General features: G+C 41.6%; 1 long non-coding RNA gene across 2 annotated transcripts; it reads right to left on the bottom strand.

The window, feature by feature from the left end:
* Positions 1 to 36,839: 36,839 nt before the first annotated feature.
* On the bottom strand, positions 36,840 to 47,482 carry LOC133782555 (uncharacterized). 2 transcript variants are annotated; one of them, XR_009870578.1, is made up of 4 exons: positions 47,191 to 47,482; positions 44,210 to 44,621; positions 37,820 to 38,292; positions 36,840 to 37,719 (listed from the first exon to the last, which is right to left on the bottom strand). It is a non-coding gene; the product is annotated as an uncharacterized LOC133782555 (long non-coding RNA). The 2 variants fall into 2 exon arrangements; XR_009870579.1 differs by lacking the exons at positions 36,840 to 37,719; positions 37,820 to 38,292 and adding an exon at positions 41,769 to 42,045 and having other exon boundaries at positions 47,191 to 47,462.
* Positions 47,483 to 72,089: the final 24,607 nt, after the last annotated feature.

Raw genomic sequence — 72,089 nt, 5'->3', positions numbered from 1 at the left:
ACACATCTCCACTGAAGCTCTCCAACTCATGGCTGGTCAAGCTTTCCCTTTCCCTTACCTGCACCATAAAGCACTCGTGAGTCAAGGCTCAGTAAGAAAACTCTACATGTGCATAAATAGAAAATATAGATATCCATATACTTATCAAGCATGTCCAGCAATAATAACCTACACATATAGTCATTCGGATACAAACAAATGGTCATTGGATCAATTTGGGGCCTTTGCCCTGAACAATTGACCATAGATACAACCCCGGGGCATATGCCCTAGCTACATGACCATAGAGTCACCTGGGGCCCTCGCCCTTAGCTCTGAGTAACTAGACACGTCCAAGCCATCCCTTTCCCTTTCTTTTAAATAATTAAATAAATCTAATAAAAAGGAAACTATAGAGTGTGTAGAAAATTCTACACAAGTGCACCATGCAACCGTGCACATGCACGCACTCAATCACTAGGGTGCATCACACCTACCATGCACCTTAGTGCATCCAACCAAAAGTCAAATATTCCCATTTTAAAAACAAATAAATGAATAAACAAATAACAAATTAAATTCACAAAATCCTACCAAACAATTCTAACATTTAATTTAAACAAATAAATAAAATAATTCAAAACACTTAACAATTATATAAAAACAAGTAAAAAATTTAATAACTAATTTTTTTTGTGTGCTACAATATACCCTCCTTAAAAGGAATTTCGACCCAAAATTCTTTTCTACCAAATTATTCAGGGTATCTTTCTCTCATGTCTTCCTCCAACTCCCATGTTGCTTCTCGTTCCATACTATTCTTCCACGGGACCTTAACTAGTGGAATCCTTTTAGGTCTCAGTTCCTTGATTCCCTTTTAAATAACACGCTCTGGTTGTTCATCATAACTCAAGTCCTGCTTTAACTATAACGGCTCATAACTCAAATCATGAGAGAGATCTGACACATACTTACGCAACATCAAGATGTGAAAGACGTTATGCATTTCGGCTAATGCTAGGGGCAGTGATAAGCGGTAAGCAACTTGCCCTACTCTGTCCAAAATCTCAAATGGACCTATATATCTAGGGCTTAACTTCCCTTTCTTTCAAAAAATGCATCACACCTCTCATCGGCGAGACTTTCAAGAAAACAAACTTGCCCACTGAAAACTCGATGTCCCTTCTCTTTAGATCAGCGTAACTCTTTTGCCTACTCTATGTAGTAAGCATCCTTTGGAGAATCTTCTCGATCGCCTCACTGGATTCCCTAACTGCCTGAGGGCCTAAACTCTGATTCTACCCAAATTCATCCCACTGTAAAGGAGATCTACACTTGCGCCCATAAAACATCTCATAGGGAGCCATCCCAATAGTAGATTGGTAAATGTTATTATAAGAGAATTCCATTAGAGGTAAGTATCGGTTGCAAGACTCTGAAAAGTCCAAAGCACAACATCTCAACATGTCCTCTAAAATTTGTATAGTTCTCTCCGGCTACCCATCGGTCTGGGGATGAAACGCAGTGCTAAACTTTAGCCTTGATCCCATAGCTCTCTGTAGCCCCTTCCAAAAGTTCAATGTGAAAACTGACCCTCGACCAAAAATTATCGACTTTGGCACCCCATGAAGTCTCACTATCTCACTTACATACAATTGTGCATATTGGTCCACTGAGTATGTGGTCTTAACTTGCAGGAAATGGGCAGACTTAGTGAGGCTATCCACTATTACCCACACAGAATCATGTTGCTTGGGTGTTCTGGGTAACCCTACAACAAAATCCATTGCTATATCCTCCCATTTCCATTCAGGAACGTAGAGCGGTTGAAGTAACCCTGCCGACCTTTGGTGTTCTGCATTGATTTGTTGGTAGGTCAAACATCTGGCAACATACTCAGCAATATCCCTTTTCATTCCATTCCACCAATATAGTGCCTTAGGGTCTTGGTACATCTCTGTGGACCCTGGGTGTAAGGAATAGGGGGTTGTATGCTCCTCTTTCATAATACTTTCCTTAATCTCAACATTATCAGGAACACAAATCATATACTTGTATTGCAACAATTCACCTTCGGACATTGTGAAGTCACTGCTACCACTTTCTGGCACCAAAGCCTTTTGCTTCATTAGGGCTCCATCCACTTTCTGTCATTCTCGAATTTGTTCCAATAGGGAGGATTGTAATGTGAGGTTCGCTAGGATTCCTGTCACAAGTTCGATGCCGACATTTATAATCTCCTTCTGAAGAGGCATCTCTATTGTATGTAGTGTTGAGACACTTCAATGTCCCCGCCTACTCAATGCATCTGCAACCACATTGGCCTTGCCTAAGTGGTATAGAATTTCACAATCGTACTCCTTCACTAATTACAACCACCTTCGCTGCCTCATATTCAATTCCTTTTGAGTGAAGAAGTATTTCATACTTTTGTGGTCAGTGTATATTTCGCACTTGTCCCTATATAGGTGATGTCTCAATAATTTTAGTGTGAACACCACTGCTGCCAACTCAAGATCATGAGTGGGATATTGTTGCTCATAATCCTTAAGTTGTCTGGAAGCATAAGCTACCATCTTATCGTCTTGCATCAAAAAACACCCTAAGCCGATTTTTGATGAGTCACAATACACCACAAATTTCCCGCCCTTTGTGGGAACATAAGGGATAGACGCAGAAATCAACATATCCTTCATGGTAAGAAAGCTTTCTTCATATTTCTCTGTCCATCCAAACCTTTGATGTTTGTGGGTTAAGTTGGTCAAGGGTGTTGCGATCTTTGAGAAACCCTCGACAAACTTCCTATAGTAACCCTCCAATCCTAAGAAGCTTCGAATTTCTGAGGCATTCTTCCGCTGGGGCCAGTCTCTAATGGCCTCGATCTTTGATGGATCTACTGCTATTCCATCCTTGGATACTATATGCCCTAGGAAAGAAACTTGTTCCAACCAAAACTCACACTTAGAGAACTTAGTGTATAGCTAATGTTATGGCAATCTTTTTAGGGTCAACCTTAAATGCTCCTCATGCTACTCCTTGGTCTTCCAATAAATAAGGATATCATCTATGAAAATTACCACAAACTTGTACAAATAGTCCTTAAATACCCTGTTCATCATGTCCATGAATGTTTCTGGGGCGTTAGTGAGTCCAAAAGACATCACTAGGAACTCATAGTGCCCCTAGCTAGTTCTGAAAGTCATTTTCGGAATGTCTCCCTCTTTCACTTTCAACTGATGGTACCCGGATCGCAGATCAATCTTTGAGAATACTGTCGCCCCTTGAAGTAGATATAACAGTTCATCTATCCTAGGGAAAGGATATTTGTTCTTAATGGTGGCCTTATTGAGTTCTTGGTAATCGATGTACATTCTCATGCTCCCGTCCTTCTTTTTCACAAATATGAATGGTGCTCCCCATGGAGAATGACTAGGTATTGTGAACCCCTTGTCCAAAACCTCTGGTAGATGGTTCTTAAGTTCCTTCAACTCCACAGGTGCCATTCGATAAGGTAGTTTAGAGATCGGTGCGGTTTCTGGTGCAAGCTCGATCACAAACTCGATTTATCTGTCCGTGGGTAATCCTAGTAATTCCTCAGGAAACACCTCTGGGAACTCACAAACAATATACACATTTTTCAGTTTTAACTATGACTCCTTGGATTTATCCACCACACTTGCCAGAAACGCCGAACAACCATGTTGCATCATATATCATGCTTCTAGTGCCAATATTATGGGTGTTCGAAAACTCTCTACTTGTCGTCTAAAGGAAAAGACCTTTCCTTCTTTTGGTCTGAACTGCATAGTCTTCTTTGGACAATCTATCATCGCACTATGTTTGGATAACCAATCCATGCCAAGTATGACATCATAATCTAGTATACTTAGTTCTATAAGGTCTGCTGGGCTCTCCCTGCCCTCTATCCTTATAAGTGTTGACGGTAACTACCTAGTTGACAACATCATGTCTCCCGATGGTAACATTGTACTAAAGCTATGCTCAACAGTTTATAATGCATACTTAACTTATCAATCACATTCATGGAAACATAAGAGCAAGTCACTCCAGAACCAATGAGGACTCTACACATCATACCAGATATAGGGAGCTGACTTGTGTCTACAGTGTTGTTGTTGGTTGCTTCATTATGAGTTAAGGAAAAAACCCGTGCTGGCACCAGATTGCTATTACTATTTTGTCCCGCCTTCCATTGTGGGAAATTCTTCCTCAGATGCCCTGCCTGACAGCACATAAAACATTTATTGGTACCGACTTGGCATTCTCCCATATGTCTTTTCGAGCATTTAGGACAGATGGAATGCTCCACTCGGTTACCTTAGTGATTTCCACAATTTCGTTCATTATAGTGATTGTTATGGTGGTTATGAGTGTTGTGACTGTTGTTATTCGTGGTTGGGGGTCTTGGTCTCTTATCAGTGCCACTGTTCTACTCTTCATTAGCTTTCCTTTTGTTACGCTCATTGAAGCCCTTGTTTCGGTAGTTCTCTCTTCTGGCAGCATTATCCTTCCATATCTAATCTTCCAAATATTCTTCTTCAAGTGCCCTATCAAGTACTTCTACATAACTGACCACTTCAGCACTGGTCATCATAACATCCCTAGCAATCATCGACTTGAACCCCCTCATCAATCCTTGAACACTCATGACCTTGGTAGTCTGTCAAACTTCTAGGCATACTCTGTGACTGGAAGACTACCTTGTGTTAGTGTCACAAACTCATTAACTCTAGTAGCTAGTACTGTAGCATGGTAGTACTTTTTGCTGAAAACATGTACAAAGTCAGACAAGGTCATGGTGTCTAAGTTTCTGTCTTCTTAACCATGTCCCACCAAATTGTAGAATCCATTTTTTGGATTGCTAATTATCGTGTTGTCCCTGGAAATCCTTAGTCTGTACTAGTAGCCTTTGTCTTATTTTTTCATGTCGCAACTCATTACTTATCCTCATTGTTGCGTTAGTTCGTAGCTTGTCATTGTCCTCTATGTTGAACTATGTTATCGTGGATTTACTCGCCTCTCCGCCTCCTTAGTCTCCATTTACTCCATTGAGGTTTTGCTACCAAATGTTGTGGCGTGTCCACTTTGTCTGCTCCTCTTCTACTACAAATATCTATCTAGTTAACAATATCACCTCGCAAAATAATGTCGTGGAGTAAACTTTTGAACCTATGTCTATATTAACAATCGTGTTGTAGAGCATATGTGTCCTTTGATCTTGATAGTGTCCAGTTATATTATCATTGACGTATTCCATTAATCGCTTTACTTGAAACTTGGCAGTGTCATACTTACGATTTCCAATGATGCATCTCATCCATTAAATATGTTCATTCACAACAAACATCTTTCAGGGAGCTGATGTAACGCCCTGGTTACTCCAAGACCGTTACTGTGAACATTAAACTGTACTTAACTCGCTAAACAGGTAATTTGGTTATAAATGTGCATCTAGGTGTTATTAATAGCCTAAGGTGAAAAATCTCGATCAAAAGGAAATGATATTTTATTTAAAACATAAAACTGTACATAGGCCCATAAAAGTGTTTACAATATATTTACAATCCAAAACAGTCATTACAGTGTAAAAATTACAACCCGCCAACCTAAGCGGATAAATATAGGGTTAAGCCCTAGTTCCTATGAGAAACACCTTGGTCGTGGTGGTCAAGCGGCCGCATATGTACACATTGCCACCTAAGCTCTCCACTCAAGGCTGGGTGAGTTTTTCTTTCCCTTTACCTGCAGCACATAGCACCCGTGAGCCAAAGCTTAACAAGAAAACTCTTTACGGCATGTATACAATATCAATTGATGATTATGATAATCATATTGGGCTTATAGCCCTAAACAAATAAGTGAATATCACTTCAAGATTCCAGTAACCATGCTGGGGCATGTAGCCTTAACCAGATGAGTGAATGATGAGTATGTTACAAACATAAACCAGATAAGTGACTATGGAGTCACGGACTTGATTCAGATAAGTGACTAATGAGTAAGTCATGAACTTCGGCTCCGCATCCTTAGCCTTGTGACGCTGCAGTCACCTGGGCCAGCCCTAGCTCTAAGTACCTAGCCTTTAGACTAGACAAGTGCTTTTGTTTTCATGGAACTTTAGGTCAGTCAAGCATTTCACGCTTAAGTTGATAATGCTTATGTGGATTAGATCTAATCTTATCAGCTTGTGTTAAAACCGCTAATACCATTCTGGACTCATAGGTCAATTCCATACGACCAGTGCTTAGTACTATTGTCGAACTTGACTAATAAGTCACAACTTCACAGTCAATACTGGTGCCATCGCCGATGCCTGACTCATAGGTCAGTGCTATACATTTATAAGCAAAGATGCTATGCATTTAATATGCAATCAAGGTGAATATATATAACACTCAACATGCTTCACCAATAACCATGCATGTCACATACTGGGTGCATTTTTATTACCTCTGGTTCGAGTGTGAAATAATAAAAGAACGACCCTTAAGAACGATCAGTCCTTAAGTCCCTTAGTGGTCGACTAGTCATAACCAAATATGGAATTCCATCAATACAAGGAATAATAAAAGGTTCCCAGACCAAGACCTAGCCTTCGGGACGTCGAATCCTACTAAACCGGGTAGTAGGAACGATCCCAAGGCCTAATGTTTGAGTTCCCATGACAAAAATACATTTATGGGAAAATAGGCACTTAAGAGCCACGGCCCTACTCCATTATGTCGTGGCCCGCTTCCCAAACAGAGGCGCTAGCCTCTTCTTCATCTGCACCTTGCGCTGCGGCCAGGCATGCCCATTAGCAAAAACCCTTGTTTCAACCCATCAAAACCTCATCAACCTCTTATCAAATCAACCCAGAAGTCACAACCAATCACCAACACATCATGCCCACTGGTTTAACCACAAAACCCAAGCTTTAAACCATTTAAAACCTCATCGAATTCCCACTTCTATAATCAAAACTCTCAAGCCCAAGACTAACAAAAAAACATAGCAAGGAACCAGAAAAATTGAACTGAAACCTTACCTTAAACTCATTATTAAACCCTCTTCAATGGTAGAACACAATCCTACATCCTCAAGGCTTGATTCCCTAGCTTGAATCCTCAATTGGAGCTTCAAAATTCCTAAGGAAAAAGAAGAAAAAGATGAACGTGGGAGAGGAGAAGGAAGGCTCTGTTTTACTTTAGCTTATGTCCTTCAACAACTTTCTATGGTTGAATATATCCCTTGGTCAAATGACCAAAATGCCCCTAGGTCATAATTATTTCCTTAACAACCCCTAAGAGCAAAATCGTCATTTCCTGAATATCTCGTTAATTATAATTAACGTCCTCCAATTCCCATTATTCCCAATATTCTCAAATACTATTAAATCATATCCCATTACTCTTTAATTCTCAGTAATGTACTAATCATCAAATTACCCCGAGACTCACCCCGAGCCCTGAAATAACCCCGTTATGACCAAACCGCTAACTTGCATTCAAAGAACGTCTCATGCCGACTAGCTCGAACACATCCACATTATAATGTGGCCTCATCCATAAATCACCAACATGCATGAAAATATACAAATATGCCCTCAATGGGCCAAATTGCCAAAATACCCTTATAATAAAAAGTGGACCCATAAGCATGCATTTATCATCATATAATAATATAATTCACATAAACATGCATATAATCATTTAATGGCATAATAAATCAATTATGGCCCTCCTGGCCTTCTAATCCAACCATAAACCTCATTAGGGATTTTGGGGCATTACAACTATCCCCTCCTTACAGAAATTTCGTCCTCGAAATTTACTTGAACAGCTCGGGTTATTGAGTCTGCATATCTGACTCTAGCTCATAGGTCGCTTCCTCGACCTTACTGTCCACCATAATACCTTATCCAAAGGTATCATTTTATTCCTGAGGTCCTTGTCTTTTCTGTCTAGTATCTGGATTGGTTGTTCCTCAAGCATGAGGAGAGATCCGCCTCAAGCTCCAGGTCTTCGTAACTCAAAACATGAGTCACATAGATACATGTAATGCCCCGAATTCACCGATGTGTTTAACGGCATGAATAGTTGGCCGGGAGGGCCATACTTGCTTAATTATGTTGTTAATTGATTAAGTGCATGTATATGTTGATTATATTATGATATGATGTGAAATGCATGCATATGAGTCCATATTTCTCATTACAGGGGTGTGATGGTAATTTGGGCCGTTGAGGGTAATTTGTGTATTTGGGTGCATAACTTGATTTGTGAATGAGATTCCATTATTATGGAGATATATTCGAGCTAAGCAACATGAGACGGTTATTCTTAGTGGATTAGCGGTTTTACCATAACGGGGTCAATTTTGGGGTAATAGAAATGTTCATTTGATGATAAATTGGGAATATTTGAGATCAGGGTGAAATTTTGGAGGTTTTGACTATAATGTCCCCGGGGGTGTTTTCGGGACCCCAAGAATTAGGTTTTATTTGAGGTTACTTAAGTTTGAAGTAGCTTATCAGATAGAACATACGATAAGAAAACCTTCCGTTCTTCCTTTTCAAAGTTCGTTTTACCGTTTAAGCCTTTTTGACGAAATCTTGAGTTCTAGGAGTCGGAATCGAGTGAGGATTGAGGCATAGCGATCCTAGGGAAGATTAGAAGATTCTTAACTGAAGGATTCGACGGAGAACAACTCAATTGAAGGTAATCGAAGTTTAAGTTTTGAGTTTTTCCGAGTTTCTAAGCTTTGAATTGATTTTGTGAATCGTTGAGTTTTCGGTTCATTTGAGCCTTGGGTTTTGACGGTTTTGATGTATGGGGAAACTTGGGAACTTTGTTTTGATGATTGGGGAATGTTTAGGGATTATTTTGGAGGCTTTGAAGTGTTAGAAACGCGGTTGGGAATGGCCCAGGGTGAAGCGTCGCAGCCCTGTTCTTGTGGCGCCGCGACCCTTCTTTGAAGAAGCAGGTGGCTTTTCTGTTTCGCTGGGCGCCGCGGCGCTTGCCTCTGGAAAATTCTGGGGGCCGCGGCCCAAGGTGCTAGGGCCGCAGCCCTTGCCCTGTTTTCGCCCCGTTTGCTCGTTTTGACCCCGGGAACCTAGTTTTAGGCCTCGGGAGTGTCCTTGCTATTTGGATTAGCTTGGATTGATCTCTCGCAGGCTAGATAATGGTTTGAGAGCCTTGATTATCTTGATTATTGATGGTATCCCATATGTGTTGTGATTAGATAACCGCTAAAGGACTAAAAGCTAAACCGTTCTCAAGGGTCGTTCTTTTGCTCATTCTAGCTCGAATCAAAGGTAAGAAAACTGCACCCCAAGTGTAACATGCATGGATATTCCTGAGGCATGTTGAATGTGAGAATATGGACATGGATTTTATATGAAATGCTTAGCATATGTTGCTCATTTGTGCATGGCACTGACTTATTAGTCAGGTTTGGCAAGGGTGCTAGTTTCACTGTGAAGCTGTGACTTATTAGTCAGGTTCGGCAGTGGTATTGGGCATTGATCATGATGAACTGACTTATTAGTCAGGACGGCCTTGGCGTGTGTCACACAAGCCAGTAAGATTGGATCTAATCAATTGTCAGCATTGAATGGCTCAGAGAACATTAGTGCCAGACTGACCCCGAGGGTCGATGAATGAAATAAGCGCTTGGAGGCTAGTGGCTTACTCAGCAGCCACTCTCCCATTTGAATAAGTGACATGCATGGCAGTCACTCAGTGCGGTTTACCAGAACCCGTTGAAGGCTAGTGGCTTACCCATCAGCCACTCTTCCATTGAATTAGTGACTCGCTTGTCTGTCACTCAGTGTGGTTTATTAGGACCTCATGTGGTGTTCACTCATTTGTTTGAAAGCTTTATGCTCAGTGTGACTATAATGATAATCATTTGATAATGTTTATATAAAGTGTTATGTTTTCTTAATGGGCCTTTGTTCATGGGTGCTATGTGGTGCAGGTAAAGGGAAAGAAAAGCTCACCTAGCCTTGAGTGGAGAGCTGATGTGGTGGTGTGTACATATGCAGCCGCTTGACCACCACGGTCAAGGTGTTCTCGGAGGAACTAGGGGGTTTACCCTATTTTTGCCGCTTAGGTCGGCGGGATTGTAACTTTACAACAGTAGTGACCTTTTTGTACTGAGAACAGTTTGTAAACGTTTTGTTTAGGTCTGCAGAGCAGTTTGTAATAAAATGTCCATTTCCTTTTTATTGGTTTTATACCTTAACCCGTTAATTACACTTAGAGCACGTTTTTTACCAAAGGACTCAGGTAACGAGTCAAATTTCTGGTCCACCTTTCACCGTAACTGTTCTGGGGTAGCCATGGCGTTACAACTTGGTATCAGAGCAATGCCAAGGTTAAGGTTCCTGTAGACTGGCTGGGCATGTACACACATCACTGAAGTCAAGCTCGACTCATGGTTTGGTAACTCTTTATGTGGTTATGTGCATAACTGCCTAAATGTGGTGCAAATGCTTTACCTGTATGCATGAGTCACTGTGTTGGCCTTGTGCCCCTGAACTATTATGAATTGTTATATGATACATGCTGAGTGCTGCGTGCCATAAACATGTATCTGTTTGAGCATATTGAATGACTGTGGAATATGATAAATGTCTGCTTGTTCTTGGACCGTGAGGCGGCAAGAGGTTTAGTTATTACTACCTGACTGGCCGTATTAATCATTGTTTCAGTAAGGTATCAGTGACAGAATGAACCCAGAACAGACAGACACTACAGCTGGCCAGAGTGGTCAGGGTCAGAATAATGACAACAGCCAGGGTCAAGAGAATGACCATTCCCAGATTCCACAGCCAGCACCTGCAAACAGGCAGGAGTTGTTTAATGATTTGCAGGCTATAGTGTTGAAACAGGGAGAGGAGCTTCGTCTCCTAAGGCAGCAACAAGTGCCTACAGTGGTTAATGTACCAGAGGCACCTTCTGTGTCAGTGCCAGTTATTGGGCAGCAGCCTGGGGTTGAAAACAGATTGGAACCTCTTTATGAGCGGTTCAGGAAACAGCAACCTCCAGTTTTTGAAGGCAGCGCTGATCCTATCAAAGCTGAACAATGGATGAGCATGCTTACCACTATGCTTGACTTTATGAAGGTAGTGGGTAGTGAGAGGGTGGCCTGTGCTGCCTATATGTTTCGGGAAGATGCCCGGATATGGTGGGAAGTGGTTGGTCAGACCAAAGATGTCAATCTCCTGAGCTGGGAGGAGTTTCAGACCTTGTTTAATGAGAAGTACTATAACGATGCTATAAGAGCGGCAAAGGCCGATGAGTTTATGAGGATACTTCAGGGAAGCTTATCAGTTACTGAATATGCCTTAAGGTTTGACCGTTTGGCAAAGTTTGCCAAAGAGCTGGTGCCCACTGATGGGACTAGGAGATAGAGATTTCTCCAGGGGCTACAGCCCAGGTTAGCCCGTGACGTTCGCATCACCACTGTGGCAGGAGTCACTACTTATGCACAGGTGGTGGAGAAGGCACTTACAGCTGAAATTGCAGAGACTAAGATCTAGCGTGACAGTGCAGCCAGAAAGGATTTCAGGAGGACAGTTCCTCCATTTGTTGGTTCTGGTAGGGGTGTTGGCCCCAGTGATCAGAAGAGGAAGGTTCCTGATACCTTCCTAGTCCCAGGTCCTGACAGGAGACCTCGTGGTGTTACAATAGGTCGTCCTGGGGGCAGTGAAGCCTGGAAGACTCGTCCTGAATGCCCTAGGTGCAAAAGGCGCCATTTGGGGGAGTGTAAGGCAAAGGCCTGCTTTTTGTGTGGGGTAGTGGGTCACTTTAAGAAGGATTGCCCTCAAATAGGGAAAGAAGAAGCCAGAAAGGTGGATAGCTCGGCCCCAGCTCGAGTGTTCACGTTGACTCAAGCAGAAGCTGAGGCTTCCCCCTCAGTTGTTACAGGTCAGCTTCTTAGTGCAGGAACCCCTTATCGTGTGTTAATTGATTCTGGTGCTACACATTCCTTTGTTGCTAGTAGCATTAGTGATAGGTTGTGTAGACCTTGTGATTTCTATGCTGTGGGGTTTGGTACTTTGTTACCCACTGGGGAGATAGTGGTGTCCAGAAGATGGGTCAGATCTTTGCCAGTGACAGTAGAGGGCAGAGAGTTGTCAGTGGATTTGATAGAGTTAGTTATGACTGACTTTGATATGATACTGTGTATGGATTGGTTGGCAAAGTATGGGGCAACTATTGACTGCAGAAGGAAGATGGTCACATTTGAGCCTGAAGGTGAGGATCCTTTTGTGTTTGTTGGTACTGTGCATGGACCTCGTGTTCCTATGATTTCTGTGTTGAGGGCCAGGGATCTTTTGCAGAGAGGATGCGTTGGATTCTTAGCCAGTGTGGTTGACACCACTCAGGTCGTGCCAGTGAGACCAGAGGATACTAGACTTGTATGTGAGTTTCTGGATGTGTTTCCAGAAGATTTACCAGGGTTGCCACCACACAGAGAGATTGAGTTCGTTATAGAATTGGCACCAGGGACGGAGCCAGTGTCTAGAGCACCATACAGAATGGCCCCAGCTGAGTTGAAAGAATTGAAAGTGCAGTTGCAAGAGCTGCTGGATATGGGTTTCATTAGACCTAGTTTCTCACCCTGGGGTGCGCCAGTTCTGTTTTTAAAGAAGAAAGATGGTTCTCTGAGAATGTGTATAGATTACAGGGAACTGAATAAGTTGACAATTAAGAATAAGTATCCTTTGCCAAGGATAGATGATCTGTTCGATTAGTTACAAGGTAAGAAGGTATTCTCTAAGATCGACCTTCGTTCTGGTTATCACCAGCTGAGGGTCAAGGAGGGAGATATACCGAAGACTGCTTTTCGTACCAGGTATGGGCATTATGAGTTTCTAGTTATGTCATTTGGATTGACTAATGCCCCTGCTGCTTTTATGGATATGATGAACAGAGTGTTCAAGGATTACTTAGATCAATTTGTGATCGTCTTCATCGATGATATTCTGGTATATTCTCAGACTAAGGTAGAGCATGAGCAGCATCTGAGGTTGGTTCCATTATTATGGAGATATATTCGAGCTAAGAAACATGAGACGGTTATTCTTAGTGGATTAGCGGTTTTACCATAACGGGGTCAATTTTGGGGTAATAGAAATGTTCATTTGATGATAAATTGGGAATATTTGAGATCAGGGTGAAATTTTGGAGGTTTTGACTATAATGTCCCCGGGGGTGTTTTCGGGACCCCAAGCATTAGGTTTTATTTGAGGTTACTTAAGTTTGAAGTAGCTTATCAGATAGAACATACGATAAGAAAACCTTTCGTTCTTCCTTTTCAAAGTTCGTTTTACCGTTTAAGCCTTTTTGACGAAATCTTGAGTTCTAGGAGTCGGAATCGAGTGAGGATTGAGGCATAGCGATCCTAGGGAAGATTAGAAGCTTCTTAACCGAAGGATTCGACGGAGAACAACCCAATTGAAGGTAATCGAAGTTTAAGTTTTGAGTTTTTTTGAGTTTCTAAGCTTTGAATTGATTTTGTGAATCGTAGAGTTTTCGGTTCATTTGAGCCTTGGGTTTTGAGGGTTTTGATGTATGGGGAAACTTGGGAACTTTGTTTTGATGATTGGGGAATGTTTAGGGATGATTTTGGAGGCTTTGAAGTGTTAGAAACGCGGTTGGGAATGGCCCAGGGTGAAGCGCCGCGGCCCTGTTCTTGTGGCGCCGCGGCCCTTCTTTGAAGAAGCAGGTGGCTTTTCTGTTTCGTTGGGCGCCGCGGCCCTTGTGTGGGACGCCGCGGCGCTTGCCTCTGGAAAATTCTGGGGGCCGCGGCCCAAGGTGCTAGGGCCGCAGACCTTGCCCTATTTTCGCCCCGTTTGCTCGTTTTGACCCCGGGAACCTAGTTTTAGGCCTCGGGAGTGTCCTTGCTATTTGGATTAGCTTGGATTGATCTCTCGCAGGCTAGATAATGGTTTGAGAGCCTTGATTATCTTGATTATTGATGGTATCCCATATGTGTTGTGATTAGGTAACCGCTAAAGGACTAAAAGCTAAACCGTTCTCAAGGGTCGTTCTTTTGCTCATTCTTGCTCGAATCAAAGGTAAGAAAACTGCACCCCAAGTGTAACATGCATGGATATTCCTGAGGCATGTTGAATGTGAGAATATGGACATGGATTGTATATGAAATGCTTAGCATATGTTGCTCATTTGTGCATGGCACTGACTTATTAGTCAGGTTTGGCAAGGGTGCTAGTTTCACTGTGAAGCTGTGACTTATTAGTCAGGTTTGGCAGTGGTATTGGGCATTGATCACGATGAACTGACTTATTAGTCAGGACGGCCTTGGCGTGTGTCACACAAGCCAGTAAGATTGGATCTAATCAATTGTCAGCATTGAATGGCTCAGAGAGCATTAGTGCCAGACTGACCCCGAGGGTCGATGAATGAAATAAGCGCTTGGAGGCTAGTGGCTTACTCAGCAGCCACTCTCCCATTTGAATAAGTGACATGCATGGCAGTCACTCAGTGGGCTTTACCAGAACCCGTTGAAGGCTAGTGGCTTACCCATCAGCCACTCTTCCATTTGAATTAGTGACTCGCTTGTCTGTCATTCAGTGTGGTTTATCAGGACCTCATGTGGTGTTCACTCATTTGTTTGAAAGCTTTATGCTCAGTGTGACTATAATGATAATCATTTGATAATGTCTACATAAAGTGTTATGTTTTCTTGCTGGGCCTTGGCTCATGGGTGCTATGTGGTGCAGGTAAAGGGAAAGAAAAGCTCACCTAGCCTTAAGTGGAGAGCTGATGTGGTGGTGTGTACATATGGAGCCGCTTGACCACCACGGTCAAGGTGTTCTCGGAGGAACTAGGGGGTTTACCCTATTTTTGCCGCTTAGGTCGGCGGGATTGTAACTTTACAACAGTAGTGACCTTTTTGTACTGAGAACAGCTTCTAAACGTTTTGTTTAGCTCTGCAGAGCAGTTTGTAATAAAATCTCCATTTCCTTTTTATTGGTTTTATACCTTAACCCGTTAATTACACTTAGAGCACGTTTTTTACCAAAGGACTCAGGTAACGAGTCAAATTTCCGGTCCACCATTCACCGTAACTATTCTGGGGTAGCCAGGGCATTACAATACATACCTCTGAAGAGCTGAAACATGAAATATTTTATGCAGGGCCGACAATGCCGGTGGTAAGGCCACCTTGTACGCGACCTGTAATGTAATGCCCTACTTCCTTAGAGCCGTTACTAAGTGATTTTTAAGACAAAGCAGTGTGCAATGAACTCGCTAACCGAGGTTTTGAGACAAAAGTGTGACTAATTAAAATTTAAGGCTGTAATTTTAGAAAATGCATTGTTTCATTTAAAACTGCTAGTATTAAACATTTGGGATCCCAAAATAAGGTTTGAAAACTATTTACATCTTGAAATAAGTTTAGAGTGGGTAAATCATAAAATCATAGATTATTACAGCCATTTTCAAATAAACCCCCAACCAAAGCAGTCGGGCAGGCCAAACATGTACACGTCGCTTCACGCTCTCCGTACTCATGGTTGGTTAACTCAGTCATTGCCCTTACCTGCAACACAGAGCACCCGTGAGCCGAAGCCCAGCAAGAAAACTCATGCAGAACATAACATATGCAATGTATACAGTTTATCATAACAGATAATCCACAAATAAACAGGTCAACCATTAGACTAAGCAAACACGGCCATGCCGCCCCAGAAACCTTACCAAAGCCCTGGGGTATCGGTTCTCACCGCGAGGATAACTCATGTATCCCTTGGGTCCCACCCTGAATATAGCATAACACATGTATCCATCGGGCCCCGCCCTGACTATAGCATCCCATGTGCTAGGTGTTACTTTCGGCCCCACGGCCGCCCCGGCCTACGCCGTACTCGGCCCCACGGCCGCCCCGGCCTACGCCGTACTCGGCCCTTGCCGTTCATTTCATCATAATCACACATATAGTACATTCGAAATGAACATTCACACACATCACGGTTCATTTAAGGTTAAACATTTGCACACAACACAATCTGGGGCCATGCCCTGCAATCATCTCATCATGCAACATGCAATATAGGGCCATGCCCAGCAATCACACTATGGGCCCACGCCCTATCCTACGGGTGTTATAGTTTTCTTACCTTTCCAATCAATAGCTTAGATCACCTGACTCCTTGAGCACGATCCCACACGAGCCTTAGCGCACACCTAGGCACAAACATAGGTCAAAGTCAACACCGAACCCCAAGTCCGAATACCTATCCTCGGGACCAATCCCGAGCCCCCGGGAAGTCCCAAATCCCCAAAACAAAGTGGCGGAATCGAGCCCGAACCCTAGGTCAGAATCCCTCATAAAAACCCAAAAATTCACCTCTGTGAACAGTGCAGCCCAGCAGAACCAAAAATCGCATCTTGCGATTTTCTCCTCCCATTTCAACTCCAAACTTGTCCAAACCTTTTCCAAACCCAAAATCAAGCTTATACACACTCCACACTCATCCCAAGCATCCCAAGAACTCAAAACCCAATCACATTCAACCCAAATCTCAAAACTAACATGATGAACTCAAAAACCAGAAATTCAATCAACAACAAAGTTAAAGGCTTAGAATTCTTACCATTGATGCAATTTCGACCTTGATTCAACCCTAGGCCTCCTTAGCTTGTTCATCCTCAAAGCTTGCCCAGAAATCCCCTAAAGTTCCCAACAACTCAGTTCAAAACACAGCTCAAACCAGCCAAAACCCTAAAACAAAAATCTCCATGAACTTACCTCAAACTTCTGATGTGATCTTGCTAACCCCTAGCCAATCCTCAAGCCTAACCCAAGATCCTTGATGCTCAGCCTATCATTGCTCTCCACCAAGCTTTGCTCCAAGAAAAAATGGAGGGAAAATGGTGCAAGAGTGCACAACCGAACCACCCCTCTGTTTTCCCTCTTCTTTTCCTTCTTTCCTTTTTTTTTCTTTCTTTCCTTCAGCATTCACACTCTCTAACAATCCCACTCACAATATAAAGCCTTAAAAATCTATCTTTAAAGGCCAAATGACCAAAATGCCCACCCTATTAAATTCTAAACCTTTAAGTCCATAAAGGGGCGTTTTAGTCATATTACCCAAATTCCCACTAATTCCTCAAGTGTCCCTAATATTTTCCCGTTGCTTCCCAACACCTGATAAACCATCAAATAAGTACTCCCCATCATCAAGGTACATCTCACTCTATCCTCTGAATTCCTGTTCATATCCCCAGGCTCGCCCTGAGCCGGGTATAAATTCCTGCTAAGACTTTCCGCTAGCCTGCTCACTGGGATCGCCTCGAGTCACAAATCACAGAAACATCCACATCACGGTGTGGTCTCAACAATCATCACATATCAATACAGTTATGCCTAACATGGCCAAAATTACAATGATGCCCTTCTAACACGATCCGGGCCTACATGCATACTAATATACATAGTCATGCATCTCAGATAAACAAATAGTCATATAACATGCTTTAAATCACAATCATGCATTTAATTTATAAATATCACACATAAATCCCGTCATGCCCTCTTGGCACGCTAATCAAGGCCCTTAAGCCTTAATAGCGAAATTGGGTCGTTACAACTATCCCCTCCTCATAAAAATTTCGTCCTCGAAATTTATCCAAACACATCAGTCAGTAAACCCGCAACTCTGACCATCATTTCCAAGGTCCACCGCCTTTACTTTACTTTTCAACTACACTCTTACAAGAGTAACATTCTTGCCCCACAAGATCTTGTCTAATAGCCATACTCTCGATAGCCTCTCGTTTACACCGCAACCCTGTTGAAACCTCAGGGTCTGCCTAGATTACAATGACCAATTCATTGTCTTCTCGATAGCCAATTCATTGACCAATTCATCACCTCTACTAGGTGGGATCAGCTTGTAGGCCCCGCTGGCCTAATCCTTAGTACAACTTCTGAATTTTATGTTGAAATAAGAGTCAGAACTCTCCCTTCTTTCTCTGAACACCTTACAGATCCTCGTCTGTTATTACGTAGAGTTACAAATCTTTCCTTCCGGAACTTTATTTCCTCAACATTTAACAATTTACCTGCTCTTTATTCTTTCAAATAGGCAGACACCCCTGCCTTGAGAAGTTTCAACGACCTCTTTGGCTTTCTCTCTGAACTAAAGCCAAACCGTAGTATTCACTATGCGTTACATTAACAAGACACCAACAACTGCCACCACGACTAACTCGTCAGGGATTACACTTCCCTTAATACCTCAAGTATTCGCCTACTCAGCGCTTAATTCCTTAAGATCTTTGATAACTTTCAGACTGCCAAATAACTTGCAATCAACTGATAATTCTAGGTTCCCACTCTGTTCTTTTTGTCCTCTAAATCCATCCCAACAATTTAAAATACTATAGGGTCTCCATTCCGTATCATCGACGTTCTATCTCGAACCCAGTTCACTTGACCCAACAACATTAACTCCCTCAACTTAGTTAAAGCTTTTCATGTCCAAACAATTTACTCAAGGTCTAAAGTGGTCTATTCCCATGATACACTACCACATCACCTAACCCCTCAGGGTCCAAAGGAAAAAGCTATATTCCGGCACCCGCTCGACCCTCCCGGTACGACGTACCCTAGGAGGTGGAATAATGTCCATTCAGAATTCTCATTCATAAACCAAATCTAATTGGATCCTTCATCCATTCCTGGTACTCTAACTTGTACCACCTTAGCAGGGTTCTTCCCTGCTTCGACCCAAGCCGACACTTCGGATTCCATAGCTCAGTGACCCTCACCAGCTAATCAAACCTACTAACGTTACGCCAATCTCAGTCGTTGCCTTATATCCTCCATCACAATCTATGGCGTTATTCCCTGACTGATACTCGCCTCACAGCTAGGAGCTCCGCCTCCAATTATACCCCCCTCGCTCAATCGAGGAATTCAAGCACTGGTCGTCCGTCTGCTACTTTTCACTGCATCTGGGTCTCAACGTTAACCTTCTTACTAATACCCAACACTCAAGTACCTCATCATAGACCATGTCCTTTATTCCACCACTCTTAACTTAGCCATAACACACACACATTCCAGCATTCCCAGATATTAATCAATTCTTACCTTGTCTTCTGAATTTCTTTCTGATTCGACACACTCAGTCCGTCTAACCTCAAGTTTTACTGTTCTCCTCATCTCTGATGTAGTTGTTCCCGGAGATGCTTGTGCAATAGATGACGCGCTTACCAGCCTCATTATGCCTTCAATTCTTCAGACGTTCTTCATTAGCTTCTTTGCGGCTTCAGATCAATTCTTCTCTTACCTGTCCTTTCTCCTTGTAGCTCTAATCTGAGCATTCCTGACGATGCTCAAACTAACACTCCATAGAACCTTACCTGAGACTCTGCCTTCTGGGTACTAACGTCTTCAGCATAATTACCAGTTGCTCACCATTTTCGTCTGGGAGTAATCCACATGCACTGCTCGTGAGCTTGAAGGGGACTTGCCCATACCATTCACGCATTCTCCGCCTAAAGAACTTACCTGTGCTGCTGCAGCTTGAACCGTTCCAGAATCCTTGTTACCAATTCCTCACACCCCAGCCGGCACAAACTAGACAATTCACGAAATGTCTTAATCCTTGGTTTCTAACTGGTAATAACCAGGTCGTAGATCAGTTCTTGGGGACATCGTCCCTTCTTGTATCCAATCTTGTACTTTTCTTCCTAACCCGACGATGCTAACAACCCCTGCAGTACAACACTCTGGCTTTTCCAGGGTCAAATTCGTTCGATTGCTTCAATAGACTTTCTGTCGGCCAATACCGTCTTTTACAACATCCCTTATACCAATCCTATCTGTAGTCTGACCTTGAAGTATTCCCTAAATCTTTCTTTGCATACTCACATAACTTTCCCACTGGTCAGCTCTGTCTCCTTTACGTACTCCAGATGCGATCCTCTACAATCCGTCTGCCAGAGTCTCTATTTCCTTCTCAATAAGTATTACTGTCCTCGGCCTCTCAAATGGCACCTTTGAGTCGACCTCTCTATGTCCATCTCCCACTCGGGACATTCTCAACACCGAGTCCTTCCAGTTCGTTACGCAACCATAGCATAACCATTCAGTTAAATACTCATCCTCGAGGAATCAGCCTCGAACCTCAAACGTATCGATGCATTCCAGTTCTCCGTCCCCTCACTATGGGAAATCCATCCCAACATATCGAGTCATTCTATGTAGAAGTCCTCACCTGACCTCCTCTCAGGTGGCATCCTCTCCCCTATGCGCATACTAACTAACCTCCCTGGTTCCTGTCGCCAGCTCGACAACCACCTTAGCAATCAAGCTTCATTCAAATCTTAAATTAAGTGCCCAAGCACTGTCTGGGGTCCCTTCAACTCGATAATCACAATTCTCTCCTTACTAATTCCATCAAAGGAAGCACTGCTCCTGCGGCTCTAGAACTCATGCTCTAATCATCATCCATCAGTTCCTCGAACCCCATGGCTCTCTCTGCCATCCACATACAGACGATAAATCCTTACATCAGAACAGCCCAAACTCCTTAGACTATTCCAAAACTCAAATCCTTAAATGGGTCGCCATCAATTCCAGATACATCCATCAGTTTAAATTCCCAAAATGAACTAGCCAATTCACCAAACCCATTGATCTATGCTGTTGTTACCCCCAACAGTCCAAACCAAACTTATAAGTCCACCAGTCTCCACAGTCCAAATCATGTCTTTTAAAAAAAAATCTCATCTAACCATTCATCATCTAGGTCCTTTCCAACCCATTAAGCCAGTACCTCATCCCTAGTACCAATTCCAGGCATCCCTCTGCCTCAACATTTAACATAACCCCCTAATCAGGATCTCTCGTCCTCTTAACCAAGGGTGGAATTAACTCAGCTCATCTATTGATAAATTCCTTGTCAACTCGTACCTTCCTCAACTCTAGAGGATAACACCCTAAATGCCTTTCATATAGTACCCTTATCTGTCCATACTTCACAATAAACCATCACCGGTAACCTTACTGTTAAAACATCTAATTCAACCATCTCCCCAGAGAATCCGTTGTTCTTCTATCCCATCTCAACTAACAAACTCCACAGCTAACTCACACACTAGTGACCCCTTTGCTGCTGCTCTCAGGGATAACTGGAGATCTCAACTCCAACTTACATCTAGAAACCCCCTTTTCAACACAATATCAGGTCCCCAAACCCTTCTAGGAACCGACAACTCGAGTTCATCTGTCAAAACTGACCAACTCCTGAACTCTGTGGTTCCTACTCTGAACCAAACCACCACTAGGTCCAAATCTCCACAAGTATAATGCACACACAAGCACGTACTAGTTCAAATCCACAATGATATACATTTAGCTACCAGATTTAACATCACTAAGTATATCCAGGTCTCAACATGCTTCATACAAGCAAATAAACGGATAAACTTATGAATTTAATTCAAAAAATTAACCACATACACTCAATATGCAAACCATTATGCCAATATTCATCCACGTGCATAATAGTATTATTCAGCATGCATCAATCTCAACATGCAATAATCAAGGGCCTAGCCCAACCGTATATCCTGCATATGCCAACTCATTACTCATGCTCCATATAAAATAAGTAGGCAAACAGGGCATTCAAGAATGTATTCAGACATGTCAATTAATCATACCAACCAACCCTGAGTCGAGCTTGTCACTGACAGAGAGCGTACATGTTCGGTCGATCTCCAGAACTAATAAACCTTGGCTCGCTCTGATACCAAGTTGTAACGCCCTACTTCCTTAGAGCCGTTACTAAGTGATTTTTAAGACAAAACAGTGTGCAATGAACTCGCTAACCGAGGTTTTGAGACAAAAGTGTGACTAATTAAAATTTAAGGCTGTAATCTTAGAAAATGCATTGTTTCATTTAAAACTGCTAGTATTAAACATTTGGGATCCCAAAATAAGGTTTGAAAACTATTTACATCTTGAAATAAGTTTACAGTTGGTAAATCATAAAATCATAGATTATTACAGCCATTTTCAAATAAACCCCCAACCAAAGCAGTCGGGCAGGCCAAACATGTACACGTCGCTTCACGCTCTCCGTACTCATGGTTGGGTGACTCAGTCATTGCCCTTACCTGCAATACAGAGCACCCGTGAGCTGAAGCCCAGCAAGAAAACTCATGCAGAACATAACATATGCAATGTATACAGTTTATCATAACAGATAATCCACAAATAAACAGGTCAACCATTAGACTAAATAAACACGGCCATGCCGCCCCAGAAACGTTACCAAAGCCCTGGGGTATCGGTTCTCACCGCGAGGATAACTCATGTATCCCTTGGGTCCCACCCTAAATATAGCATAACACATGTATCCACCGGGCCCCGCCCTGACTATAGCATCCCATGTGCTAGGTGTTACTTTCGGCCCCACGGCCGCCCCGGCCTACGCCGTACTCGGCCCTTGCCGTTAATTTCATCATAATCACACATATAGTACATTCGAAATGAACATTCACACACATCACGGTTCATTTAAGGTTAAACATTTGCACACAACACAATCTGGGGCCATGCCCTGCAATCATCTCATCATGCAACATGCAATATAGGGCCATGCCCGGCAATCACACTATGGGCCCACGCCCTATCCTACGGGTGTTATAGTTTTCTTACCTTTCCAATCAATAACTTAGATCACCTGACTCCTTGAGCACGATCCCACACGAGCCTTAGCGCACACCTAGGCATAAACATAGGTCAAAGTCAACACCGAACCCCAAGTCCGAATACCAAGCCTCGGGACCAATCCCGAGCCCCCGGGAAGTCCTAAATCCCCAAAACGAAGTGGCGAAATCGAGCCCCGAACCCTAGGTCAGAATCCCTCATAAAAACCCAAAAATTCACCTCTGTGAACAGTGCAGCCCAGCAGAACCAAAAATCGCATCTTGCGATTCTCTCCTCCCATTTCAACTCCAAACTTGTCCAAACCTTTTCCAAACCCAAAATCAAGCTTATACACACTCCACACTCATCCCAAGCATCCCAAGAACTCAAAACCCAATCACATTCAACCCAAATCTCAAAACTAACATGATGAACTCAAAAACCAGAAATTCAATCAACAACAAAGTTAAAGGCTTAGAATTCTTACCATTGATGCAAGTTCGACCTTGATTCAACCCTAGGCCTCCTTAGCTTGTTCATCCTCAAAGCTTGCCCAGAAATCCCCTAAAGTTCCCAACAACTCAGTTCAAAACACAGCTCAAACCAGCCAAAACCCTAAAACAGAAATCTCCAAGAACTTACCTCAAACTTCTGATGTGATCTTGCTAACCCCTAGCCAATCCTCAAGCCTAACCCAAGATCCTTGATGCTCAGCCTATCATTGCTCTCCACCAAGCTTTGCTCCAAGAAAAAATGGAGGGAAAATGGTGCAAGAGTGCACAACAGAACCACCCCTCTGTTTTCCCTCTTCTTTTCCTTCTTTCCTTTTTTTTTTCTTTCTTTCCTTCAGCATTCACACTCTCTAACAATCCCACTCACAATATAAAGCCTTAAAAATCTATCTTTAAAGGCCAAATGACCGAAATGCCCACCCTATTAAATTCTAAACCTTTAAGTCCATAAAGGGGCATTTTGGTCATATTACCCAAATTCCCACTAATTCCTCAAGTGTCCCTAATATTTTCCCGTTGCTTCCCAACACCTGATAAACCATCAAATAAGTACTCCCCATCATCAAGGTACATCTCACTCTATCCTCTGAATTCCTGTTCATACCCCCAGGCTCGCCCCGAGCCGGGTATAAATTCCCGCTAAGACTTTCCGCTAGCCTGCTCACTGGGATCGCCTCGAGTCACAAATCACAGAAACATCCACATCACGGTGTGGTCTCAACAATCATCACATATCAATACAGTTATGCCTAACATGGCCAAAATTACAATTATGCCCTTCTAACACGATCCGGGCCTACATGCATACTAATATACATAGTCATGCATCTCAGATAAACAAATAGTCATATAACATGCTTTAAATCACAATCATGCATTTAATTTATAAATATCACACATAAATCCCGTCATGCCCTCCTGGCACGCTAATCAAGGCCCTTAAGCCTTAATAGCGAAATTGGGTCGTCACATGTAACGACCCAAAATTCTAATAAGGCTTAAGGGCCTTGATTAGTATGATGGGAGCACATAACTGGATTACGTGTGATTTAAACGATTGAATGCATGCTTAAATGATTATTTGGATATATGTGATGCATGACTATGTGTACTAGTATGCATTTAGGTCCTGACTAGGCTATAAGGGTATATTTGTAATTTTGGCCCGTTGAGGGCATAAATGTAAATATTTGTGATAAATTGTTGAGACCACATTATTATATGGATATATTTGTAGCTTGTGACTCAAGGCGATCCTAGTGAGCGGTTTAGCGGAAAAGTAACGGCGGGGATTTATACCCTGCTCGGGGTGAGTCTGGGGTAATTCTGGGAATTTAGAAAATATATTGGAGATTATTTGATATTAAGGAATATAATTCGTGATTAGTTAGGTGTTGGGAAGTAAGCGGTAAATATTAGAGACATTGGAGGAATTAGCGGGAATTGGGGGCAAATGACCAAAATGCCACTAGATTGATTTAAAGGCTTAGGAATTATGGGAGGGCAAATTTGTCATTTTGTTTAAAAATCAGAGATAAGTATTACTCAGCCTTTATGCACTTAGTGGAATGTCTAGAATTTAAAGGAAGCTGAAAAGGAAAAGAATAGAAGAAGCAAAAGGATAGAAAGAAAAATAGAAGTCTCTTCTCTCCCTCGGTTTAAGATTTCTTCTCCATTTCTTGGGGCCTTTTGGAGCTGTGCTTCAGAGGAGGGCTAGGTCAAAGCTTAGCAATTGGGTTCTTGATAAAGCTTGAGGTATAGCAGAAGTTAGCCATCCAATTGAGGTAATTTTTAAGGTTCTTCTCTTAAATTTCTAGTTTTAGCTGAAATGGTTTTCTAAACTTGAGTTTTGGATGGAATCAAGGGGGATAAGCTTGGGGAAGCGAAGGGCTTGAGGCTGAAAGGATACTAGAGATACCCTAGGTTAAAATTCTCCATTGAAGGTATGAAATTATAGTTTAAAGTTCTGAAGTTTCTGTAGTTTTCTATTGAGCTTTTTAGCTTCATGCTTAATCATGGTGAATTCTCTATCTTGTGGTGCATGTGGTTGATTTTCAAATGGTTGGATCTTATGGGATGTGTTATAGATGTTGGTAGGATTGTTTTGGAATATGGTTGAGGTTTGGAAGGATTTTGTAGAGGTTTGGCTTGGGGAAAATCAAATAATGAAAAAAACAGGGTTGGCTGTGCTGTGACTAGCGCTGTAGCGCTAGCCTTTGGGCACTACAACGGTAGGCCTAGTGGTCTGGACCATTTTTGCTTTGGTTTTGGCGCCATAGCGCCCACTTTAGGGCGCTGTAGTGCTACATTGTTTCCAGAAGAAGGTTTTTGGGATATTTCTTAGGGTTTCTTCCCAGGAGCTCGGGGTTTGATTCCACCACCCCGTTCGGTGGAATTGGGGCTTCCTGAGGGCTCGGGATTGGTCCCGAGGTTAGGTTTTGGAATTGAACTTTGGTGATGATTCTAATCTATGGCTGTGACTATGTGCTCGCTAGGGCTCGGAAGGGATCGTGCTTGAGGGTCAGTATCATCTCATTGATCAAAGCTAGTGGAATCGAAGGTAAGAAAATTGCACCTAGTTATGTGATTGTATTAGGACTAAGAGCACCCTATATCTGTATGTTGTCATAGATGGTATTATGACATGGGACATGTGATAAACTACCTAAGAGTGCCGAAATCAATATTTGTGCACAAGGCCCGGCTCGGCCACTGGTAGCTGAGGACAACTTCATATTCACTGAGCTCGGTTTAAGTGGGCCGGAGTCAGTGGGATAATAGGGGGTGCGACCTAAGGGCGTCGACCCTGATTATTATATGTGAATTGGTTGTTAATGATAATTGATATGCTTTGTATGCTGAATGCCTAATTATATGGATGTCTTGGACTGTTGAGTATATGATTACACTGTATGGATTATCTGATTGTTTTATTGATGATTATGCTCTGTAATTGTGTTTTCTTGCTGGACCTTGGCTCACGAGTGCTACGTGGTGCAAGGAAAGGCATGCTCGACTCAGGGTTTGGTAATTGTGCATAATTGTTTAAATGCTTAAGTGATTAGAATGGAATATGAATGTTGATATTTGCTTGATTAATATGGAGCATGAGATACTAATAGGGCCTGGCCCTTGACTGTTGTGTGGTGGTATTGAGGCATGCTTATTGGCATTGCTGTGTATGTGAATGAATATTTGAATAAACTGTTATATCATGATTTTTTGTGAATGTCTAAGTTCCAATGGTGGATCATGGAAGGATTATTACCCTGTCATCGTAGCCTGACCGCTGAGTCGTCGATTGCAGATTAACTTGGATAACTATGAGTCCAAGATGACCTGTACGACTTACCAGCAGTAGGTCTGAGGCAAGGGATGATGACCAGGGCCAGACCCCTCCGCCAGTCCCTGGGAACTGGCAACAACTTATGGCAGACATGCAAGCACGGCTACCGAGCCAGGATGAGTAGATCTATATTCTGCGACAACAGGCTCCATTAGGGAGTGTTGCCCCTATGATGTCACTTGCAGTGGTTCTAGCTGTACAGCCAGTAGAGGTTGGAAACAGATGGGAGCCATTGTATGAGAAGTAGCCCCCAATCTTTAAGGGAGGACCTGATCCACTGAAGGCCGAACAGTGGATGACCATGATTACTACTATCCTCTATTTCATGAGGGTAGAAGGACATGACAGAGTGGCCTGTGCCACATATATGCTGAGAAAGGATGCCCGTATCTGGTGGGAAGTGGCATCACAGACTAAGGTTGTTACCACTCTGAGTTGGGAACGATTTGAGGGTCTATTCAGTTAGAAATATTATAATGTAGCCATAAGGGCAGCAAAGGTAAATGAGTTCGTGGGGCTGGTTCAGGGCAGCATGACAGTTACAGAATATGCCCTGAAGTTTGACATACTTGCAAAGTTCGCATCAGATCTTGTGCCTACTGATACAGGGAGACAGGATAGGTTTATTAGAGGGCTTAATGATATGATAGCCTGAGATGTGAGGATTACAACAGTTCCTGGGGGGACAACTTATGCCCAGGCTGTGGAGAAGGCTCTTACCACTGAGGAAGCAGAGAATAAGATATGGAGAGAGAGTGCAACAAGGCAGGAGGGCTGTAAGGAAGTGCCTCCATACTACTTGTCTGGTAGAGACGAAGGCCCCAGTGAACTGAAGAGGAAGACCCGTGATACTTCGACTGCTCCTGGTTCTGATAGGAGGGGTCGAGGTACCCAGGGTGGCCGTAAGGCAGGCAGTGATTCATGGAGGAGCTACCCTGAGTGCACGAGGTGCAAAAGATGCCATCAGGGTGAATGTCGGGCTAAGGCCTGCTATGTGTGCGGGGTGGTAGCACATCTCAAGAAATACTGCCCGACAGTGAAGAAAGAAGATGCAGGGAAGGTGGACAACTTGACTCCAACTCGAGTGTTAATCGTGATGTAGGCGGAGGCCGAGGCTAGTCCCTCGGTAGTGACAGGTCAGCTTTCTAGCACTGGCTCTCCTTTTACTGTATTGATTGACTCTGGTGCTACACATTCCTTTGTTTTTAGTAAGGTGATTGATACATTGTGTAGACCTAGTGAGTACCGTACTACTAAAAGTGTCGGAATCAATATTTGCGCACAGGGAACGGCTCAGCCACTGGTAGCTGAGGACAGATTGAAATTCACTGAGCTCGGTTTAAGCGGGCCGGAGTCAGTGGGATAATAGGGGTGCGACCTAAGGGCGTCGGCCCTGATTGTTATATGTGAATTGGTTATTAATGATAATTGATAAATTTGGTATGCTAATTGCCTGATTATATGGATGTCTTGGACTGATGAGTATATGATTACACTATATGGATTGTCTGATTGTTTGATTAATGATTATGCTCTGTTATTATGTTTTCTTGCTGGGCCTTGGCTCACGGGTGCTACGTGGTGCAGGTAAAGGCAAGGGTAAAGTGGACCAGTCCTGAGTGGGATACTTGTTCTTAATTGTTAACTTGTTTAGCTCTCTGTAATCAATGCACATCCTTATAGAACCATCTTTCTTCTTCACAAACAGAGCTGGTGCACCCCAAGGTGAGAAACTAGGTCTGATAAAATTCAAATCCAACAACTCTTGCAGTTATACTTTCAATTATTTTAACTCTGTATGGTGCTTTAGACACTCGCTCCGTCCCTGGTGAAAGTTCTATCACAAATTCAATTTCTCTGTGTGGTGGCAACCCTGGTAGATCTTATGGAAACACATCCAGAATCTCACGGACTAGTCTGGTCTCTTGTGGTCTCACTGGCATGACCTAAGTGGTGTCCACCACACTGGTTAAGAATCCTATGCAACCTCCTTGCAATAGGTCTGTAGCCCTCAAACTAGAAATCATAGGTATACGAGGTCTATGTACAGTACCAACAAGCACAAAAGGATCCTCACCTTCAGGATCAAAGGTAACAATCTTCCTTCTGCAATCTATGGTTTCCCCATATTTCACTAACCAATCCATACCCAGAATCATGGAAAAGTTAGTTATAACTAACTCTATCAAAGCCACTAACAACTCTCTGCCCTCCAGTGTCACTAGCAAAGATCTGACCCATCTCCTAGATACTACTGACTCCCTAGTGGGTAATAAGGTCCCGAACCCTAAAACATAATAATCACATGGTCTACACAGTTTATCAATAATTCTACTTGCAACAATAGAATGTGTAGCACCAGAATCAATCAAAACAGTATAAGGGGTTCCAGCACTAAGAAGCTGACCTGTAACTACTGAGGGTGAAGCCTCAACTTCTGCTTGAGTTAATGCCAACACTCAAGCTGGGGTTGAGCTGTTCGCCTTTCTGGGTTCATCTTTTCATGCTTTTGGGCAGTCTTTCTTGAAATGACCCATTGCTCCACATAAGAAGCAGGCCTTAGCCCTACACTCTCCCAAATTGCGCGTCTTCCACCGAGGGCAATCAGGATAAGTCTTCCAGGCTTCACTGCCACCCTAGCGGCCAATTGAGATACCACGTTGTCGCCTGTCAAGGCCTCGAGCTGGGAGGTGTCAAGAACCTTCCTCTTCTGATCACTGAGGCCTCTGCCCCTACCTGAACCCACAAATGGAGGTCCTACCCTCCTAAACTCTCTTCTGGTTGCATTGTCCCGCCAGATCTTGTTCTATGCACTCTCAGCTGTGAGCACCTTCTCCACCACCTGTGCATAAGTAGTAACTCCAGCCACAATGGTGATACGAACATCCCGGGCTAGTCTAGGCTGTAGCCCCTGGAGAAACCTCTCCCTTCTTGTCCCATCAGTGGGCACTCGCTCCATGGCCAACTTTCCCAATCTGTCAAACCTTAGAGCATATTCAGTCACTGATAGACTCCCCTGAAGTAATCTGATAAGCTCTTCAGCCTTTGTAGCCATGATGGCGTCATTGTAATACTTTTCGTTGAACAGAGTCTAAAACTCTTCTCAACTCAGGGCATTGACATTTTTTGTCTGGGATATCACTTCCCACAAAATTCAGGCATCCTCCTGAAACATGTAAGTGGCACAGGCCACTCTCTTATTACTAGACACCCTCATGAAGTCAAGGATGGTGGTAATCATACTCGTCCACTGCTCTACCTTAGCTGGATCTGCCCTACCTTCAAATATTGGAGGTTGCTCTTTCGCGAACCTTTCATAAAGAGGTTCCCATTTTCTTCCAGCCACCCGGAGCTACTCAACTATTGGCACTGATACAGGTGGTGCCTCAGGCAAAACGTACTCTGCCAGACTTATTGTTGTCTCAGGAGGCGGATTTCTTCTTCCTGCCTCAATACTCTGGCCTATAAGTCATTAAATAGTTGCTGCCAGTTATCAGGAGCTGGTTGTGGAATCTGACTCTGGTCATTCTCTTGGCCATGTCTGTTATTATGGCCTTGATCATCCTGGCCAGCTGATGAATCTATCTGTCTTGGAATCAAACTATCAACTTATAGTGTGCTGAAACAATCAATGCGACCAGTTAGGCGGTGATAACTAAAACTCTTGCCGCCTCATGGTCCAAGATCAACAGATAATCACCCATATTCCACAATTATACAGATATACAAATGGATACATGATCATGCAATTAACATTTAACATGTATTAGTTAATAAACCACAATGAACAATACTAATAAGCATGTTCTACCAACATCAATGCTAATAAGCACATTCTTACTGATGATGAAGTAGTCAAGGCTCAGCCTTATTAATGTATTTCATGTTGAAAGGTAAAACATTTATACTTTATTTAAGCAGTTAAACATATAACCACATAAATAATTACCAAACCATGAGTCGAGCTTGTCTTCTATGGCGAGTGTACATGCCTAGCCAGTCTACAGGAACCCTAAACCTTGGCACGATCTGATACCAACTTGTAACGCCCTGGTTACTCCAAGACCGTTACTGTAAACTTTAAATCGCGCTTAACTCGCTAAATGAGTCATTTGGTTATTGTATGCCCTAATTTTCCACGGGCTATTAGCGAGCTGAGATATGGCCTAATTATATCTCAGCCAAGTGGATACCACATGACCGGAGCTGCTGTCATTAGGTCCTACTTCTTTAGCTCGAGGTAACCAAAGGTTTACCTCGAGATTATTTAAGGGCCGAGTCAGGAAAATAAAGGCCGCAGGTCAAGAAGGCGTCCAGCTCGAGGCACGAGCTGGAGTTGGAAGTTGTGACCCTTTATAAAGTCAACCACACAATGTAAACATGCATATATCAGAGATCACGTGTCTGATATATCCCTGAATTCTCGGATGTGCCGCATGAACGTGCGTGTTCAGGCACCCACGACTGGGTTGGGCCGTGCAGCCCATTATCCCTTACCTATTGATTAGACCACACTTAATTTGTCAAGTTTTAGAAATTAATCATGAATGTCACAGAAGTGACATGATGGGTCAGAAGTTCACTAGATGACCCCCCTTACCAACTCCCAGGTGCCCTCTCCTATAAATATGGAGACACTGGAAGTTCCAAAGGGTTGGATTCTATTGTGTAACAAAATACCCTGTAAAAGAATACCAGAAGCATAGCAATAATATTGGCTGGTGGAGTAAAAGGATTTTAACCTTTGAACCACCTAAAAAAACGTAATTGTGTCATCAATCCATTTAAAGATCATTCATCTGTTTCGGTTCATGATTAAGCACTAATCTCTTTCTCTTATTTTCTTAATTACCTGTTGGCGAAGAACCACGTCAACAGTTTGGTGCTTTCATTGAGAGCTAGTTAGATTGGTGCTATCGCAAACATCCAACTATGGTGACCACTTGATCAAGACACGGTAACGAGGCGGAACAACATGATGGGCAGGAGGCCCATCATGCCGCCATCTCCGGTGAGCAAAACCTTGAAGTTCAGTAGCGGCCGGGCAAGCAGCCAGTAGGCCAGGATGACACTGGAAGTTCGGCACCCCGGCCGCCTAATCCAAACCCGAACTTTTACACAGTGGTAGAGATGGAGAATGCTCAGCTGAGGAGTCAACTGGCGAAAGCTAATCAGCAGATTAAGGAGGTGTTGGCCCGACTACCCCCTCTTACAACCAACGCTAACGTCGGAAAGAGGCAAGGCGGGACCCATAATTCCCATCGGGGTAATCGGTCCAGGCCTAGCCGCTCGATCAGACCTCCGACGTCCAACTCTACTCCCTCATCGCACTGCCGAGAGGCAAACTTCGAAGAAATACCCAAAGCTGAACAACAGTATAGCCGCTCGGTCCGAACTTCAACTCCCAGCTCACTGCCAGCCTTGAACGCGCCCAGGAGGGCTCGAGGGAATTCTAGAAGGAGATCTGGGGAGGGATCACAGCACCAGCCCGTCCCGGCCAGCCGTCTTGCACCTCGTCCAGATCGCCAGGCGCAAGGCCCGCAAGTTGGCAGGGCCGAAAGGCCCCCACCAAACCTGATCCACCCTGATGGAACCAGGATTGCATCCCCGGTTAGACATCCTTCTTCACCAATAAGATATCCGTCTCCTCCTCGGACTATCTGAGATATTCCAGCTTATGGAAGCAGCAGGAGAAACACGCCATCCGCAGGACCTTCCCATCGTAGCAGGGAGCCTAGAGGAAGCCCGGATCCTCACCCCAAGAGGCGGGCTCCGAGCTTCTCTAACGGGAGCTACTGGACCGGAAGTCGCCAAAGTGACCTTTCTGGCGGAGACCTGCGTCAACGCCTAAGCTCGGCGTAAAGTCCTCGAGCCACCCCGAGGGGCGACCTACGTGATCGCCTTAACTCTCATAGGGGAGACCCTGTAGGAGGTGGCAGCCATGCTCGCTCAGGGGGAGACCTGTCCGAGGTACGTAACGACGGGAATGTCCCAAATAACCTGTCTCAAGATAGGAGGGGAAATAACCCACCATACGTATACAATGGATCCAGAGCTCTTGAACAGCTCCGGAATAACCAAGGAAATCAGGAGAAAACACTTGAGCGCCTGGCTCAGATGGAGGAGCTAATGAGGAAGCTCCGGTCGGAGAAAGAGAAAGACGAATATGATTCGGGGGACGAGCTTGAGCTCTTCGCCCCCAGCATAGCAGCAAAGGCTTACCCGCCCGGTTTCCATATGCCGCACCTGTCCAAATTCAATGGAGACGGAGATCCGTCAGATCATCTGGGTATGTTCAATACCCTCATGATGGCCCACAACATTGGCCCCGAGCTGAGATGTTTGATATTTCCCTCCACACTGATTGGGCCGGCCAGACAGTGGTTCAAACAAAGTAAGAAGCAATCAATCAGCTCCTGGAAAACTTTCTCTGTTGACTTCAAAAGAGCATTCCGAGCTTCCCAGGCGGCCGTCGTTAAGGCCGATTCCCTGGCTAACGTGAGGCAACAACTCGACGAGCCTTTGAAGGCTTACCTAAGCAGGTTCGCGAACGTCACTTCTCGGGCCAGAGATGCAGATGATAGATCCAAGCTCATGGCTTTGAGGACTGGAATCCTCGTCGGAGGGGGACTCTGGAACGAAATGCAAAGGAAGGGAGTCAGCTCAGTAAACGAATTCCTAAATAGGGCTCAGGGGTGGATCAACTTGGAGGAGGTCCAAGCCTCAGCTGCAGGAACCAGCCAGGTCCCTGAATAGCCTGCTGGAGTGGGAACGGAGGTCGTGATAGCGACCCAGAACGTTACACAGAATAACCAGTTCGATGGAGGCAAGAGAAAGGGGAACGACAAGGGCAACCAGCACGAACCAAAGAAGAATAAGTCCGTAGAAAAATTTAAGCCGGTCTATGCGAATTATACGGAACTCACCCACTCTAGGGAGAACATCTTCCTAGCAAACTCTGCTCGCCTCCCCTGGAGGAAGCCGGAGCCGCTAAAGCACCAGAAGGAGAAGAGAGACACCTCCAAGTTTTTTCGTTTCCACAACGACATTGGCCACAATACCGATGATTGTAGACACCTGAAAGATGAGATCGAGACTCTCATCAGAGCTGGCCCCTTGGCTCAGTAGGCGCGGAACAGGGTTCCAACAAGCCGACCTGCTCCGGAAGTCCCGGTCACTCAGCCCGGGTCTCGGGTAGATCAAGACGTCCCTCCTCTAGTGATAGGAGGAGAGATATCCACAATCTCGGGAGGTCTGCATTTGCCTGGCACGAGCAGGGGTGCCCAAAAGAGGTACGTAAACGAACTCAAGGCTCATAATGGAGTAGAGTTCGTCCCCGAGTAGCATCTGCCAAAGCAGCAGCGATTGGAAAGGCAACCAATCATTTATACTATAGAAGATGCGAGCCATGTTCAGTTCCCTCATTATGACCCTCTGGTCGTAGCAGTGCAGTTCGCTAATTGGAGGGTTAGGAGAGTGCTGATCGATAATGGGAGCTCGGTAAACCTTCTATTCCGGTCCATGCTGGAGAAGATATGTTTGACTGTCGCCGAGCTAAAGGCGACCTCCATGATGCTGTATGGTTTCTCAGGAGAAGGATCAGCGTCTATAGGGACGATCGAGCTGGTGATCACCTTAGGAGAGGGACCTCGAACAGTCTGAAAACTCCTTGAGTTCGTGGTCATCTACTGCCCCGCTGCATACAATGCCATTTTGGGCCGACCTACACTTATAGCTTTTTAGGCCATCAACTCTGTTCGCCACCTCGCGCTGAAATTCCCTTCTTCCATAGGGATATGCACGATCCGTGGTGATCAGCTTGCTGCCAGGGAATGCTATAGCATTTCCATGAAGGGAAAATCGAAACCCGGGCAGCTGACGATGGCCATCTAAGGTGGAGAAGAGGAATCTCAGGAACCTTTGCCTAATCCTGAGATTGAAAAACCTCAAAGCGCCGAGGGGGAAAGTATCGTCCTAAGTGAGGATATTGACCCCCGAATAGGCGAGGACAAGTCCGAGCTCCAAGCTATTGAAGAGCTCGAGGAAGTAAATATCGATCCACAAAATCCTTCACGGATGGTTAAGCTCAGGAAAAACCTCTGTGGTAAGAGGAAGGCGGAGTTGATCAAATTTCTGCAGGATAACCTGGATGTGTTTGCATGGTCACACGAGGACATGGTGGGAATCAGTCCAAATGTCATCATGCACACCCTTCATTTGGATAAGAGCGTTCCTGCAAAGTCCCAGAAACAGAGGCGCCTGGGAACAACTCAGGCTGAGGCCTTAGAACAAGAAGTAGCCCGGCTCAAGAAATGTGGCTTTATCCGTGAACCCAAGTTTCCGGTTTGGGATGCCAACCCTGTGCTGGTCCCGAAGCCCAATGGGAAATGGTGGACCTGCATCGACTTCTCCGACCTGAATAAAGCGTGCCCCAAAGATTGTTTTCCCTTACCAAGGATCGAACAATTGGTGGACGCCATGGCGGGGCACAAGTTCATGTCCTTTATGGATGCGTACTCAGGCTATAATCAGATCGCCATGAACCCGGCGGACCAGGAGCACACCAGCTTCATGACCCCAACTAATTTCTATTGTTACAAGGTCATGCCATTCGGGCTGAAGAACGCCGGTGCTACATACCAGAGATTAGTGAATAGAATGTTCGCCAACCAGATCGGGAAGAACATGGAAGTGTACGTTGATGACATGCTGGTCAAGTCAAAGACTGCCGATAACCATGTTTCTGACCTGGAAGAATGCTTCAAGATACTAAGAGAATACGGCATGAGGCTTAACCCTCAGAAGTGCACTTTCGGGGTCGCGTTTGGAAAATTTATGGGTTTCATTGTCAACACTAGAGGAATCAAGGCGAACCCCGATAAGATCAGGTCATTGCCCAAGCTCCCCCAGTCGAGCTGAAGATGATCTTGTCCCCATGGCCATTTGCGGTCTAGGGAATCGACTTGGTTGGCGCCCTCCCTACTGGAAAGGGCGGGGTCCGCTATGCTATGGTAGCCATCGACTACTTCACGAAGTGGGCTGAGGCAGAACCTTTGGCAACAATAACTTCCAAGAAAGTCCTCAACTTCGTGGTCAAGAGCATTATTTGCCGATTCGGGCTGCCCAAGAAAATCATATCCGATAATGGGACTCATTTCGACAGCGACCTCTTCACCGAATTTTGCAAAATGTATGGAATTGTGAAAAGCTTCTCATCCATGGCCTATCCCCAGGCAAATGGCCAGGTCGAAGCTGTAAATAAGACACTAAAGGTGAGCCTTAAGAAGAGACTAGACGAGGCCAAGGGGGTCTGGCCAGAACTGCTCCCCCAGGTTCTGTGGGCATATCGGACCTCGCATCAGACTCCTACGGGTCATACTCCTTTCTCCCTGACTTTTGGGAGTGAGGCAGTCCTCCCTGTCGAGATTAAGGTATCTTCACATAGAGTCCAGGCATATGACCAGGACCGCAACCGCGAACTACTTTGCGCCTCCCACAACCTGGTTGATGAATGACGAGAAGATTTGCAGCTTCAGCTCGCACATTACCATAAAAAAATCACTCGTTATTTCAACTCAAAGGTAAAAAAATGCGCATTTAGCATTGGCGACCTGGTCCTCAGGAGAGTCTTCTTAGTCGGTAAGGATCCCAAGGATGGAGTATTGGGACCGAACTGGGAAGGGTCGTATCAAATCACCGAGGTCATTAAGAAAGGAACTTACAAATTAGCTCGGCTCAATGGAGAAGATGTCCCACGAACCTGGAACGCTATTCATTTGAAGAAATATTATCAGTAGCACCCTTATAATGCTTAAAGGCCACCTTTTTTTTAAGCAATGAGAATTAAATCTTTGTTTATTATTGTGTATATTTGTGGGTGTAATCTCAAGTAACCACGAAAGACCCTTTCCTAGTTACTTGGGGGGCATATGGTGCCTGGATATAACCAGGTCGCCTTAAAGGCTTAGAAGTTTATTCAAATTGATTGATCGTTGTTTTCCTTAAAAAACACTAGATATTGATAAAGGATTAACGCGAACTAAGTCCTATCCTGGATATAACCAGGTCGGCCCAAAACTTAGAAGTTGATTCAAATTGATTAATCGGTGTTTTTCTTAAAAAGCACAAGATATTAGTCAAGAATTAACACGAACTAAGTTTTCAAACTAACGTCCTGGACATAACCAGGTCATAAAACTTAGAAGTTAATTCCAATTGATTGATCGTTGTTTTTCTTAAAAAGCACGAGATATTGATAAAAATTAACGCAAACTAACGTCCTGGACATAACTAGGTCATAAAACTTAGAAGTTAATTCAAATTGATTGATCGTTGTTTTTCTTAAAAAGCATGAGATATCAATAAGAGGTTAACGCGAACTAAGTTTTTAATGCAATGTTCGGAGTGCAACCATGACTTATCTTAGAAGTTGGGTCAAGATTGGTTAACATGTTTTTTCTAAGAAAAATATAAAAGCATCAATCATAGCACCAACAAAAAGATATAAACCAATTAAAAGAAAAAATGGATAAAGCCAATTGTCTCGAGGTGAAAAAACCTCATACAAAAGTTACAAAAAAAATAAAATAATAATGTGTTCAAAAAAGAAAAAGAAAGGCCCTAGGGTCCATCGGGCTGCTCTGTATAGGTCGCCGTCTCGCCCTCCTACTCGGCCGCTGTGGAGGTCTCCCCGGTCTCAGAGGGCGCCTCTTGCTGAAGACGAGCTTTAAACCCCTCCAGGAAGGGCTCCCAGACATCCGGTCCTAGAAAGGAGAAGTCGCCATCTGGATTGAAAATCCAGCAGTGGTATAGCATGTCCTCCATGGCGGAGCTGGAAGCTGCCTTCTCCGTTGCCAAGGTGGCCTTGGCCCCAGCAGCCTCGGTTTTGGCAGAGTCTAGCATGGCCCGGGCAGCCTTGGCCTCCTCGAGTTCGGCTGTTACAGTGGCTAGGGCGGCCTTGTTAGCCTCAGCCTCTTGCAGCTTGGGATGGAACGCGTCCAGCTCGACCCGTGCGGCCGCCAAGGCATCCTTAGCCTCCTGTTCCTACTTTTGGGCCGTCCTCAAGGAGGCCAAGGTAGTCTGCTGGGCGGCCAGAACAGCCTGATGCTTGCCCCTCATGTCCTCGAGTCGAGCCTTGGACCTGGAAATGCTCCGGTGAAGAGCCAAGGCACCCTACGAACCAAAGAGGCAACTGCCTTAGAAAAAAAAAAAAAATAGAAAGAACGTGCGATGCATGATAACCAAAAGAGTACAAAATGTAAAGTCGGCTTACCGTTAGAGCCATTCCCAGTGAAGACTCCGTCACGCTCTCCGGGCTCCTTGTTTCGATCGCCCGCAGGTCCTTTTCGGTGGTGTCGTAGTTGTGGTCGACGTCGTAGGTCGCCGTCTCGTACACCGTCCCCCGAAAGACGTTAGAAATTTTCTCTAGGGCCTGGGGGTCCACCAGAATGCGCACCTCGAGGGCTGCGATTGTCAAAATCCCGGGGTCCGCCCCCATATCCCGAACAAAGGCGGGAGCTCGTGGAGGGGGCGGGGGCATCTTCTCCACTGCGGCCGGAGGTGGTGGTACCTTGGCCTGGACAGCTGGGGTCTGGTCTTTCCCCTTTGTAGGGGACTTGGTTGGGGTCCCAGCGGCTTTCTTCGCCACCCGGAGCTTCTTCATTTTGGGCCCAGAGGCTCCAGTGGAAGAGTTCCCTCCGGTGAACATAGCTCGCAGGTCTTTGTTCCTGGGCTGAGACATCTCCTCTGAAAAAAAACAACAACATTAGTATACAAATAAGCATTTATGCAAGAACACAAATAAGAGGGAAAAAGCGGAACTCAAGCATATATATTGAAAGGGATCCTACCCCCCGAGCTAGAAGAGGAATCTATGGTCATGACCATCGCCCCGAAGCTCCTGCGGGGGTATCTAAGACAATGACCTCGCGAGCTGGAACAGGTTTTGGGTCCGAATCTGGCTCGGGGCTAGACTCTTCTACATACTTCTTAAGACCCGGAGCTACAGCACCCTCCCGAAGAGAGGGCCACGACCGGAGATTAGTCCCATACTCCTCAAAGAGGGCCGACCTAAAGGCTAAGGTGTTGTCTACGACTACAGTACCCCTAGGGCAGCTACTCTCGTAATCCAGCACGAGCCGGTCGACACACTAGAGTAGGGTTACGTCGAGGTTGGGGTTGTTTTGATGGTGTTGGACGGGCTGGTTGGGATTAAACCTAGCTAGCCGAGGATCGGCGGTGGCCCTATCTAATCCCCTGAAAATGTAAGGATTACCTTGCCCAGAGGGACCTGCGGCTGCTCCGGACCAGATCCTCTCCTCGTTCGTTCATTGGGCGAACTCCAGCGCCCGCTTCCTCCTTATGAGGGGCACCTTATCCTCCTCGTCCTCATCCTCTCCTTCCCCCGAGGCCTCCTCCTCGGGGATGGGCCTCATCTCGCAAGCTGGGGGAGGCCCCCAAGGTCTCCTCAAGGCCAAAGTCTCGCCTAGAGAGATCAGTTTGCATGCCAACATCGTCTCGTCTATCACGAGCTGGCGGTAGTCCTTCTCACTGGGGGGCAGACCTGCCAGTGTCTCGTACTGGCTCCCGAGGATCACAGACTTTTCTGTCCTCGCGAAAATGGCTGCAGAATTGTTCTAAGTCAGAAATCGATAAAGGGGAGCTAACCAATACATAACTTATGAGCTAAGAGTAAAAGGCACTTACGAGGATGGTTGAAGTAATGAAGTTCGCAGTTGCGAAACCCCTTGGACATAAAGAACTAGTCTTTGAAGTCGTTGGGGTGGCTGGGCAGTTCGATAACCGCAGCCGTGTTTGGAAAGCGGGTCAAGTAGTAGAACCCGTCGCCTCGCCCCCGTTGCTCCGAGCTGGCCTTGAGGTAGAAAAAATACAAGATATCCGCCGGAGTGGGGACCTCCCATTCCTGTTTCAGGAACAGATTTCTCAACCCTGCCAAGAAACGGTAGGAGTTGGGGGGGAGCTGGAAAGGAGCCAACTTCACGTAATTGAGGAAGTCGGCGAAGTATTGGTCCAGCGGGAGGAAGGCCCCAGCCTTGAAGCGCTCGTCACTCCAAGCCGCATACTCCTCATCGAGCGACGCGCAGCTCCGCTCACCTTCTGTGGGAGGTCGGCCGATCAGGGCGCCCCCCCCCCCCCAGCTCAATGTTGTGGGAAAGGAATATTTTATTCACTTTTCCCTGGTTAGTGATCTTCGAGACGATCCTCTCGGCCTTGAAGAAAGCATCGGGCGCCACCTCGAGCTCCTGCTCCACGGCCGGCCCGAAGACGGGGATTGGGGAGTCTGTCATCACCTCCTTTCTTTTGGATTGTTGGGAGGACGAGCTGCCTGCGATCCTCTTAGGAGCGTTCTTCTTGGGTCCCATCTGGTCACCTAGCAAACAAAAGAAGAAATTTTAGAAAGGGCGACCTAAACATAAGGGAGAATCTAAAGAAAAGTGTTTCCTTTGCACGGGCTGAGGTAATCTCAACCCGTGGAGAGTGAGACGATGCGGTTCTATGAACACGCTCCTGTGCTCCCAACAGATCCCCGATTACTCAGAATTCGTGTGTTAGGAGGGTCAGGGTAAAAGTTTGCCTTGGAAGGAAAGTTTCAGTAGGCAAGAGGTGCAAAACCGCCTGTGAAGCGTGTCCCCTAAGCTACCCGGTTTTGCACCCAAAAGTGCTGGATATTTTAAACAGACCTACCAAAAATCCTACCCAGATGATTTCCCCAGGAAACGCACCCTATGAACCACGCTCCTAAATGATTTTCTTCGACAATCGATGCCCTAAATTAAAAACCCACACCCTCCATACTCACAAAGACCAACAGAATATTGTATGCAGCTACAGTAACTATTTACCTAGGCTACAGTGAAAAGAAAATTTAAAGCATGCACAGTCAGAAAACTTACGAAATGTTTTGCTGTGGGGGAGATGAAGGGGTCGTCTGGGTTGGGGTCTTTCCGGAATGACTGGTTCCAAGACCTCAAAGGGGTCCTTTCACTTGATCTTTTGGAGTGCTGGGAATGGTAACCGGGAGAAAAAGAGGATTTTTTGAGGGAGAGTAGAGAGAAGATGGGAAATTTAGAAAATTTTCAAATAAACGAGTGGCCCATGCGTAAGATGACCACCCCTTTTATATACGTGAAAGGCCATGTGAGGAGGGCCGTTGGATTGCCCTGATGTGGGATCCGACGCACTCCACTCGAAAGGCGAAACAACGGCTGGGCATATGCTAGGCCATTTAATGCGGTTCTCGGAAGACGTACCGTCACCAACCACGATGCTCCACGTATTCGGCGCCTGCATAATAGGTGGAATATGGAGAGTCCATGGAGAAGCCTAAAAGCCCCCACTGTGGCCCCAGATGGTGTCTTGTGCCACGAGCAGAGGCTTGAGGGGCACATGTACGCCTTGATTTTCCACGGGCTATTAGCGAGCTGAGATATGGCCTAATTATATCTCAGCCACGTGGATACCACATGACCGGAGCTGCTGTCGTCAGGTCCTACTTCTTTAGCTCGAGGTAACCAAACGTTTACCTCGAGATTATTTAAGGGTAGAGTCAGGAAAATAAAGACCGCAGGTCAAGAAGGCGTCCAGCTTGAGGCACGAGCTCGAGTTGGAAGCTCTGACCCTTTATAAAGTCAACCACGCAATGTAAACGTGCATATATCAGACATCACGTGTCTGATATATCCCTAAATTATCGGACGTGCCGCATGAACGTGCGTGTTCAGGCACACATGACTGGGTTGGGCCGTGCAGCCCATTATCCCCCTTACCTATTGATTAGACCACACTTCATTTGTCAGGATTTAGGAATTAATCATGAATGTCACAGAAGTGACATGATGGGTCAGAAGGTCCCAGGTGCCCTGTCCTATAAATATGGAGACCCTAGGAGTTGCAAAGGGTTGGATTCTTTTGTGTAACGAAATACCCTGTAAAAGAATACCAGAAGCATAGCAATAATATTGGCAGGTGGAGTAGAAGGATTTTAACCTTTGAACCACCTAAAAAATCATAATTGTGCCATCAGTCCATTTAAAGATCATTAATCTGTTTCGGTTCATGATTAAGCACTAATCTCATTCTCTTATTTTCTTAATTACCTGTTGGCGAAGAACCGCGTCAACAGTTATAAACATGCATCTAGGTGTTATTAATAGGCTAAGGTGAAAAATCGCGATCAAAAGGAAAGGATATATTTTATTTAAAACATAAAACTATAAATGGGCCCATAAAAGTGTTTACAAGTTATTTACAATCCAAAACGATCATTACAGTGTAAAAATTACAACCCGCCGACCTAAGCAGCAAAATATAGGGTTAACCCCTAGTTCCTCTGAGAAACACCTTGGTCGTGGTGGTCAAGCGGCCGCTTATGTACACATCGCCACCTAAGCTCTCCACTCAAGGCTGGGTGAGCTTTTCTTTCCCTTTACTTGCACCACATAGCACCCGTGAGCCAAGGCTTAACAAGAAAACTCATTACTGCATGTATACAATATCAATTGATGATTATGATAATCATACTTGGCTTATAGCCCTAAACAGATAAGTGAATATCACTTCAAGATTCTAGTAACCATGATGGGGCTTGTAGCCCTAATCAGATGAGTAGCTGATGAGTAAGTCATGAACTTAAACTAGATAAGTGACTATGGAGTCACGAACTTGATTAAGATAAGTGACTAATGAGTAAGTTACGAACTTGGGCTCCGCACCCTTAGCCATGTGACGATTCAGTCACCTGGGCCTTCTTGCCCTGACTCCAAGTAACTAGCCTTTAGACTAGACAAGCGCTTTTGTTTTCATCGAACTTATGGTCAGTCAAGCATTTCATGCTTATGTGGATTAGATATAATCTTTTCGTCTTGCCTTAAATACGCTAATATCGTTCTTGACTCATAGGTGAATTCCATACGACTAGTCCTCAGTACTATTGCCGAAATTGACTAATAAGTCACAACTTCACGGTCAATACTGACACCATTGCCGATTCCTGACTCATAGGTCAGTGCCATACACTTATAAATAAAGCTGCTATGCATTTACTATGCAATCAATGTCGATATATATAGCACTTAACATGCTTCATCAATAACCATACATGTCACATACTGGGTGCAGTTTTCTTACCTCTGGTTCGAGTGTGAAATAATAAAAGAACGACCCTTGAGAACGGTCAGTCCTTAAGTCCCTTAGCGGTCACTTAGTCATAACCAAATATGGGATTCCATCAATAAAATGAATAATAAATAGTTCCCGGACCAAGACAGAGCCTCCGAGATGTGGAATCCTACTAAACCGGGTTGTAGGAATGATCCCGAGGCCTAAGGTTTGAGTTCCCATGAGAAAAACACAATTTTGCCCAATTAGGCACTTAAGAGTCGCGACCCTACTCCACTATGCCGCAGCCTGCCTCCCTAACAGAGGCGCCAGCCTCTTCTATGTCTGCACCTTGCGCCGCGGCATACCCACCTAGCACCGCGGCCCTACCTGCCCATACGCCAAAAACCCCAGTTTTCTCCCATCAAAACCTCATCAAGCTCTTATCAAATCAACCCATAAATCACAAGCAATCACCAACACATCATGTCCACTTGTTTAACCACAAAACCCAAGCTCTTATCAAATTCCCACTTCTATAATCAAAACTCTCAAGATCAAAACTAACACAAAAATAGAGCAAGGAACCAAAAAAATTTGAATTGAAACCTTACCTTAAACTCAGGATTAAACCCTCTTCAATGGTAGAACACAATCCTAGACCCTGAAGGCTTGATTCCCTAGCTGGAATCCTCAATTGGAGCTTCAAAATTCCAAAGGAAAAAGAAGAAAAAGAAGATCGTGGGAGAGGAGAAGGAAGGCTCTGTTGTACTTAAGCTTATATCCTTCTACAACTTTCTATGGTTAAATATATCCCTTGGTCAAATGACCAAAATGGCCCTAGGTCATAATTATTTCCTTAACAGCCCCCAAGGGTAAAATTGTCCTTTCCCGTCTATCTCTTTAATTATAATTAACGTCCTCCAATTCCCATTATTCCCAATATTCTTAAATACTAATAAATCATATCCCATTACCCTTTAATTCCCGGTAATTTACTAATCATCAAATTACCCCGAGACTCACCCCGAGCCCCGAAATAACCCCGTTATAACCAAATCGCTGACTTGCATTCAAAGATCATCTCATGCCGAATAGCTTGAACAAATCCACATTATAATGTGGCCTAATCCATAAATCACCAACATGGATGAAAATATATAAATATGCCCTCAACGGGCCAAATTACCAAAATAACCTTATAATAAAAAGTGGACCCACAAGCATGCATTTATCATCATATAATAATATAATTCACATAAACATGTATATAATCATTTAATGGCATAATAAATCAATTATGGCCCTCTCGACATTCTAATCCAACCATAAACCTAATTAGGGATTTTGGGGCTTTACAACTGATATCCACTCTTCTCTGTCATTTACATCATCTATATGAACCCTTGGGATCCCACTGCTCTCATCGAGAAGTTTCTTTCCAGAAGTCCTAATTACCAGAGGCATACTTTCTACACAACAATTACAAAACTACAAAATTTAAAAGTGGGAAAGAATATTGATAACATTTAGAGCAAGTACTTACGACACAGTGAGGTGAGATTTTCTAGTCTTTAGTGTGTATGTGGAGGTCCTTGGAAACATGGACGACCGTCTCTGATACAATTTGTAAATCACTCTAGTCTAATACTTTGTAAAACTTTTACATGCTCATAAACTTATAGAAGAAAAATCACAGTGAGGCCTTTCTAAAACATGCAAGTTGGGCCCAACAGTTTAAAAGGAAAATAATAGTTTTCATGCAACATTTTAAAAATAATTAAAGTTCAAGTCTTACTGATAAGTTCTGAAAGTTAAAAATAAACATAACATTATTCTTAGAAATTGGCGTTAAATTGATCGTTTTCTCATCCATGGAATGCCCCCACACCATACACACCCCGACGTTGGAACTTCCCACATCACCACGCGTGCCACAAAGAAGTCCTATTTGCTACCTGGAAGGGAAAGTAAGGGAGATGAGCTAAAAGCCCAGTAAGGAAGTATAAATAACACACAAGTATACACACATACACATCATAAACATTGTTATCATAACCATAATCATCATAAACATAATCATTATAACCAATATCATCATAAGCATCATCATCATATACGAATTCATCATGAACATTATCATCATAAGAATCATCATCATATCTTTGTGAACATGGCCCGCTAACTTGTCCATGGCACATCTTGAGGTAAACAGGATCTCTGGTCCTTGAATAACATCGGCGTGTCCGCCCTATGAGTTACGTCTTTATATCCTTAGTTACTCGGGTTACGTCTTCACATCCTTAGTAACCCATTTGTTGTGTCGCGTTCATCACGCTAACGACCATTACATAACATACAACATTCAAATCACTCACAATCCATTAATATCAGCACAGAATAGCATTTCATTCATGGTACATCATCATATATAACATTTATATTCATACAAACCAATCTTACCGTTCATAACATAAACAAATAGAATTCTATCTAACTTCCTTACATACGGTCCAAGCAAAGAAAAACTGACAAACCTCACAATGAACCTATACCAAAACTCATATACCCCATGTGTGCGTAGGCCATGCACACATGGAGAAAACTACTCATAATTTCAAAATAGGCATAATTACACATAAAATCACTAAAAGAATAATGCAATTTATACCTATCTTACATGCATGATTTTTAAATAAATATCATATGGTTGAATATTAGACACACTTTTTAACGTAAAAGTACATTTGCATGCAACATGCATATGTGGGAACGCTGTTAAAAGGTGACGTTAAAAACGATAATACTACGTACTTATTTCTATCGTTTTAAAAATAATGATTTAGTAACATATTTTTCATACCATTATTTATCTCTCTAAAAATCACTACGTTCGTTAAACCTCTAAACATTATTTTCATTTCATAAAATAATTTATTTAGCCATTTAAAAATATAACAATTCCATTATTTATTTTTAAATTACTTGAAAATAATAAATGCTAGAAATTATGTAAAATACTTATAATTAGCATGTTTCCTTAGAACATAACAATTTAATTCAAATTAATAAAATTATAAACTTGGTGTGAGAAAAATATAATTTTTTTTAGGTGTGAGAAAAATACATTTTATTTTTATTATTTTAAGACATAATTTTAAGATAAATAAATTCACAAGTGATAATCCAATAATTATTTTTAAATTATTAAACTAAACTTTCAGCCACCATTTAATTTATTTAAAAGCACAAATGAATTAATCTCAACATTTTTCTTAATTAAAATGTAAAAAAATCATATCTATTAAAATGAACACTCATGGTTATATTCAAAAATACCATTTTTAATATTGACATTACTTAGGGTTATATGATTTCACAAACACAAAAATTTTCCTTTCATTAAAAAAAAACACTTTCCAATATTTTACCAAAAATCCCAGCAAAAATATATACTCTAAAAAATCACCATATTCAATTAAAAACCTCATATTTTCTCTAAAAATATATAAAAAATATGTAGGTATTTATTTTAGTAAGAATATCATTTTAATGTATATTAAAATTCCATTTAATTTCTTAAAACATCATAGCACTTGCAAAATTATTTAAGCATGCAAAAATATTATTTTCATCATATTCTAAACCATTTAAAAACCAAAATCAGAAAGCTTAACAAATCCAAATTCCATCTTTTACGTCATGCTTCACAAAATTTACACCATTACCATACATGTTTAAATCTATCAAATCAATTTAACAAACCCTAGCATGTTCCTAATATGCATGGGTGACACAAAATCAAACAACTCATCATGCATTACACCCTTTTAGCAAAAACCCTCATGAATTAAACATAAATATAAAACCAAAATTCTCATTTACATTGACAAGCATCGTAGCATGTTTCTATCATCATTTATGCATACAATAACCTATGGATACATCATAATCTCATAAACATATTCATCAAATTTCATGGATTTAATAACAAGAGTCCAAATTATTTATTATAGCAAAAATTATATAGGGTCCTGGAACATGGATCTAACATAAAAGCACAATATAAAGGAGGGGGGGGGGGGGGGGTCCCTAGGCATGCATAGGCCGAAACATACATATACACAAACATAAAATATCAACAATCATCATATTTTAATAGATCAAATCTGAAACCCTTGACAACCTAATCATACATCCTCCTTAAATAACAAAATAATCACAATCATAAATCATTAAGTATCATATTCAAGTATCTTAAAACAAACCAAATCAACACATGGCAAGGATTCAAATAGACATCAAAACTTTTAAAAAAAATCCTTTCAATAAAGACAACAAAATCAAGCATAAGGTTAGGGATAAACTACCTCCTTGATAGAAGCAAAACCCAAAAGACAATCACTCTTGAATACCCCAGGGTTATCGAAACCCATGAAAAGAAGAACAACAAAATCTTTGGATGGTGGGGGAGAGAAACCTTAGACTTTGAAATTAACAAAAGATCAACAAGATTAAAAACCATACCTATGACTCTCCAAGACCTTCTTCTTCTTCCTACTATTTTTTCTTCCTCTCTCTCTCTCTCTCTCTCTTGTCACATTCATTCTATCTTTCTCTCTTTCTCTCTCTCTAAGTTTCGGCAGCCACCATGGAAAATGGTTCTCTTCCCTTTCTCCTTCCCTCTTTATTCTAACCTAGCCAAAATAGCCTAAGGAAAAAATGGTAAGTTCCCCCTTTTTGATAATTTTCTTTTATTTTAATTGTATTTGATTTTATCTTAATTGGTAGGAAAATAGAGATGATAACATCTCTTCCATTTTTAACAAAATTCACCCAAATAAAATAGGAAGGTAATCCCCCTTTCGCACTATGCTCAAAAGTCTAAGCCATCCCTTTCCCTTTCTTTCTATTTTTTTTAAATAATTAAAAAAATCTAATAAAAAGGAAACTATAGAGTGTGTAGAAAATTCTACACAAGTGCACAATGCAACCATGCACATGCACACACTCAATCACTAGGGTGCATCACTACCAACCATGCACCTTAGTGCATTCAACAAAAAGTCAAATATTCACATTTTAAAAATAAATAAACAAATAACAAATTAAATTCAAAAAATTCTACCAAACAATTCTAACAATTAATTTTAATTAATAAATAAAATAATTCACAACACTTAAAAATTAAATAAAAACAAGCACAAAATTTAATAACTAAAAAAAATGGTGGGCTACAGACATGATGCCCTTCCTATGCCTCTCGGTGTTCAACCAATAATAGAGACCATGAGACTTATTTTTATAATTCCCTCTCCCACTCACTATTTAAAATTTTGTGTTTTTCTCAAAATCAATATTTTTTAATTAGGTTGTAAAACTAATTAAATTAGTTTTACCAAATGATATTCTAATTAAATACTAATCTAATTATACAAGATAAATAATCGTGTCATAGATTTTATTTTTCCCTTTCAAATAGAGTACCATTTTATTTAATAAAATAATTTTATTAAATAAGAAAATAAACAACTTTAAATTATTTTACCATCTTAACTAATTAAGACTAATTTAGTTATATGAGTTATCAAATAAAAGCATATAGTCAATCCTAAGCATGTTTCTAAATATATGCATGCTTAATATATACTATGTGGGTAATATGTATGAAATGTTATTATGCATGATAAAGTATTAAACAATTTAATCATGTTCAAGAAAATAAATAAATAAATAAAAGTGAGTTGGGTGTTTTGGGTATTTCTAGAAAATTATAACACTTGCAAAATATACACAAAAATAATTAAACTAACTAAGGCCTAATAAAAAGTAAATCATTTGATTTTGGACCTTCTCTGGGTCATTACCATTTTAATTAACCATTATGATTATAAACTTTTAATTATTTTAAACAAATTTAAAATAATTAAACTTTGCGTTTTAATACCCAACAAGTTATGGAGGCCCTATTGGAATTTGGACTCATCACAATTAACTCAAAATTTATAATTAAAACACTTTTAATTTTATTGGGCTTAATCATTCCCAAATGGATAATTACACATCCATTAGGGTTTGCATGACACAAACCGTAATGGGTGTGTCATTGGTTGGGTTGCGACAGGCAGGGGTGCGATTGGAGGCGAGTGCTAGGCGTCCAATGCGTGCTGGGCGCGCAGGTTGCTGGGCGCTTGGCAGAGGCCTAAGTGGCACTGGGTGCGCGCAGGGGCACTAGGAGCTAGGCGCAGGGCACTGGGAGCCGAGCGCAATCAAGGGCATAGGGCATTGCAGGCGACTTGGGCCTTGGGGTTTGTGCGCGGGGCTCAGGCCGTTACATAATTTTTCAAAATTTAAAATAAATTACAAAATTCCTATGCCCCAAAATGGCTTACAATTTTTGTATCTCTAGAAAAATATAAAAACATTTCCTAACCCAAAAACACCATGAAAACCAACCCTTAAGAATATGAATTATTCATACACAAACATCCATCCAATCATATATATCACATAATATAAAAATGCATATGATACGCACACAATAATTAACATATTCAGGTATTAAAGGTGGCTCTGATACCAAATGTTAGGAACGACTTCTAATGCGCAGCGGAAATTTGCGGTATTGGTATTGATTTTTTTTTCATATAAACAATCTTTATATGAGGATCCTTTAATATGAAATATGTTAATCAATATATAATATGAATATGAAAAATAATACGAAATGATTTACCTCTTGTAGCCTATCAAGAATCCTTGAATCTTTTTTTATATGTTTCGATTTTCCTATCCTTGCTAGATTACTCACACCTAGATCTTCCAAGATGTTCTCTACACCTCAAGATGTGGATGGGGACATAGAGAATAAGGATCAATCCTTGATTATAGGCTAGAGAGAAAAAGTTTTCTTTTTGTGAAAAAGATAATCGTTTTTCTTCTCTATATAAAACTTGTCAATAATTGTTGTATCAACTCTTACCTTTATTAGTGTTGATAGAGCCGCCCTAGGGACCTATGGACCAATAATTCCAAGCTCTAATAAATAAAAGATTATTAACCAAAACTCTTTCATTTAATATCCATATTTATTAATCTCATGATTATTCAACTATAAATATGAGAATGAACTCTTAAGAATTAAAGACATATATTTACTGAGTACTTAGTTGTAATCATAAAGTGTCCATTGATATAATCATTACATACAAATTAATCCTATATCGATGATTCATAATTAAATGGGAATAAAATTACCATTTTACCTTTTTAATTATATCTTGATTCCTATTGTACCATTGACTTTACTAGTGAAGGTTTATTCATAATCTGATTATGATTTTGACGTCAATAACCTTTTTCAGTTCCAAAATCCAACCTAATTGGGAATCATCATTCAATCTATAAGAAGGTATAGATTCCATATCTGTTAAGCTATGTCCCCAGCCACATACATCATTGAGTCCCCAAAACAATAGTTGTTAGCCTAATCATTCTGACAAACCGTAATGCATGAATCAAAGGGTCAAGTAGCATATATAGGAGTTCATAGTTACTTCAAGATTAAGATCAGTTTGTATATGATCATAACTTGATGTGTTTTATAATACTATGAAACAGTCTTTAAACAAGTATTATTAAATCACATCTGGTCCAGTTCAACATAGTCTAAGCATGCAAAGTACCTCCACTAAAGTGTCCTACTACACTAGTAACCTGGATCTAGGTCACATGTATTCATAATACTTGTGGAACGTAGTAGCAGTAATTAATCTAAAGATTCCATAACTTGATTTTACTGCGAACTATTTAAGTTCATTATCTCAATCTCGATCCTCTCATACCAATATGAGATTGAGTCCACATAGATGAACTTGAGAATTTTTTGATATTTACTTAATATTATTAGAAAAAATATATTACATGAGCTAAATATATACAATAATTCAATTTAATTTTTTTTTATTAAAACTGTTGTCTACTACAATTGCTTTAAGGGCACAATTCCCAGCACCTCCAGCCCTACTAGATCCTACTAATGGAGGCATTGCTCTCCGAACACCGCGTCATGCAAAACTCTCCCTCCATATCATGTTCTCTCCCTCCTCTGCTGTGAGGGCTTTCTCAATCACCTGGGCATAAGTAGTTTCCCCATGTACTGATGTAATTCGAACATCCTTGGCTTTCTTAGCATTCAATCCCCGAAGAAATACGTCCTATCGTTTTGCGTCAGTAGTGTAGAGTCCAAGAACTTTACTTAGCTAATTGTTTAGTAGTATTATAGTATGTTTAGTATTATCTTTGTAACAGTGGATTTTTGGTTCAGACCGGGAATTATTTGGACACTCATAGTAGTACTTATAGATTTTCTAAGTTTAATCTATAGTTTAAGAATAATTAGTATAACCTAAGGTTTGATTAATGTGACTGATATTAAGGATTATATTTATTATATTATAAGGTTTAGACATCAACAAATAGGATTTTAAGCACATGTTATGAATGGTAATTAAGGATTAAGTATTTTTGAGGATTAAATTAAATAAGGGTAAAGTTTGAATGATATAGGGTCAGTCAGCAGCTTTGAGTACGTTGAGGGCTTAGTCAAGGCTGTTTACTCCATTCAAACTTAGCTAAAAATGTGTAATTTCGTGTTTAAATATTCAGCGTATGCCGATATATCGCAGCTATAGGGGGCGATATATCGCAGCACGTAGATACGGAAAACACGAATCGATGCACGGTCGCCTCGGGAACAGTGGTCCAGGCGATATATCGCCTATAGGGGGCGATATATCGCCTCCACCAGCATGTTTTCAAATACTTTTGAATTCTTTTCCTTTCAGCCATTCAAACTCTTTCAACAGTCCTGCATCTTTTGAACGAGTCTTTAGCCTCTGCTGAACGATTATTCAAATGATTTTCACCTAAAAAGCCATTATTTTTATTCAAGTAAAATCAAGATACTTTCATTCCCAAACTCTATAAATAGGACCTAGTACCCAGCCATTTTTTCACCATTTTTTCACCATGCTAGTGTTAAGTAAGTGTGAGAGTGTAAACACTTGGTTTGGGGAAAAACTATAAGCTTAAACATCATAAGCTTATCAAACACTTTGGGAGGTGAGTTCTATAGTATTTCGGTGGAGGTTAGATTGATCTTGCAAATCTTTGAGGTAAACCCGAAACTCTATTTCATTTATTTCATGTTATTTCCTTTCTCAAAAACCTTCTACTCAGTCCCCTAACCTCATTCTTATTTTGGTTAGGGAATCCAAGTTCTTAAGCATCCAAGTTATTTTGGTTTAGTCTTTCCATCTCTTTCATTTCATCTCCTTTCTTTAGACTCACTCTTTCTTATGGTTTTAGGAGTGTTCCAAAAAGTCCCAACTCAGTCCATTTTATCCCGGTAACTTTGGTAAGGAAAATAGGCTAGAATCAATATGTTATGTGCTTATGTTATCTATATGTTTTATGTTATTAAAGTGTTATGATATGTGTATGTGTATGTTTGTAGGCTTGGGCATATGACCCATATGACTAACAAGACCCCAAAAGGGTTATGGGCATATGACCTACTTAGCTAGTAGGACCCCACTAATCCCATGGGCATATGCTTGTTTAGTCTATGGGACCCCAAGTAATAATGGCCATTATAATAAGTGTATGTTATATGTATTATGTTAAGTCTTTATGTTTTTTTATGAAATTATGTATATGACTTTGTGTTAGATTTTCCTTGCTGGGCATTAGGCTCACTCTTTTCTGTTTATGTGCAGGAAAATAAGCTTAGAGGCGGTAAGATTCGTGACGCTTGGAGGATGTGTATCGATGATGAATGGAGTCAAGGGTCCGAGCGTTATTCGATTCGAGGATGTAGTCTCATTTTATGTTTTCTATGGTTTTATGTGTATTTTCCGCATTATTATGTAATGTCTTTTATTTTAAATCATCTTTTGTTTTTAAAGACAATGGGATCCCATAATCCTTCTTAGTATTCTGTTTGTTTGTAAATAACTCTTATTTTGCAAGTTACTCAATAAATTATGGTATTTTCGTAAAAATGTAAGTTTTATGTATAGTTTCGTTAATGGTCCAAATAGTCTAGATTAGTGGGTCATTACAAGTAGGCACCAAATCTGGTGCAAATTTAGCCATCCTATCAAAATTCAAGGCATACTGAGTGACTGACATACTACCTTGTACCAAACTGGTAAACTCGTTTACCTTCGCTGATCTAACCGCATTACTGTAATACTTCTTATTAAACATGTCTCTAAACTCATCCCAACTTATAGTAGAAACATTTCAAGTCTGGGATGCCACCTCCCACCAAATATGGGCATCTCTCTAAACATAAAGGTTGAACAAGCCACTGTGTCATTACCTACCACCTTCGTAAAATCCAGGATGGAGGTAGTCAGGTTCATCTACTACTCAACCTTGAGTGGATTTGGTCCCCATCCATGGTTGGAGGATTTTGCATCCTGAATTTCTCATACAGTGGTTCCCACCTGTTTTCAACCTCATGTGGTTGTATGGCTGGTACCATTGCAAGTGGCATGTCTAGTGTAGTGTTCCGTGGCAGAGCCTACTGTCTCAGCAAGTATATCTCTTCCTCTTGACTATGAAGTCTGGCTTGCATATCAGGAAGCATCTGCTACAAGTTCGCAGGAACTGGGGGAGGGTTCTGGCCCTGGTTATCATCACTAGCCTCGATCTCAGTGTCAACTAGTCGAATTGATCACCATGGAGGAATAGCTCTCAAAGTATAGCTAAAATAAATGACTTGGCTGACTAGGCAATGATAAAAGGTTTTTAGAAGTCACCCCACGGTCCAACATAAACAATTAAGCAAATACATGCAACCACAATGCTAACAAGTATTTCAATAACACTATCATACAGTAGCAATGTTGATAAGCTTTCCTTTTCATGTACACATAGATGTCAAGGGCCAGGCCCTATCTATAAATCTTGTGCTCCCTAATAAGACTTGGAAATAAGGCATTTATATCTTATTTAAGCAGTTAAACACATAACCACATACCAAACCCTTAGTCGACCTTGTCTTTAGCGGCGAGTGTACATGCCCAGGCAGTCTTCAGGAACCCTCAAACCTTGAACGCTCTGATACCAAGTTACAACGCCCTAGAAAGCCAAGAACATTACATTGTGTATTTTAAATAGTGTTGGACTTGCTAATCAAGTCATTTGGATATAAACGTGTAATTAAGAGTAATTAACAGATTAGGGTTTAAAAGTTTTTCTTATAGGAGCGGTTACTTTCATTTAAAAGGATGAGTCTGTAGATGGGATCCCAAAATAAATATTTACAAGGAATTTACAACTCAAAGGTAATTACAACATAAGATGGCCTAAACGAAAAAACTAGGATTTGACTCTAATCCCTCTTGAATCCTTAGTCATGGAGTCGAGTAGCTGCAAATTTTACATGCCGCGCCTAATTCTCTTCAACTCATGGCTTGTCCACCTTCCCTTTTCCCTTACCTGCACCACATAGCACCCGTTATCCAAGGCTCGACAAGAAAACTTATATTAATGGATTCAAATAAGCAACAAAATAGAAATAACCAGCTTTGAAATAACAACCCTACTCAATAAAAAATATAGCCCAATTTAAACAGCCAATGAGTTAGACATGTGCAGACCGCACTTCTAATTATTTAGGTGGTGCTCGAGCCAGACAAGTGCATATTGTACTCTGAGGTGGCCCTAGCCGAAACGAGCTGCGTTTCACATGCTTATTGCCGACCCCGACTCTCTTAGGTCGTAGTTTTAAATAAGGTATAATCAACATACAATTTTCCTAATACACAATCAATTACAACATATACCAGCATCCCTAATCAAGTAATCACATGAAAAATCATAATCATATTCATTAACAGGGGCCCAAACCCTTATCACAACCAGGGTGCAGTTTTCTTACCTTGAGTCTTGAGTAGGTAGCGTATGGCGATCCCAAGTGCGATCCTTACTCCTGAGCCCCAATGGTATAACCTAGTCACAACACAATAATGGACAACCATTAAGCACAAGACTATTTAAAAGCTTCAGGGTTAACTCCTAGACTCTGAGGTCTTGAATTCTACTAAGCTGGGTAGTTGAACCATTCCTTAGCCTTTAGGTTTGAGTTCACAAGCTTAAACACCCTATTTGGCCAAAATCCTTAGTTTGAGCTGCGACGCTCCTTACAGGCGCCATGGCCCTCTACAAGTTAGAGAGAAAATTCACTTACTTCCCTAGACACATTTCGTGGTGTAGCTTACCCAGCGTCACAGAGATAAGGTAGTTTAGAGAACCACTCCTAGCCCGCGGCGCGAACTTGTGAACCCAGATATTCTAGGTTTTTTTTTCCTGCATTTTACCCGAGCCCAAATCTCTCCAAACCAAACCCAAAGTTGTACCAAATTCCTAATTGTGTATAGGACTTTCAATAACACAACATAAGCAACACAATTACCCCAAAAACGAAACCACCTCCTTAAAAAAACTCAAAAACCAAAGTTAGAGTTTAAACCTTGGCCAAAAACATAAAATAAATAGAATTCCCTCAAAGACTAGAGCATAAATTTTACCTCATCTATGATTATGACCACAAGTTGCCTCTTCATCCCAACCCTAGCTCTAGCTCCTTAGATTCTTAGGCCAATACTCCTCAAAAATTCAGAAGCTTCCCAATACTCCAAGAGAGAGAGAGAGAGGGAAACAAGAGAGAGGGGGAATTTGAGCTGCTGAGTGTTGATTGTTTTCCTTCGGATTGGTTTTTCTAAAAGCTTTTAGTGTCAACTAAGTCAAAACAAGGCTAGGAAAAGACCCTAATGCCCCTAACCAAGTGCTTTGCCTTTAATGCCCTCAAGGGCAAAACGATCCTCTGCCACATTTCTGACTAATCCTCAAATTACACCATAATTTCCAAATTAACCCTGACATACCCAAATAATCACTAAATGAATTCCCATTACCGAAAAGAAACTTAAGTTTTCAAGAAACTTAAACACCTAATCAAGAATTATAAACAAGAGTTAGGATCCGGAAAGAAAATAAAAGAAAACTTAAGAATAAGAATAACTTGAATGATCTTATGAATTGATCTAAACTTCAATACTGAAATCTCACTATATCTCACTTCCAACGTGTTTAGAAAAGCTTAGAATGATAAAGCTTTTAACCCAAAATCCAAGTGTTTCTCTCTATAATTACACTAGCAACTTGGAGGCTCTAAAGACTGCTTAAAGAGTGAACAAAATTACTGAGTACTAGGTCTTATTTGTAGAGTTCAAGGAGTGAAACTAACCCCTTTTAATTTGAATAAATAAATAATTATAAAATGAAAAAGATTTGAATTTTCATTCAACAGACACCCAAAACTCGGTCAAAATCGTTCAAAGGCAGGTCTAAGTGGTTAAGGCTATTTTTAAATTAAAAAATCCTCAAAATTAAAAAATACATCACCAAGGGCGATATATCGCCTACCTGGGCGATATATCGGCTCCATCATAATCCCAAGCCATGTTCGTATGTTCGTTCAAAGTCGATGTGTTTTCCGTATCTTCCGTAGGCGATATATCGGCCCCTAAGCTGCGATATATCGGCATACTTGATATATCAAACACGTATTTTCACTTTTTCATCATAGTTTGAATTGGATAAACAACTTTGACTGAGTCTAAACGTGATCCTAATAGCTGCTGTAAGGTTCTAGTGCTTCTAGATCTTTCTTTTATTAAAACTATTCATCAAAATACTGAATTTCCTTAATAATCATAATTATGATAAGTGTCATGCTCTTAATGGTTCTATCTAAACCTTAGGTTATAATAAATATTATATCTAGGACGAACAATATTAATCAAACCTTATGTTATAATTAATATTCTTAAACTATAGGTTAAATTATAAAATCCATAACTATTGCTATGAGTTTCCAACTAAGTCCCGTCTTGAACCAAAATCAATGGAAACTAACATACTACAAACTAATAATAAATACTACTACTTTCTAGTTAAGAAAAAATTCTGGGACACTACAATTCTCCCCTACTAAAAAGAATTTCGTCCACAAAGTTTACTTACCAAACAATTCCGGATACCGTGCTAACATGTCTTCCTCCAACTCCTACGTTGCCTCCTGTTCAGAATTATTACTCCATAGGACTTTGACTATCGGAATACTCTTAAACTGTAATTCCTTCATCCCTCTATCTAGGATGCTAACTGGTCGTTCCTCGTAACTCAAGTCTTTCCTGAGTGCTATCGTATCGTTCTTGAGGATGTGAGATGGGTCTGACACATATCTACGCAGCATCGAGATGTGGAACACATTGTGGTTATCTGCTAGAGCTGGCGATAGGGCTAATCTATATGCAACTGCTCCCAACTTGTTCAATATCTCAAAAGGACCTATAAACAGGGGACTAATCTTGCTTTCTTCCCGAACCACTTTACACCTTTCATAGGATATATCTTTAAGAAGACTTGATCTCCAACTTTGAATTCCATATCACGCCGTTTGGCATCCGCATAACTTTTCTGATGGATTTGAGCAGCGAGCATATGCTTTCTAATCAGTGCTACTGCATCCTGAGCTTCTCTATTAGCATCGGGCCCAAGAAGTTGCCTTTCTCCTACCTCGTCCCAATGTAACGACGATCGACACCTTCTTCCATAAAGTAGCTCATAGGGGGCCATCTCGATCGTTGACTGGTAGATATTGTTGTAGGAGAATTCTATCAGTGGCAAATACTTACTCCATGATCCTCCAAAATCAAGTACACAAGCACGCAGCATATCTTCTAAAATCTGTATGGTACGCTCAAACTGACCGTCGGTCTGAGGATGAAATGTCGTACTAAGAATTAACTTGGTACCCCTAGCTTACTGCAAGCTTCCCCAAAATATCGATGTAAACACCGATCCTCTATACTATAGTATTAAGAATTCCATGCAGTCATACTATTTCTTGGACATAAATGTTGGCGTACTGATCTGTTGTGTATGTAGTCTTGACAGGCAGGAAGTGAGCTGACTTGGTTAGTCTATCTACTACTACCCAAGCTGAGTCGTGCTGCTTATTTGTACATGGTAGTCCTGTCACAAAATCCATAGCTATGTCGTCCCACTTCCATTCTGAAATACTAAGCAATTGTAATAAGCCTACAGGTGGCTGGTGTTCTACTTTCACTTGCTGGCATACTAAGCATTTAGACACATAATCTGCTACATCTTTCTTCATTCCTAGCCACCAATATAATGCTTTAAGGTCGTGAGTCATCTTGGTCGACCTTGGGTGAACTAAGTATGGGGTATTGCACACTTCTTCTAAAATCTTCATCTTAATTCCATGATCATTTGGCACACATACCCGGTCCTTATATCTCAAGAACCCCTGTCCTGATATCAAGAAATCTGTGGCCTTGCTTTCTTTAACTATAGCTATTTGAGATACTAATGTGTCATCATGACCTTGCCTAATCCATATATCTTCTAACAAACTTGACTGAATGGACAAGTTAGCTAGTTGAGCAATGACTACTTCTATTCCTACATTGATCATCTCTTGCTGTAGTGGCTTTTCTATTCCGACTAACGCTGCTAGACTTCCATAACTCTTTCTACTTAATGTATCAGCAACTACGTTTGCCTTTCCCCGGTGGTATAGGATTTCGCAGTCATAATCCTTCACTAGTTATAACCACCTGCGCTGCCTCATGTTGAGCTCCTTTTGTGTGAAGAAATACTTTAAGATTTTGTGGTCCGTATAAATCTCACACCGTTCTCCAGAAAGATAATGGTGCCAGATTTTCAATGCAAATACCACCGCTGCCAACTCCATATCGTGCATTGGATAGCGTTGCTCGTACTCCTTCAGCTGCCTTGAGGAGTAGGCTATTACCTTGTCATTCTACATCAGCACACAATCCAAACCTTGCTTCGACGCATCGCAGTAGACTACAAACTTTTCATTGGGTGTCGGTACACAAAGTACTGGTGCTGAGCATAGCTTATCCTTAAGCAACTGGAAGCTTTCTTCACACTTATCTGTCCAGTTGAATTTCTGCTGTTTCTGGGTCAGGTTGGTAAGCGGAGTGGCTATCTTAGAAAATCCTCCTACAAACCTATGATAGTAGCCAGCTAGCCCCAGAAAACTTCTTGCCTCTGACGCGTTCTTAGGTCTTGGCCAATCCTTCACAGCCTCTACCTTGGTTGGGTCTATATCAACTCCATCCTTGGATACTATGTGGTCAAGGAACGCTACTTGCGAAAGCCAAAATTCGCACTTCTTGAACTTAGTGTAAAGTTGATGCTCCTTTAGTCGCAGCATGGTGATTCTTAAATGTTTCTCATGCTTGACTTCATCCTTTGAGTACACCAAAATATCGCCGATGAACACTACGACGAATTTTTCCAAGTAATCCTTGAAAACCCTATTCATTAAATCCAGAAATGCGGCTGGAACTTTGGTAAGACAAAAAAACATAACTAAAAACTCACAATGTCCATAACGAGTTCTAAAAGCTGTCCTGGGAATATCCTCTTCCCGTGTCTTGAGCTGGTGATACCCGGACTGTAGATCGATCTTTGAAAACACAGTCGCTCCTCGAAGTTGATCAAACAAGTCGTCAATCTGGGGTAGCGGGTACTTATTCTTAATTGTCACCTTATTCAGTTCGCGGTAATCTATACACATCCGCATGCTTCTGTCCTTCTTCTTCAAAATAGAACCGGTGCTCCCCATGGCTAATGGCTCGGTCTAATGAAACCCAAGTCTAAAATTTCATGTAGCTACGTCTTTAAATCCTTGAGTTTTATAGGTGCAATCTGATATGGTGCTTTTGAGATAGGCTCGGTGCCCATTACTAGTTCGATTGTGAAGTCAATTTCCTGAGTCGGCGGCCACCGTGGTTAGTCATCAGGAAATACTTCATGGAATTCTTTTATGATGTGGACATCTCCAACCTTTAGTGGTGTTTCCTTTACCACATCTGTGATGCTGGCTAAGAATGCATGACATCCTTTTTCTGTCATCCTCTGTGCTTTGAGAAATGAAATAAGAGGTGTACGTGGTTCTGAAACCTTTCCCATATGACATAGTCTCTAACCGTCAGGAGACTCGAACGTCACTTGCTTACGTCTACAGTCGATGGTTGCGCCATGCCTTGCTAGCCAATCCATGCCCAGTATTATGTCAAAGTCTTTGATCTTTAGCTCAATGAGGTCTCCTTCTAGTTCTACATCCTCAATTTTGATTGGTACGCCTCGTACTATCCGTGTTGATAGGACTATTTCGCCCGAAGGCAATTCTATTACAAACCTAGTTCTAAATCTTTCACAAGGTTTGTCTGATATCTCTATCATTCCTAACGAGATATACGAGTGTGTGGCTCCCGAATAAAATAATACTAAACATACATTATTGAGGATAGGAGTCTGACCTATGACAATTTTATTACTAGCTTCAGTTTCTCCCTAGGTCAAGGCAGACTCTGGCAGGAACTATCTTGTTGTCCCTTTTCTCTTCTGGCTTGAGCTGGGGACATTCCCTCTTCCGATGACCTTCCTGACCACAATTGTAGCATCCCTTGGTTTTGCATGACACTCCTAAGGATGTTTCTTTTGGCACTTAGAGCACTGCGGCTATTCTACATAACCCGACCTACCACCTCCATTATGTGTTCTTGCCCTCTTGTCATTGTCTGATTGCTTGTTGTTAGGATGCCTTCTCTTCTGACCATTATTATTGCTAGGATGATGGTCCTTGTGGTGGTTCCGACCATTCTGAGGTTGACTCTACAGTTTAGGCTCAGGCTTGCTGGCCTCCTCCTTACTAACATTTGCCTGGAGCCTTTCCACTTCTATAGCCGTTTCTAGAGCATCAGCATAAGTAGTGGTTCCAGGATTTGCTAGCTTGACTCCTAGCTCAATCTTTGGTCTGATTCCTCAAACGAACTTGGTGACCCTCAAAAAGTCGGTTGGATAAAATTCTGACGCAAACTTGGCTAGTCAGTCAAACTGTCAAGCATACTCTGCTACTGATAAGTTGCCCTACTTCAGACTGGTGAACTCCTCGACCCTTATAGCGATGACTACCGAGTTGTAGTACTTCTTGTGGAACATCTCCACAAATCTAGTCCATGTCATGGTGCCAACATCATGAGTTTGCTGAACTAAGTCCCACCATATTATAGCATCCTTCTTTAAAAGATACGAAATGCAGGATATGCGATCCCCGTTGCCGAGGTTCCTTTGCACTATGATTGACTCTACATTTGTGAGCCATTCTTCCTCCTCGAATGGTTCGGTTGTACCTTCAATGTTTGGAGCGTGATGCTTACAAAATCGCTCGTAGATTGGCTCAATGTACTGAGCTGGGTAGGGCGCATAGTTTGCCACTGTGCACCCCCCATACGGACCTACTTGTTGGGGTGCTTGAGCCATTTGCTGAGGCTGGGGCTGAGTTTGAGTCAGTGGCTGCGGCTAGGCCTGTTGTCGCTGTTACTGCAGCAATTCTTCCACTTGTTGTCGTAGCCTGCAATTTCTGTGGTGTTGTCAACCGGCGACGGCGGTGCACTTCCATTAGCAGCAGTATTGGAAGCACGCGCTTCTCTTCTGCGAACTGGAGGGGCTTCATTAGTCTCATGAGCGGAACTAGAGGCATTAGCGTTCGTGCATGCAGATCTTCTAAGCGACATCTTCAGCAAAGTTCTAACAGTCGAGAAAAAGCGTGTAAGCCTTAATTATGATTTCTTATGAAAAATTATGTAAGCCTTCTTTATAATTAGGGTGTGTTTCTATACTTAGAAAATCAGTCATTAATTTCTAAGTTTGTTTCTAATCATCCTATATGACTTAATTCTCAGGTTTGAAACTCGTCGCTATACCAAAGATAACCATATTGAGGGAGGGCTTGGATCAGTAAAATCGTTCCCACTACTATGGCCCCCAAACTCTCAATATAGAACCCGGTCCATTGATTTGTATCCACGATCACCAAACATGGTCATTATTTATTATGATTGTGAAAAAAATCAAACTCATACATGTTATCAAAATAACAATAATATTTATTTGGAAAAAGGTTTCACTAAATACAATCATAAATGCAATGATAATAACTAAATACATAAAGAAATAAACTAATTTAAAAATCAGGATCTTCTACATCTGACCCTTCATCTAACATATCATCATCTATCTCCTTATAATCATCATTATCTTGAGCCTGAAAATTTCCTCGGGGAAGATTCGAAAAAGTTCTATGTTTTTGCTCATTAGTGAATTGCAATTCCATCCTAGAGGTGAACCTAAGTGTTATACCCAAAAATTGGAGATCAATGACGTGGCAATAGAGATGACAAATGACAGTACATGGTCCGTAAAAGACACATTAAATAGTCAATAAATACATTGACTCCTCAGAGTTGTGATAAAGTGACCCAGTAGACTGACGAAGAATTTGGACTGCTTGAAAGATGTCATAACCAAGCCAAGTGCACCTTGGTCCGAGGAAAGCTAAGGAAAGTGCATCCTAGGAGGCTAAGGAGAATGCATCCTAGGAGAGCTAAGGAGAGTGCATCCTAGGAGGCTAAGGAGAATGCATCCTAGGAGGCTAAGGAAAATGCATCCTAGGAGAGCTAAGGGGAGTGCATCCTAGGAGGCTAAGGAGAATGCATCCTAGGAGGCTAAGGAGAATGCATCCTAGGAGAGCTAAGGAGAGTGCATCCTAGGAGAGCTAAGGAGAGTGGTCCTAGGAGACCCCAAGAGGGTGGTCCTAGGAGACCCCAAGGATTTGGTCCGAGGAGAAATATGGCATGCTAGAGGAGAGTGCCATGTTAGAGAAGAGAAGTGCATGTCCTACCACCATGCATGTCCTACCACCATGCACGTCCGACCAACAAATGTTTGTTCTACCACCATGCACATGTTCGACCAGCCCTTGCATGGGTGGTCAGTAGGAGGTGGATCAACTAGTTAGAGGAGACTAAGTCATGATTCCCAGAAACAACTTCAACAAGATATGCGGGAATCTCTCATTCTTCCCACAAATGGGGGGTTTGTTACATTTTGAATTTTGAATGTTTCTTTGTAATTTAAATGTAATAAATATAATAAAATATCCCGGTTCTAGGGGATACCGTATGTATTACCCTAAGCCTATAAATAGAGGGCTTATGGGATGAGAGAGGGGCTTCTTCCGCTTCTTCTTTCTAGAGAGAGAAAATTTGGGTTTGAGTATTCTAGAGAGAGAAAGTGCTGATATTTGAGAGGATTCTTGTATTTTTGCAATCTGTACTGGAGAAACTCAGTTGGCTTAGTCCATCTGATCTTGAGTACAGATCTATAAATCACAACTCTAAGTGGATTAGGCTATTACCGACAATCGGGGCTGAACCACTATAAAAATCTTGTGTGTTCTTTATTTTCTTTATTAAACCGTCTGTGTCGTTTAAATTCTCTTGAAGGCTTGTCGTATTTGACGTTCTCACGTCGTTGGCTAAAAACGCAGTCAACACTAAGTATGAGAAAATAATATCTCATGGCTACCGATAAATCATCTTCATCATCTGTAGTCTCCCATATTTCTTCTAAAGTTGAAATTACAAAAGGAAAATCTTTAAAAGCCTAATTACTTAGACATATTGCTCCGTAGCTCTCATCAGAATTTGCTTAGTAGTCTGAAGATGACCTATCTCCTTGTGGAACAATATCAATCTCTGAGTGATTCTTTCTAACACTCCTACTGTATTCCTTGGCCCTCTTATTCTTTTCAATGCCTTAATTTCTCGGATATCCTCATAAGTCAAGTCTCCATCCATTCTTAACTGAAAACATAAGGACTGAAAATAACTATAACATAAACACTTACATCGGCGATTAGATTCGGAGCTTGAGCATGTGTATCAAGGAGAACTTCATGCATATGAACCTGGCTCTGATACCAACTGTAATGAACCAACTATTTCTAAGACCTTGGACCATTAAAACTACTAGACATAGCTACTAATTTGATACAAACATAAGAAATAACATAACTTTATTGAAAACCCAAATTATTGTATCAAATACAAGATAAAATAAAATTAAAATGTGATATGGTATGGGATCCCATTGTTTATAAATCATAAAACATAAACTTTAATTCAATTGTTAAAAAAAACTAAGTGCGGAATTACAAAAGAAACATAATTCAAAAGACTAAATAACGTCATCCTCGATCGACACACATTCCATTCCTTCCATTCTTCCTTAACAAACAAGCCAAGCTGCCAAGAATCCTTCCGCCTTCCATATTCATTTTCCTGCATCACATTAACAAGTAAAGGAGTGAGCCTAATGCCCAACAAGGAAAATCTACTAACAACATAAATCATAAATCATAATTATAAGACTATATCATAAACATATACTATAAAACATAAGACTATAAAAACATATATCATATAGGACTACAATATTAATGGCCATTAACTCATTAACATGGCATGTGATAAACCATATAGGTCCGCTGTCTACTAATCGAGGTAGATTAGATCACATGGTAGTAGATGATAACCCATCTAGGTCCTCTGCTAGTCGAGGTAGGGTAAATCATAACTCTAAACCATGAAAATGATAAAAATTCTTCGGGCTTGCTATCTAAGCAAGTCATAAGCCCAAGTGAATAAAATAATATTCTTGGGGCTTGTTATCTAAACAAGTGATATGCCCAAGGAATATAAAACATATTTATACAAAAACATATTATAGCATAAAATATATCATATAGCATAAAACATATCATAACATAAAACTAGTAAGACATAGCTACTATTTTGGGGAACATGCATAAGAAATTACATGACTTTTTTAAAACCCCAAAATAAATATTGTGCAAAATACAAAGTAAATTATAAAATATAAAATACGGTATGGGTACCCATTGTTTAATAAAACATAAAACATAAACTTTAATTCAATTGTTTAAAAACTAAGTGTAGAATTACAAAAGAAACATAATTCAAAAGACTAAATAACGTCATCCTCGATCGACACGCAGTCCATTCATCCTTAACACACAAGCCTAGCTTCCATGAATCCTTCCTCCTTCCATAAACATTTTCCTACAGCACACTCAAAATAAAGGAATGAGCTTAATGCCCAGCAAGGAAAATCTACTAAAATCATACATCATAAATCATAAGCATAAGAATATATCATAAACATTTACTATAAAACATATGACTATAAAAACATATATCATATAGGACTACAATATTAATGGCCATTAACTCATTAACATTGCATGTGATAAACCATCTAGGTCCTCTGTCTACTAATCGAGGTAGATTAGATCACATGGTAGTAGATGATAACCCATCTAGGTCCTCTGCTAGTCGAGGTAGGGTAAATCATAACTCTAAACCATGAAAATGATAAAAATTCTTTGGGCTTGCTATCTAAGCAAGTCATATGCCCAAGGGACTAAAATAATATTCTTTGGGCTTTTTATCTAAACAAGTCATATGCCCAAGGACTATTAAACATATTTATACAAAAACATATTATAGCATAAAACATATCATAACATAAACATATAAGCACATAAAATCTATCCTATTTTCCTTACCAAAAACTAGGATATTTGGGAACAAGAACAGGATTAGAACACTCCTTTAAACCAACAGTAAGAATGGTGAGTATCTCTAAAGAATGAATATGAAAAGAGAGCTAAACCATCAAAGAAGAAACTTACCGAAAAGAACCTTAAGTTTTCAAGAAAATTAAATAGCTAATCAAGAATTATAAACAAGAGTTAGGATCGGGAAAGAAAATAAAAGAAAACTTAAAGAACTAAACATAAGAATAAGAATAACTTGAATGATCTTATGAATTGATCTAAACCTCAATACTGAAATCTTATTATATCTCACTTCCCAATTGTTTAGAAAAGCTTAGAATGATAAAAAATTTAACCCAAAACCCAAGTGTTTCGCTCTATAATAACACTAGGAACTTGGAGGCTCTGAAGACTGCTTGAAGAATGAAGAAAATGGATGAGTAGTAGGTCCTATTAATAGAGTTCAAGGAGTAAAACTAACCCCTTTTAATTTGACTAAATAAATGATTATAAAATGAAAAAGAATTGAATTTTCATTCAACAGACGCCCAGAACTCGGTCAAAATCGTTCAAAGGTAGGTATAAGTGGTTAAGGCTATTTTTAAATTGAAAAGTCCTCAAAATTCAAAAATACATCACTAGGGGCGATATGTCGCCTACCCTGGGTGATATATTGGCTCCACCATAATCCCGAGCCCCGTTCGTATGTTCGTGCAAAGTCGACGTAATTTCTGTATCTTCCATAGGCGACATATATCATTATAGTTCTATGATTCAGAGTATCGTTTCCTATTTGATCCCTTTGAAGTATATCGGCACCTAAGCTGCGATATATTGGCATACATTGATATATCAAACATGTATTTGCACTTTTTTAGCATATTTTGAATTGGATAAACAACTTTGACTAAGTCTAAACGTGATCCTAACAGTTGTTGGAAGGTTCTAGAGCTTCTAGATCTTTCTTTTATTAAAACTATTCATCAAAATACTTAATTTCCTTAATAATTATAATTATTACAAGTATCATGCTCTTAATGGTTCTATCTAAACCTTAGGTTATAATAAATATTATATCTAGGACAAGCAATATTAATCAAACCTTATGTTATAATTAATATTCTTAAACTATAGGTTAAACTTATAAAATCCATAACTGTTGCTAAAAGTTTCCAACTAAGTTTCGGATTGAACTAAAATCCACGGAAACTAACATACTACAAACTAATACTAACTACTACTACTATCTAGTGAAGTAAAAATTCTTGGACACTACAGTTTTCTTGCTGAGCCTTGGCTCACGGTTGCTATGTGGTGTATGTAAGGGAAAAGGAAAACTAGACCAATCACGAGTTGGAGAGCTTTGGTTGCAGCGTGTACATATGTAGTTGCTCGTCCACCACGACCGAGGTTGTCTCAAAGGAACTAGGATTGTATCCCTTGATTTGCCGCTTAGGTCGGCTGGTTGTAACTTTTGATTGTATATACCTTTTCAAACATTTGTTTGTGACTTTTTGGGATTCCATGTATGTATTAAAATTTTAAATGGAAAGTCAACGGTTTCTTTGACCAAATTTTTTAACCCTAACCCTTGACATTAACCGTAGTTACACGTTTATAACCAAATGAATTGATTAGCAAGCCTGAGACTATTTAAAGTACACAGTGTAACGGTCATTGATTAGGAGGAAGTTACATGATTGACCCGACCAAAGCATTGACTTTGAAGGCAGAGGTGTACAAACTCCTCGCAAACGAGTTTATCCGAGAATCGTAGTACCCCGAAGTGATTGTCTAACCTAGTTCTGAAGCCTAAGCCAAATGACACTTGGAGGACCTGTATAGATATCTCCGACCTTAACAAAACCTACCCAAATGACTCTTTTCCTTTACTAAAGGTCAATAAGATGGTCGATGCTACCTCCGGGTACGAGCTCTTATCCTTTATGGGTGCACACTCAGGGTAGAACGAGATTTCCATGCATGTTGTAGACCAAGAGCACATCAGCTTCCGGATTGACAAAGGGGTGTGTTGCTACAAAGTGATGCCTTCTGGGCGCAAAAATGTTGGTGCCATCTATCAGAGATCGGTAGACTGGATGTTCTATAACCAGATGGGTCGAAACATGGAGGTTTATGTAGATGATATGTTTGTAAAATCCAGAATAGCTCCCGACCACGTGAGAGATCTGGCGGAAGTGTTCTCCATCCTCTTCAAATTCAAGATGAAGTTGAATCCCCAAAAGTGCCCTTCTGGAGTTGCCTCCAAGAAGTTCTTGGGAGTCATAGTTAGCGCCAGCGGGATAGAGGAAAATCCCAAGAAGATCAATTCCTTAGCCCAAATTCCACCACCCTAAAAGCTTAAAGACCTACAGAGCCTCATCGAGAGGATAGCAGCACTTAGTCGCTTTGTTTCCATGGCAACTAATAAGTGCGTTCTATGTTGTTCAAATATTCGTGTGGGCAGAGGATTGCGAGTAGGCATTCCAGCAAATGAAGGTGCATATGGCTAACCCGCCGATCCTATCAAAGCCCGTAGACGGAGAACACCTCCTCTTCTACAAGGTTGTCTCAGAGGATGCCATCAATGTCGCTGTAGTTCATAAAGATGGTTGTGTTCAACACCCAGTCTATTATGTGACTAAGAGACTCCTCAGAGTAGAGTCTAGGTATCAACTTATGGAGAAGCTAACTTTTTTCCTAATGGTTGCTTCTCAGAAGCTAAGGCCCTACTTCCAAGCACATCCCATCAAGGTCCTTACAAACAAGCACTCGCGGAAATTCCTCCAGAAGGCAGAGTCCTCAGGGGGAGTCCTCAAGTGGGCCATTGAACTAAGTGACATTACTTATCATCCGAGGACTACCATCCATGGACAGGCACTGCATAATTTTATAGTCGAGTGTACGGGGACGCGTGAGTAAAATTTTATAGTCGAAATGACCCAATGGTTGGGCCCACGTAGAACCTGTAAGTAGATGGGCCCTCCAATGAGAATGGAGCAGGAGCAAGCCTAATCTACGTATTCCTCTGAAGGGCATAGGGTCCACAGTTCCCTAAGGATCTAGTTTAACACCTTTAACAATGAGGCTGAGTACGAGGCCCTTATTGTTGGACTCTAATTGGCCTAGAACTCAAGGCTAAGAGCCTTGAGATTTTGAGTGATTCCAAGCTTGTAGTGAATTAGGTCCTCGAAGAATACAAGGCCCGGGGTACAAAGATGGCTTCATATTGAGCAAAGGCCTACACAACTTCATAAGATTTTCCAACTGACAAGTGCCGAGGGAACATAAATCTAACGCTGAAGCCATGGTCAAGATTTTTACCACCAAGGACTCTAAATTTATTAACGTGGTCCCAATTAACTTCTTTTCTGCCCCATGCATCTTAGCCCTCGAAGAAGTAGAAGTAGTCCAGCCTCAGGATGATTGGATGGAGCATATTGTGAAGTACCTAGTCTCTGGAGATCTACCGCTGGACAAGAAAGCTACTCGGAAGTTGTTTTACCAAGCACCTCAGTACGTGATCATGGACAACAAGTTGTACAGGCGAGGATATTCATTGCCCCTTCTTCAATGTGTGTCCAAGAAAAAAGCTAACCTTATACTCCAAGAAGTACACGAAGGCTTTTACGGGGGCCACACCAAATTGAAATAATACTCGTTTAATGACATAAATTATAATGATTTGGATATTCATTGAAATCATAAAAAGTTATATAGTTGGGATCCCAAACTACTGTTTAGAGGTTATAATACAACTCAAAAATAGAATTTTGGTTGACCTAGGCGACAAAGTAGTTAATTACAGTACAGTTCCCAAAATTAAACTAGTCGTGGCAGCCAGGTAGGACGAACATGTACCCATCGCTCCACGCTCTCCGTACTCATGGTTGGTCGACTTTTCCTTTACCCTTACCTACACTATAGAGTACCCGTGAGCTGAAACAAAGCAAGAAAACTCAACATAGAACATATCACATATCAATCCTACAATATATAGCAAAACAATCGACAGACTAAACATGTAACGGCCCATGCCGACCTAAGTGCTTTATCAGGCCCTAGGTTCGTAGTCTTCACCGAGCGAGTGAATAAAGCATCCTTGGAGAGTCTCACTCTAGCGGCCTACCCTCAGCTTGCTTAATGCCGATCCTGGACCCTTACCATTCTCGGACTTCTTCGTTCCAGGCCTTTGTCGTTCTCGACCTTCGCAGTTTCTGGCCCTCGCTGTTCATTCATAATCATACATAACATTCACAAACATTTACACATATATTAAACATAAAAAATAGGGTCGCGCCCTGAAATTCAAACAATAGGGCCATGCTCTACTCTATGGGTACAATAATTTTCTCACATGTGTCCCTAGCTGTCTGAGTACCGCTATCCCGAGCACAGTCCTCTAACTCGAGCCTCATTGAAAACCTAGTCTCAATGCATTCATAATAACCATTCATCAAGCCTTAAACCAATTAATAACTTCAAAATAATAATCTAGCTTTCGGGACCTTGAATCCTACAAAACCTGGTAGTAGAATCCTTCACGAGCCTTAACATTTGAGTTCCCAAGCTTAAAACCTCAATTTCCCCTTTCTTTCCATTTTGGGCTGCAGCATGACCTCTAGGGTCGCATCGCGCCTATAGGTCATAGAGCAGAACTTTCTCTACTGAAGGATACAGGCCGCGGTGCACCATGCTTGCACCGCGATGCCTGGGCAACTCAAAGGCTTCTCCAGCCTCTTTGAACACGGGCCGCAGCACGAGCCTCCAAACCTAGAAATTCCCCCATTTTTCTGCGTTTTTCCCCAAGCGTAGACCACTAATTCATACCCTAAACATCAATTAAACCAAGAATTGAGCCTAGATTTCCTATCCATACAACCTAGGCATCATAACAATCCAAAAACAGTTCCTTATCCTCATCAAACCAAGACCCAACTCCAATGCAACTTTCAAACTTTCAACAGAATTAAACAAGAAAAAACTCAAATTTAAACCCTTACCTCAAAGATATCTTCAACCTTGAGCTAATCCTCAAGCTTAGCAAGTCTTCTCCTCCAATTCCTTAGCCTAGAGTCCCAAAGAATTCCTCAAATTCCAAGAGCCCAAGAAAGATAGAGGGAGCTGTGAGAGAGAGACAGTAAGATAGCTATGAGAACTCTATTTTTCTTCTAAGTGGTTCTAGAGTCTCAACTACTGAATGTTTAAGTCTATCCTTTTGCCAAAAGTCCAAAATGCCTTCAATACTATCTTAAATCCTCTAGTGTCACCAAGGGAAATTCTATCAATTGCCACATCCCTCTAAAACCTCGAGTGTTCCTATAAATCCCCATTTAATCAAGACATGCCCAAATAATTGCTAAATTACTACCTGATACCCAGTAATTCTCGAACACATACTGTACTCCCAAAATACCCCTAGGCTCCTCTCGAGTCGGGTATTCGACCTCGTTGTGACTATTTAACTATTCCCCTTCCCAGGGCCATCTCGGATCACACATGATAAATATATCACCACAAACTTGTGCTATAAATCACAATACACACATATATCACATTTATGCCCTCAATGAGCCAAAATTACAAATATGTCACTACTAACCAAATGGGGCCCACATGCATATTTAATCACCTAAACATGCATTTCTAATCACGTAATCATTTAATTCACATATTAACATAATTAAATTAGTTATTGCCCTCCCGGAACGCTAATCAAGGCCCTAAGCCCTTTTAAAAAATTTGGGATGCTACAACTATCCCCTCCTTACAGAAATTTTGTCCTCTAAATTTACCTGAATAACTCAGGATACCGATCCCACGTATCCGTCTCAAGCTCCCAAATTGCCACTTCCACTTTGTTGCTCCTGCACAACACTTTTACCAAGGTGATGGTCTTGTTCCACAAGACTTTATACGATAATCCTTGATCCATCTCCAAGTTCTCATAACTCAGCATGTGTGTAGAATCTGATACATACTTCCAGAGCATGGATACATTAAATATGTTGTGAACCCTTGATATAGTTGTAGGCATTGCCAATCTATAGGCCCTCTTCAACCCATTCCAGGATCTCAAAGGGGCCAACAAACCTAGGGCTCAACTTGCCCCTCACTCCAAATCATTTCACCCGTCTCATGGGAGAAACTTTGAGAAACATGTGATCACCGACTTGAAACTCTAAACCCCTGTGCTTCAAGTTTGAGTAACTCTTTTATTGACTCTGAGAGGTGAGCATTCCTGCTTTGATTTTCTCATTCGTCTCATTGGTCCTCTAAACAACCTGATGACCTAAATACCTCCTCTCACATATCTCATCCCAATAGATGGGAGATATGCACTTCCTCCCATATAACATCTCATACGGAGCCACTTCGATAGTCGCCTGATAACTGTTATTGTACAAAAACTCAATCAAGCAGAGATACTTTCTCCAAGATCCCCCAAAATCCAGCACGCAGGCTTGCAACATATCCTCTAGTATTTGAATCGTCCTCTCAGACTGCCCATTCATCTGAGGATGATAAGCGATACTGAACCGCAACTGTGTGCCCATAGCCTTCTGTAGGCTCTCCCAAAGCATGGAGGTGAAGGTGGGCTCTCTGTCGGACACTATCGACCTTGGAGCCCCATGTAGTCGTACAATTTCCTTCTCGTATAGTTTAGCATACTGCTTCACTGTATAAGTTGTCCTAACAGACAAAAAATGGGCTGATATTGTGTACCTATCGACAACCACCCACACGGAATCATGGTGTCCCACAGTCTTTGGTAATCCAACCACAAAGTCCATGGTGATATCCT

The sequence above is a fragment of the Humulus lupulus genome, chromosome 6 (assembly GCF_963169125.1).
Source record: "Humulus lupulus chromosome 6, drHumLupu1.1, whole genome shotgun sequence".
Lineage (NCBI taxonomy): Eukaryota > Viridiplantae > Streptophyta > Magnoliopsida > Rosales > Cannabaceae > Humulus > Humulus lupulus.
The sequence above is the reverse complement of the archived record's forward strand: the minus strand, read 5'-3'. Positions and strand labels throughout refer to the sequence as shown.